This window comes from Phragmites australis, chromosome 14 (assembly GCF_958298935.1).
Source record: "Phragmites australis chromosome 14, lpPhrAust1.1, whole genome shotgun sequence".
Classification (NCBI taxonomy): domain Eukaryota; kingdom Viridiplantae; phylum Streptophyta; class Magnoliopsida; order Poales; family Poaceae; genus Phragmites; species Phragmites australis.
In genome coordinates this window covers 27,517,980-27,587,351 of record NC_084934.1, presented here as the reverse complement: position 1 = coordinate 27,587,351, position 69,372 = coordinate 27,517,980, and the positions used below count along the sequence as shown (strand labels likewise).

General features: G+C 42.8%; 8 protein-coding genes across 10 annotated transcripts; 5 read left to right on the top strand and 3 right to left on the bottom strand.

Moving 5' to 3' along the window:
- Positions 1-10,451: 10,451 nt before the first annotated feature.
- LOC133891422 (VQ motif-containing protein 22-like) lies at positions 10,452-11,413 on the top strand. Its single transcript, XM_062332137.1, has one exon. It carries the CDS (start codon positions 10,614-10,616, stop codon positions 11,253-11,255), a length of 642 nt encoding a protein of 213 aa, XP_062188121.1. The 5' UTR covers positions 10,452-10,613; the 3' UTR covers positions 11,256-11,413.
- Positions 11,414-25,046: 13,633 nt separating this feature from the next.
- On the top strand, positions 25,047-27,637 carry LOC133890920 (transcription elongation factor SPT4 homolog 1-like). The gene is made up of 5 exons (XM_062331560.1): positions 25,047-25,243; positions 25,528-25,619; positions 26,077-26,132; positions 26,978-27,039; positions 27,127-27,637. Exons 1-5 carry the CDS (start codon positions 25,118-25,120, stop codon positions 27,175-27,177), a joined length of 387 nt encoding a protein of 128 aa, XP_062187544.1. The 5' UTR covers positions 25,047-25,117; the 3' UTR covers positions 27,178-27,637.
- A 1,341-nt stretch (positions 27,638-28,978) lies between these two features.
- LOC133890878 (serine/arginine-rich splicing factor SC35-like) lies at positions 28,979-33,220 on the bottom strand. 2 transcript variants are annotated; one of them, XM_062331498.1, is made up of 9 exons: positions 33,085-33,220; positions 32,906-32,984; positions 32,634-32,713; positions 32,474-32,540; positions 31,547-31,618; positions 30,929-31,099; positions 30,743-30,826; positions 30,357-30,517; positions 28,979-30,275 (listed from the first exon to the last, which is right to left on the bottom strand). In XM_062331498.1, the coding sequence occupies exons 1-8, from the start codon at positions 33,158-33,160 to the stop codon at positions 30,394-30,396; spliced, it is 753 nt and encodes a 250-aa protein (XP_062187482.1). In that variant the 5' UTR covers positions 33,161-33,220; the 3' UTR covers positions 28,979-30,275; positions 30,357-30,393. The 2 variants fall into 2 exon arrangements, with proteins under 2 accessions (XP_062187482.1, XP_062187483.1); XM_062331499.1 differs by having other exon boundaries at positions 30,357-30,514.
- An 888-nt stretch (positions 33,221-34,108) lies between these two features.
- LOC133891416 (copper-transporting ATPase PAA1, chloroplastic-like) lies at positions 34,109-36,693 on the bottom strand. 2 transcript variants are annotated; one of them, XM_062332132.1, is made up of 4 exons: positions 36,362-36,689; positions 36,163-36,216; positions 34,966-35,119; positions 34,109-34,485 (listed from the first exon to the last, which is right to left on the bottom strand). In XM_062332132.1, the coding sequence occupies exons 1-4, from the start codon at positions 36,611-36,613 to the stop codon at positions 34,481-34,483; spliced, it is 465 nt and encodes a 154-aa protein (XP_062188116.1). In that variant the 5' UTR covers positions 36,614-36,689; the 3' UTR covers positions 34,109-34,480. The 2 variants fall into 2 exon arrangements, with proteins under 2 accessions (XP_062188116.1, XP_062188115.1); XM_062332131.1 differs by lacking the exon at positions 34,109-34,485 and having other exon boundaries at positions 34,958-35,119; positions 36,362-36,693.
- Positions 36,694-36,764: 71 nt separating this feature from the next.
- Positions 36,765-39,491, bottom strand: LOC133891417 (ras-related protein RABH1b-like). Its single transcript, XM_062332133.1, has 6 exons — positions 39,195-39,491; positions 38,314-38,384; positions 37,965-38,053; positions 37,554-37,665; positions 37,365-37,455; positions 36,765-37,288 (listed from the first exon to the last, which is right to left on the bottom strand). The coding sequence occupies exons 1-6, from the start codon at positions 39,309-39,311 to the stop codon at positions 37,142-37,144; spliced, it is 627 nt and encodes a 208-aa protein (XP_062188117.1). The 5' UTR covers positions 39,312-39,491; the 3' UTR covers positions 36,765-37,141.
- Positions 39,492-45,011: 5,520 nt separating this feature from the next.
- LOC133891463 (calmodulin-binding transcription activator 3-like) lies at positions 45,012-52,961 on the top strand. Its single transcript, XM_062332178.1, has 13 exons — positions 45,012-45,322; positions 45,747-45,866; positions 46,650-46,765; positions 47,695-47,783; positions 47,922-47,964; positions 48,420-48,597; positions 48,716-48,835; positions 48,912-49,243; positions 49,769-50,107; positions 50,265-50,953; positions 51,034-51,613; positions 52,211-52,534; positions 52,681-52,961. Exons 1-13 carry the CDS (start codon positions 45,280-45,282, stop codon positions 52,795-52,797), a joined length of 3,090 nt encoding a protein of 1,029 aa, XP_062188162.1. The 5' UTR covers positions 45,012-45,279; the 3' UTR covers positions 52,798-52,961.
- A 320-nt stretch (positions 52,962-53,281) lies between these two features.
- Positions 53,282-54,030, top strand: LOC133891464 (multifunctional methyltransferase subunit TRM112 homolog A-like). The gene has a single exon (XM_062332179.1). It carries the CDS (start codon positions 53,388-53,390, stop codon positions 53,781-53,783), a length of 396 nt encoding a protein of 131 aa, XP_062188163.1. The 5' UTR covers positions 53,282-53,387; the 3' UTR covers positions 53,784-54,030.
- Positions 54,031-61,341: 7,311 nt separating this feature from the next.
- LOC133891335 (signal peptidase complex-like protein DTM1) lies at positions 61,342-64,953 on the top strand. The gene is made up of 2 exons (XM_062332052.1): positions 61,342-61,783; positions 64,623-64,953. Exons 1-2 carry the CDS (start codon positions 61,533-61,535, stop codon positions 64,708-64,710), a joined length of 339 nt encoding a protein of 112 aa, XP_062188036.1. The 5' UTR covers positions 61,342-61,532; the 3' UTR covers positions 64,711-64,953.
- Positions 64,954-69,372: the final 4,419 nt, after the last annotated feature.

Genomic DNA, 69,372 nt, shown 5'->3' with positions numbered 1-69,372 from the left:
TGCTCCTGCCCCTCTTCCGAGTAATCTTCCACTCGAGATGATCCAACCTGCAATTCAGTTGGGAGCACTGCTTCTTCTCCGTAGACTAAAAAGAACGAAGTTTCACCGGTGGCCCTGTTAGTTGAGATACAAACAACCATAGTACCAAAGGAAGCTCTTTCACGCATCGCTTCAAGTAGGCATTCAGCCTGTCGAAAGCCTGAGTTTTGAGATCTTGTAAGATTATACCATTGGTGCGCTCAACCTAACCGTTGCTCTGGGGGTGAGCTACAAAGGCGAAATAAGTTTTAATGTCAAATTCTTCACAGAATGCAATAAAGGTCTTGTTTTTTAGTTGGCTACCATTATCTGTAATTATCCGATGCAGAATTCCGAATCGAGTAATTATGCTCCTTATGAATTTCTTAGCCGCTTATGTGTTTATCTTCCCAATGGGTTTGGCCTCAATCCACTTAGTGAACGTATCGATAGCCACGAATATGAACTTGTAACCGCCTTGGTCCCTTGGGAACATCCCAGAATATCCAAGCCCCAAACATAGAAAGACCAAGAAAGAAAAATTGTTTGCGGAGCTTGGGTAGGTCGCGTAGTCTGTCTTCCAAAAAATTGGCAGCTCTTGCACTTTTTGACCAACTCAGAAGCATCTTGGAGGGTAGTCAGCCAATAAAATTCCTAACAAAAAGCTTTTTCGACCAAGGTGCGATAAGATGCACAATTACCAACGTGCCTCTATGGATATCGAGCAATAATTTATTGCTCTGTTCCTGATTGATGCACTTCATCAAGATTCTGTTACTCCCCTTTCGATAGAGCTTGTCGTCTACTAAAGCGTATAGCTTAGACTTACAAGCAATTTTCTCTGTAAACGTATCATCATCAAGGATGTCTCGACCTTCGAGATAGGCTTGGTACAAAGTCATCCAAGTTGGCTCGCATTCAAGTAGTGAAGCTACCGTGTCTACGGTTTCTACCTCACTGACCTAGCCAAACTACTAGTCGGGTTGGGCAGCATCCATTCACCAAACTGTCGGGACAGATTGTTTGAGTAGTTTCTCAACGAAGACCCCTATGGGTACTGGTGCTTGAGAAGAAGCGAGTCTAGCTAGCTCATCTGCACCAGAGTTATCACTCTTTCTGATGTGCATTACTTCTAGCCCTTCGAACTTTTCCTCAAGCTTGTGCACCTTGTACAAGTAAGTCGCCATATTATTGTCCGAGCACCGGTACTCCTTTTGCACTTGGTTTACGACTAGCTGTGAGTCCCCTTTCACGAGAAGTCACCTGATTCCAAGTGACGCAGCTATGCGGAGGCCATTTACCAGTCCCTTGTATTATGCAACATTGTTGGAAGCTTTAAAATATAATTAAACAACGTACCTAAGTTCGTCACCCATCGGAGATTTGAGTATGATGCCAGCCCTCGAGCCTTGAAGCGTGAGTGATCCATCAAAGAAGAGCGTCTGGTGGTCCTCGACTACAATTGGCTTAGTTTTGTCAAAACTTGTCCATTCATCGATGAATTCCGCCAATACTCCTGACTTCACGCTTGTGCATGATGCATAGTGTATGTCGAACTTATTGAGTTCAAGCGCCCATTGGGCGATTCATCTAGTAGCCTCCCTATTACGTATGGCATCCTTTAGTGGATACGTCGTCACAACAGTGACCTTATACACTTGAAAATAGTGTCGTAGCTTCTGGGAAAACATCAAGACTGCATAAAGCAATTTCTGCACTTGCGGGCATCGTGGTTTCGCATCGTGTAGGACTTCGCTCACGTAATAAACAGGTTTCTGAACCTTGGCCTTCTATTGGGGCATTCCCGTTCGACCACCAAAACTGTAATTACAACTTGCAAGGTAGCTACAACGTACATAAAGAGCTCATCTTTTTCATTAGGCAGGGTAAGAATTAACGAAGATGATAAGTACCTTTTAAAGTCCTTGAAGGCATTCTCCTCTTCTTCCATCCACTCGAACCGGTCATGTTTCTTCAGCAACTTGAAAAATGGCATCCCTCATTCGCCCATCCTAGAAATGAATCGACTAACGGCTGCTATGCATCATGTCAGTTTTTGAACCTCTTTCAGTGTTCGAGGTGACCGCATCTGGTCGAGAGCCTCGATTTTGCGTGGATTAGCCTCAATGCCTCGACTTATTACCAAGAAGCTTGCAAGATGGCACGCCGAACATACACTTTTCACGGTTGAGCATCATGTGATACTTCCTGAGGTTGTCAAAGGTTTTCTTGAGGTCGATGATCAATGCATCTTTGGTCCTAGACATGACTACAATATCATCGATATAAGCTTCTACATTGCGCCCAATCTGGGGTTATAGAAAATTCTAAATAGATCTTTGATACGTAGCACCGGCATTCTTCAAACCAAAAAGCATCTTCATATAATAAAATACACCAAAAAGAGTAGTGAAAGCGGTTTTCTCCTTGTCTTAAATTCCCATGCTAATTTGGTGATACCCCGAATAGGCATATAGAAAACACAGCAACGCAGAACATGTTGTGGAGTCGACTATCTGGTCAATGCGCGGGAGAGAAAAAATATCCTTGGGGCAGGCTTTGTTGAGGTCGGTGAAGTTGACACACATTCTCCACCTACCATTAGCCTTCTTGACGAGGATAGGATTCCCGAGCCACGTAGGATGACAAACTTCTCAAATAAAACCCGCCTTTAGAAGTTTATCGACCTCATCCTGGATGGCTAGCTTCCTATCCTCAGCATATCTTCGCTGCTTCTGCACCACAGGTTTGATATCGGATTTAACAGCTAGTCAATGCTCGATTACTTCCCTAGGAACCCCGGACATATTAGACGGTTTCATGCAAATACATCTTGGTTCTCCTAGAGGAAAGCAACGAGCTCGAGTTCCTGTTTGAGGTCAAGACTAGCCTCAACCTTGACCGCCTTGGCTAGTTCAGACGGGTTGAGGGGCACTGCCTTGACACCACCATCTGTTATTTTATCCTTGGTGCCATCGTTGGTCTCTTCCTTTGTGGCATCATCAGACTGGGATGTGTCAGCAAGGCTTATGAACTTGGAGTCACTGGCTGCTTGATGCTTCTAGTGCTTGGACTCCGCACCTTTTGAAGTAATTGACAATCAACTGAAGTGTTCGACCATATCCAAGCTCTGCTTGTCGCACTTGGCTACTGCTCGTTGATCTCCTTTGACAGTTATGACCCCTTTAGGGTCCGGGATCTTGAGTGCCTGGTATACGTAGTGCACGCCAGCCATGAACTTACCCAGCATTGGGTGGTCTAAGATTACATTGTATGCCATCTTGAAATCCGCGATGTTGAAGGTAAGTTTCTCTGTGCGGAAGTTGCCGGGCGTGCCAAACGTGACTCTCAACTCGATCTGGCCAAAGGGTATTGTCGATGAATTGGGAGTTATGCTATGGAAAGGGCTTGACTCCCTTATTAAGCTTCGACCTCTTGATCCCCATCTTATCTAAAATCTTGGTGAAGATGAGGTTAAGCGAAACTACCCCCATCAACCAGTGTTCGAGAAACTTTAATGTTGAGGATAGTCAATTGTACCACAACTGGATATCAACCAGGATGTGGGACCGTAGGAGGATGGTCGACTTGGTTGAAGGTAATCGGAACTTCCAACCACCTGAGGTACCGAGTAGGCCTGGTGAGAGCCAGGTTGACCTCTCGTTCGACCGCCTTGTATTGTCTTTTTGACTCGTACACGACGGAAACTCCAAAGATATGTGCCAAACTTTGGTCAAGCTCATGGAACTCGGGCTCATTGCCTTTAGCGTCTGGCTTAGTTTGTTTGCCGTGGTGCTCGACAGGGATGGCTTTAAGCTTCTCTTCGACCTTCTTTTTGAGAACGTAGCATTCGTCAAAGTCATGCTAATTGGTCCGATGAATAGGGCAACACTTCTTGCCACCTCGACTCAGGCCTTTACTGTCCCAATGTTGTGCGACTTACTCCTATCGATCGCGACTACGGTCATATCTGGACCCTTGCACTTGTCACTAGGCTTACCCTTCTTTCTCCCGTTCTTCGAGGATTCAGGATTGTCCTTGCTAGGCTGAGGGTTTTTGGCATGTGCCTGAGCTTCAGCTTTCTTTGCAGATTTATCAGTCAACTCGAACAAGTCCTTGATCATCTAGATCTTTCGGGTAGTAAGCTTCCCGACCAGATTTGTGTTCTTAATGCCTCTCTAAGAAGCGGTGATAACCGATTCGTCGGAAATATCCGAGATCGTGTTTTGTCATTCACTGAATCGTGGGATGAAGTCTCAGAAGGACTCATCCTTTCCTTGGTTCAGTTGATGAAGATTGTTCTCCGTTCTTGGGCTCTCAAAAGTACCCTGGAAGTTGGCTATGAACTGAACCTTCAACTCGACCCATGATCGGATCAAGTTAGAAGGCAGGTTCAACAACCCGGACCTTGTCGGTCCATCAAGCGCGGTTAGCAGGTAATTGTCCATTACCTTGTTATTTTCACCCGTTGCTCAGATAATTGTGGTATAGATCTATAACCACTCGTTGGGGTTGATCTTCCTATCGTACTTCTAGATCGGGCCCGTTTTGAACTTATCAGTCCATCGCATTGAGAGAAGATCTAGGACGAAGGCTTCGCAACCTCCGTCGAATTCCTTAGGAGGCGGAGGAGAAGGACTGTCATGTCTGTCCCTTCGATCAAGGGAGTCATATCGACCCTTCCGTCCTGGAGATCTGCAATCGTTGTAGCGTCGATCATCCTCATAGCGCTCATGGTTGTTGATAACCTGCTGCAAGTCACGTCTATTGTGAGGGATGAGGTTCCTTAGGTCTCCCTGATTCCTATGCTCAGGGACGAGGCAGTTACAGTTTGAACTGCAGTGCTGTACTCAGGGTCGACCTCCCGAGCTTTCTACTTGCGACCCTTCTACTCAAGAGTGTTCGCGTTCATGGCTCCTCGAACCAGCACCTTGCCGATTGGGGGGACTAGAGGCGTTAGGATTGTTTGCTCGAGCAACTTGGATCTGAACCGCATCGAGTAGGGTCCTAACCTAATTAATCATAGGGGTTAAAGGATTCATCGGATTCGGAAGGGATCACAGAATCAGATGGGATCCCTAGACATTAGCATCTGGAGTGCTAACAATGCTACTACCGAGGCTCGGCTGCGGTCGAGCTGATGAAGCCTCATGATGGCCGCCCTGAGGGAGTCCGTCCCTCGATCTCGGGATTATTGCTGGTGGAGGCGTGCCCACTGAAAGTCATCGTTGAAGACCAGGAGGCACCGGTCCTCCTACAGTTCGTCGCTGCTCTACTTGTCGATGGAGCCGTCGTCACCACTCACGTCGCTATCGGTGTCCATGAACTGCAAAACATTGGGCTCCTGGGGATCTCATGCAAGGTGTCCCACCTCGCGGTATGCGTCTAATAGGCTAGACTCGAGAATACCGGTGTGGTTTAGTCCACTCTGATCGACCCAACAGAAAACCATAGTTCTGAACGTGATCTCCGATCCAGCCAGGGGCGATTCGAAAGCGATCGCTGGCAACTCAAAGCGGTCGTAGAAGCCGGTGCCGGAGAATCCGATGCAAATGTGCACTCGAAACATAGTCGATCCTGAAAAGCAGAAGATCCCTACCTGGCGCGCCAATTGTCGAGGGTTTTTCCCTGATAATATGTCCATAAGAATAATGGGGTTGTCTTCGTGATCCAGAAATCAAACAAGAGACGAGGCACACATGATGTATATAAGTTCGGGCCCTCGATTGGAATAATACCCTACGTCCTATGTGGTTGATGATATATCTGTATTCACTCGAGTACATTCGATGTGTCTAGATTTATTATAAGGAGTAGATGAGATCTAAATTAGACTAATGAGGAAGTCGTCGAGTATCTTCGATGGCCCTGGTGCTTGCGTTGAGTTTCAAATGAGTTGTGCTTCTTCGGGGAAAAAAAAAGCCTCCCTTCAGGGGTCTGGGTCCGCTTTATATAGAGGTCTTGTACTGCCTCCTATCTCATCAAAGTAGATAGGGAGTTCTTCATCTTGTAAAAAAAGATTAAATAAATCTGATTAAAATATTAGTTATTCTTGAGTTAGATAATCAATCAAGATCTTCCTAATATACGTCTTCTGATAACAAAACTCAATCAAAACAAAACAGCCAGGGGCGGATCGGGAAGGGCTTCCTACTCCCTACTATTTCACAGCTAATGAAAGTCCACTTAAGCTCTTTAGCAAAAAAAATTATCATGAATGAGAAAGAGATAGAAGAAGACGATGTCCCTCTGTCTGGCTCCTCCACATCCGATGAGAAAGAGGTGGATGAGTCCCTCTGTCTGGCTCCTCCACATCCGCTGCTGAAAACAGCTGTTAGTTCTGTGCTGATGCAGGAGCAGGCGGTAACGAATGTGTGCTGCTACATTCTAGAAGGCAGTAGAGAACGTAGATCTAGACAGGAAGAAAAAATGGACATGCATGACTGGGTGCTATTGATTCTGTGCATGTTGATTAACTCCTTTTAATCCTTTGAGCTGCCATTTTTCTTCCACTAGGGCAAGGAAAGGCGTTTGCTTAGGGTAGAAGGCCGGAACTTGAACCGCACGGTTACGTCAAATAATCTACATCTACTCCGTAACAATGATGGAGATTACCTTCTTCACGACTCAAATTTGACTCCGCCTTGTTAATCTTAAGGTAGCCAGTAAGACGTATTTTGTTTTTAAGAAATTATCAAAAATAAATTTTAACAATTAATTTATCTTATAATATATTATCAACTGCTATAATCAACATCATATTAAAAATATTTTAAAATATAAATCTATTAAAGTAAAATTTGTATACTAAATATAAATACAATTTGACTAATCGTTGATTAAAACTTATAAACTTTAATAAAATTTGTACGGAAGTAATAATTTACTGTGCTTGGTCGAGATATATTTATGTTATCCAGCCAGACAAGTGTACGTTCATCATCAGTGCTCAAATAGGCGTGTTGCGTCACATTTGCTTCCGTGGGATGGGAGAAAAGGTTAAAGCGATTTGTTTCGAGGTCAAGTACGCTGTTAAACGCTTCTGCCTACGGTGTACGTGCAGGCCTAAAATCTGTACAGGGTTTAAACGATGAGAAGCGGTACACACATCCTAAAACTTTTGTTACAAAAGCGCTACAAACGAAACTCTCAACCGCTAGATTTATTCAAGGAGAAGTTAAAGCAAATCCGGATTTAACCACAATCTGCCACATCATCATTGTAAAGCATTTGTAAGAAAAAAATTTAAGTATGTATACCGTTTCCCTTATTAAGGATGCCGTTCAAAAAATTAGGAGCCCTTAAATATACATGACGAAGGAGATCGCTAACTAGTGAAGTTCACCAGATCCCTGTAATTTGGATGTAATATCGAATTTATGTTAATATAAACCATCCCGTTCTGCAAAACACAAAAGTTCACCGGATCCTGATCCAGAGAACAGTCAATGAAAAATTATTGCGAGATTTTCAAAAGTTGCTGAACTACATTTCAGCAGTTGTTGAGAAGTTTTAGAAATTACCGCAAGGTTTTCAGAACTTGTTGAAAATAAGTTTTAGAAATGATTGAACTTGGTTCGATAACTGTTTCCATATTTTCGAAAATTGTTAAATTAGGCTTCGAAAATTATTATCTGTTTTTTAGAAAATATTGATACTAAGTAGAAAAGTAATTTATACAGACGGTTCGAAAACCCCGTGCGGACAACCGTCTGTACAAATCATTTGTATAGACGTCTCGTTATTGGAATTGTCTGTAGAAATTATTTGTACAAACGGCTTGTTATTAGAACCATTTGTACAAATAATCTGTACAGGCGGCTCGTCATTAGAACCGTGTGTACTAAGTTTTCTGAGTAAAAAATATTTTTCCTACCTACAACAGCCCCCTATATTATTATGTAGACGCGGTCAAAAGTCACACAATTTTTCACGCGAAATATCACGAGTGGGTTTTCTAGGAGTTGAACCCGTAACATCTAAGCTCGTGCGAACCTTACTTACCGTCTCATCAATTATTTATTGCTGATCATTATAAAAATAATCTATATAAGATATACGCTCAGCGGTTCAAAGCTTAAAAATATTTGTACTGTTATTTTTTTACAGACGGTTCTAAATTAGAACCATTTGTCTGTAAAAAAGAAACATTACAGACGGTTCTAATTTGAAATTATCTGTACTATTACTGTTAATAGTACAGATAATTCTAATTTAGAACTATCTATAAAAAAGAACAGTATAGACGGTTCTAAATTAGAACCATCTGTACTATTAGTATAGTCGATTGTAGTTTATAATCATCTGTACTGTAACGTCCCGCTTTGTTGCAACTACTCGTTACCATTTTCTCATACGGTTCTAGTTTGAAGCCATCTATGGTTCTCTTTATACATACGGCGATATAGATCCGTCTATACAGTAACGTCCTGTTAAATAGATTTTATAGTAGTGTGAGAGGGTGTGCACTGTATAGTCATTTGGTAAAATATTCACCAGATAGAGACTCCCAGTTAAGTGGAAGCACAATTCTTCGGGGAAAAAAAATGGAAGCACAATCATGTACAGTCGAAATCTTGGTATACATTCCACCATGTGGCAGAAGATTGCACCACCCTTCTGTGTACAATTCTACAATTGATGGCGAATTACTTCAGAGCGTGCGTACGCCTGTATATTTTTGGCATTAGCATCGGTGATAAAATATCGCCCAATTAACGCGCAGCAAACCAGCACACAATTTCATAGCTATTGGGATTGGAAGAAGATGTACACACTACACAGACCCATCGTAATAACTTCGCCCAGTCAGCAAATCACTCAGAGATCTCATCAGGATCTTCCTAGATGTAGCATAGTGCTCCTATATACTGCATTCCGTCGTCAGCTGTGACGTTTCATTTGCATTCAGTGATCGAATAAAAGGAACTTTTGCATTGGTTGCACTTGCACTGCTACTATTGCTCCTAAATATGTCTCAACCACGATTTTTTTTGAATTATTTGTGGTGTTGGTTCCGATACAACGATTCAAAATTTATTAAAAAAACTACACAAAATATTTGAACTTTTATTCAGGTCCTTCCATCGCTTTCTTTTTGCCCCTGCAACATATTTGAGCTTTTATTTAGGACCCTTCTACCCCTTTTTTTTTCTGACCCTACCTGCTTTTGTCCAGGTACTCATCGATATCCCTGGTGAGCCCAAGCCCTTGCCCACGTCCTCACCACCTTCATCATTGACACCGGCGAGCTCCTCCTCAGTGTCCTCACCCCCGTCCCATCGCCTTTTATCATCTCTGGTGGCTCCTCGCTGTCGGATCTGTCGCCGCACTAATTCAATTTCGTCGGGTTGTCATTATGATGCTCCCATGCGCACCGCCACCATTGTGGCACCATGCTTAAGTCTGAGGAACACTCCAGTGAACCTCAACCCTGAGCCTCTAATCCCAAACCTTAAAACCCTATACTAACTCATCATAGCTATTCTCCGTCACCGAAGAAGGACAGGCCAGCCCAAGCTTGAATCTTTGTGCAAATTGAAAGTAGGGATGGCAATTTGCCCTGCCGGGTCAGGTCCCCACGGGTTTCAAACCCGACAGGGCCAGGTTCGGTTAGGTTCAGGGAGTCGGGTTCGGGGCCAGAGCAGATATTGCACCCGCAGGTTCCCCACGGGCCTCGAAGGCTATCCAAAAAATGACCCAACCAAAAACCTCTCCCTGACAACCCGACTCCCCCCCCCCACATGGCCCAATTCGCCTGCTCGACCGCTCGCCCCCCATGGCTATGTCAGTCCGCTCCGCCTCACCCACACTCCCTCCACCTGCCCGCGCCGCCTCGCCCACGTGAGCTCTGCCGCCGCGACACCGTGCCCCTTTGCCCTCCTCTGCTCCGCCTCGCCAGCCCATCCGTCGACACCGCCTCCCCCCCTCCCCCGCCCACCCATCCTCCGCCGCCGCCGCTTCGCTTCGCTTCGCCCATGCGCCCTCCTTCACCACGCCGCCTCGCCTGTGCAGCTCCGCGGCCACCGCCTCGCCCATGCCTGTCCTTTGCCTCGCCCACGCGGCTCCATGGTCATCGCATGCCCGCCTCGCCTAAGCCCTCCGCCACCCTCCCGCTCTGCTGGAGTACACCGATGGTCCCCTATTAGGTCCCCTCACCCGAACCCTTCGCGGCCCTCCTGCTCCTCTGCTGCCTCTGCCGAGTTCTCACCGGGTCCAGGACAAAGGAGAGTTTTGCACCTGTAGCCATTTTAGAGTCGAATCAGGTTTGAGATCGTGAGTTTTTGGTTAGATGTGGTCAGGCTAAACCCGACGGAGACAAACTCGGTGCCACCCCTAATGGGAAGGTACAAAATTCAGTTGCTAGGTAAGATATAGTTTTCCCGTTTATTTATGTTAGACACTTCGTCCAGTTCCCACACCCATCGCCAAAATCCTGCCTCCGCCACTCTCTCTCACACACGCATGTATGCTCGTTCATTCATCAATACATCACCAACCCACTTATAACTCCGAGGCTCCAAGCCTCCAACCCTCTTCCCCGCCAAACCCCACACCTCCATCCACGGATCCACCCCTCCCGCCTGCAGCTTCCCATGGCCTCCGCCTCCAGCGACAGCCTCCCGTCCTCCGCCACCGCCTCCGCCTCCGCCTTCCTCGACCCGACCGCCACCTCCTTCTTATTCCCTACCACCGCCGCGCAAGAACCCCAGCAGCCTGATCCCCCGGCCGCAGCAGCGCGCAAGCCGCCGCGTAAGCGCCCGCGAGCGTCGCGCCGGCCACCCACCACCCTGTTCACCACCGACGCTTCCAACTTCCGCGCCATGGTGCAGGAGTTCACCGGCTTCCCGGTGCCGCCGTTCGCGCCCCACCTCGGCCCCGGCGTGCTCTTCGGCGCGGGCCCCTCGCCCACCAACTCAGCTGCCGTGGCCGGCGCGCCCTTCCAGCTGCTGCGCCCGTCGCCTCTCAAGCTCCCTGCTCCTCCGCACTCCTCTCATCCCACTTGCACCACTGGTAGTAACACAAGTCCATTCGCGAATAGCAACGTGAATCCTACCTTTGCTGCTGTGGCGCCCAGCTCGAGCTCTGAATTGTACAGCGGCTTCGGCCCTCCGCTCGCCGGCGCTGTCCCATGCTACGAAGACGGCTTCGAGGCGGCGGAAGGCGAGAGTGTGAGCCACGGCCACGGTCTCTTCTCATCTTTCTTGTACGCCGGAGATAGGTATCACAGCCACTAGCTAGCAGTTCGCGTGTGGAGGGGAGAGGAAGATGCTAATTCCTTCTTGTGCTACTTGACCACTACTACATGCTAGCAATGACAAGGTTATTAGCATCTACACAGTTTGCTAATGAATTCTTCTTGGTTTTGGTGTGATAGATGACTAGATGTATATATATATATGTGTGTGTGTATATATATATATGTATATATATATATATGTATATATATATATATATATGTATATATATATATATATAAGATTTTAATCTAATGTTTTGTTTGTGTTTTTTTTTTGTATGGAGAAAATCAATGGATTGCTTAGATTCCTATGATACTGATTGTAAAAGGATTGGTTCTTGTATTTGGTTTGGCTCATGTCCCTGTCGAGATGAGATGATACCATCAAACTCTTTATTATGGTCATTTTTGGCTTTTCTTTTTTATGTACTGGTGAAGGATATGTTTGCTTCAAATAATATTTGGATTTTGTGGCCAATTCAGTTAGTGGCTAGAGATCCTTGGTATGCAAATTTGTTTTACTTGTGTTGCAGAGCTTCGCTACTGAAGTAGTCTTGATGACCTTGTTTCAACGAATATGGAGTAATGTTCTTCACATGTAAATGGAAGTATCAAAAGGTATATAATGCACTGGGTTCTTTGAAACAGAGCAAGCGACTAATTGTCAGTGAATCTGTGCATGTTTGCTGATGTGTATAGTATAGCAATTGAAGCAACAGTTAGGAATGTCGAATGAGATTATCAAGTTTTACAAACACACCCCTACAATTTCAGGGCAAGAATTTGATACGCTGGTCTCGACAAATGTACATATATTTCTGCAAACATCTGTGATGCTTTCATTCAAATTGTCGAGTTAAAGTGATTATGTTATGATCAGCGTACGACAACAGACTCCTGTGTTATTTGTCTCCATACGCGCGCTCTTGCATGCAAGCTATGATGAATGATCTGGGTTCTTAATTATAACACTTTAAGGATAAATTCATTAGTAAATCATGGATGTGCGCTGAAACAGTGGATGTACTAAGTTCTTGATCCTGATGGTGATATAAAGATGTACCTCTGTGTCATCACGTGAGCATAGTTGAATTGGTAGAGGTACATGCATGTGAAATCAATTGTGGATGCATGTGCGTTGTTGCGGGCGCGCGTAGGTATGTTCACTGTAGTTCATATCTGCGCACAATTCACAAGTTGTAACTCACAGTGTTTCGGGTTGTAACTCACAATATTTCGGGTTGTAACTGGGAGATGTGCGCAGTGTGAATAACAAGTTGTAACTCACAGTGTTAGCTTCTTGTTGCAATTATGTATTTATAGACATAAAGTTGTAACTGATTTACCTAGCAAATTGTAACTCACAGTGTTTCGAGTTGTAACCGGAGGATGTGCGTAGTGCGAATAACAAATTATAACTCACAGTATTAGCTTCTCATGCTGCAATTATGCATTTCTAGACGTAAAGTTGTAACTGGTCTACCTAACAAGTTATAACTCATAGTGTTTCGGGTTGTAACTAGTGGATGTGCGCAGTGCGAACAACAAGTTGTAACTCATAGTGTTTCAAGTTGTAACTGGGGGATGTGCGCAGTGCGAATAACAAGTTGTAACTCACAGTGTTAGCTTCTCATGTTGCAATTATAAATTTCTGGACGTGAAGTTGTAACTGATCTACCTAACAAGTTGCAATTCACAGTGTTTCAGGTTGTAACTAGGGGATGTATACAGTGCGAATAACAAGTTGTAACTCACAATGTTAGCTTCTCGTGTTGCAATTATACATTTCTGGACGTAAAGTTGTAACTGATCTACCTAACAAGTTGTAACTCACAGTGTTTCGGGATTCGCACTGCGCGTAAGCGCAGAATAGCCTCGCTGTATATATATATATGTGTGTGTGTGTGTGCGCGCGCGCGCGCGCGCGCGTATATATATATATATATATATAGGAAAACTAGTATGTACTCCTGGGTGTATGTACTCCCACCTCTCATATACCACTTTTACACGTGTGTTATACTTCTTTATCACTTTAAATATACTTCATTAGTAATTATAAGATACTACAATACAAATCTCACGAAATTTTTTATGAAATTCCATGATTTTTATCTTAATTTGCGTATATACTTCTTTTATGTATAAAAAAGAGTATATAGCAAAAATGAAAGGCTAACATTGAATTTTTTTTCATACAACTCATATTGGAGTATCTTAGAATTAGTATTAGAGTATACTAAAAATGATAAAAGAGTATAAAGTGTTTGTTTAGGTGGTATATTGCATGTGGGAGTACATACTCCTAGGAGTATAGAATAGGTGTCCTATATATATATATATATATATATGTGTGTGTGTGTGTGTGTGTGTGTGTGTGTGTGTGTGTGTGTGTATGTGCGTATATGTATATATGTGTATGTATATGTGTATATATATATGTGTATATATGTATATATATGTATGTGTATGTGTGTATATATGTGTATATATACACACACATATATACATATATATATATGTATATTTTGTATTCTCACATACGTATCTCATAATATAGAGAGTATCTCATGTAATAAATGGTATGTATATGGAGCATATGAATATATAAGATCATCCAAGTGGTATGTATATTTTTTGAGTATATTACATTTTATGTACAAATATGAAGGTATTATCAAAATCTATTAAAATTGATGAACTTCTTTTAAATTTTTTCATGTAATTCACATTAGAGCATCTTAGAATAAGTATATAAGTATACTCATAGTGATAAAAGAGTATATTCAGTTTATTTATATGGTATATCATAATAGTTTTACTATATATATATATGCCTTGGTGCCAAAACATATTTGTGAATTGTGATGCTGGAAAAATTCCAGGTAGCTTCAGTTTGATGTAAAGATCGATGCTGGCAGCATGCAGTGATAACTCATAACTACAGGAACATAATCTCTCTGAAATGGTGATACTGTCGATTGTCTTGTTCGGACCATGAATGCACAGAAAGAGCAGAGTAGGATTGTTAATTTCTCATATTTTTACACACAAGTATGCAGGCCCTGCGGCTGCCCTGTTCATGTTATATATAATGATCTGGATAATTACTAACCTGAAGCATGGAAACCACGTGATGCTCGTGTAGTTATGTTGTATGAGGCCTACTGCTTGTAAGTCACAGACAAAGTTAGTGTGGATTCTGAAGCCTGTTTCATCTGATAAGAAGCTTGCTCTGATCTCTGATACATGCTCTATGTATCCATTGATCCACAAGAGAACTACATCCTATAAGAAACACTGGTAGCATCTGAAGAACGGCTGGCAACAAGTAGTACTGAAAACTGAAGCCAGTATGACACTATGGCAGTATCGAGGGATAATTGTTCAGTTGTCATTTTAAAAAAATAGTAATTGTTGCTAAAATATCATACGAGCTGCTCTAAATCTATATATGTGAGATAGGATGACAAATAAGCAATTGCCACTTTCTCAAAATGGAAAAAAAAAAACAATGCCCCAGTGTTGAAGCCCACAAGTTCCCTACAAATCAAAGCATGGGTTGGACATCCTCAGAAGCCACATGATCCAACCCAAGTTTGGCCTTTGAAAGGCCCATGACCTTTTTAGCCCGGTCCGGCCCAAGCCCAAAAGTTAATGGTTTGCAATGGCAGGTGCATGCCGCATGCACAACCAGCTGTCTGAAACTCTGACGGTTAGATACTCCAGTAAAAAATACACGATGTTTTGAACATGATATAGTCTCTAATGTATATATTTCATCGCTATTTTATTTTAAAATATATGTATAGAAATATAGAATCTAAGAAAATTATGAAATTATGAAAGTGTTTTTCAAGATAAATCTACACATAACTTATATATTTACAAATTAAATATTTTAAAAGTTATTGATAATCAAAGTTTCAAAATTTTGACTGAATATTATCCACGACGTCAAGTATTTATTACTGAAGGGAGTAGATAAATCAACGATTTCCTCTAGCCCATGTGCTTCACTTTTTCTGTGGACCTTCGATCACTGCGTCTGCTTGTGTTCACCTTTGATTAGCTGATAGGCCAGTTTGGGAGCAGCACAACCCTAGCCAGGTCCAAGGCCATCTGGCCCCTTGCTGATCTCAAGAGCTGAAGTTACAGCACACCAAACACACACCCGGCTTCCAATTCTTGTTGGAGCATGCACTCGCTCTCCAAAAGTTACACACACCTACACTGCACCCGCCTCCAGTCTCCATGGATAACTCCATGCACGTATAAATAGTCTCCTCGTGTCGTGTCGTAGTAGCAAGCAAGCAGTAGCAGCACTGTGGCTATGGATGGCGACTGCGGCGTCGCCTGCCATCTCCAATGCGAGATCAGTTCTGCCAGTGTCACGGGCCTCGGCGGCGGCAGCGAGCTCTTCCTCCGGTGCCACGTCCCGGCGGGCGGAGGGAGGACGATCCGGATCGACAGCGGCGGCGCCGACCAGCCGGACGGACCAGCGGACGTCGTCGTGTCGTGGCGTGACGTGGCGTCGCTGAGCTGCGACGGCTCCCCGACGTGTGTGCGGGAGCTCGTGGACCGGAGGAGCGTGGTGTTCGAGGTGAGGAGGCGGGGAGGGCGTAGGCGCGCGGCGCTGGGGCGGGTCCTGGGATCCGAGCTGGTGGGCTGCGCCGCGGTCGCGTGGAGGGACGCCTCCGGCGTCGCGGCGGTGGTGGAGCGGCGAGTGGTGCTTGCCGCGCGGGCCGGCGGAGGCGGCCGGCCGGTCCAGGGCTAGGCGACGCCGATGTTGTCGGTGAGGATGAGCGTGCTCGTGTCGGAGACGCCGGCGCCCGCCGGCCGGAGGCGGGTGGACTCGACGGGGCACCGGGATGGCAGTAACGAGTGGAGCGTGGGCGAGGAGGACAGTGTTCAGAGTGGTCGCTTGCGCAGCTGACGATGCACTGGAGTAGCTACTCCAAGTTCAGAGGTGTTGTAACAGAGTATAGTAGGAGTTCATGGCATTGATTTGGGAGAAAAAGTACGTGGGATTTTTCTATCAACTCCATGGTTACAGCCAGGGACGAAGCACTGGCAACAGGGTGAAGAAATTTTTTACCAGTAGCATACACATATTGACTATAAATTTTTGTATGTTGTTAGTTGTGTAGTGAAGTGATATAAGAGTCATTTGGGCTCAAACTTGGCCTCTAATTGCAGCTAGAGGTATATGCATGTGGTTCTTAATTGCTTTTTTATAAGGAATAATGGGACTTGATTATTCAACATTTTCGGGCATTTCGCCCGTTACAATCCCAGCCATGCATCTCGGTACGTAACTGGTTCTTGATCGCTTTTATAATGTCAAGAAATATTTGTTTGTAAGGGGCACATAGCCACATGCGATAGTTGAATTGGGGGCTCACTTGGATTGGAGAGTTTCCAAAAGGAAAATGCAATGTAATTGTGTTTCCCTTGTCGTATTTGCATAGTATTTTTTGGAACTGAAACTCAAAGAGGCTTTACAAACTTCCTGTTACTATTTTCTTATCTTTTTTTTCATTTCTACTGGTGCCCCTTGAAGTCTAAACTCCGAAGAAACGTTAGGCTAACCCCAACGGATTCCTTTTGGGGACCAAAATCCCGTTGTGAAGGGATTTTCGTTTTCTTCAACACTCTAACGGTTTTTCTTCACGATTCTCTTCACGACGGGATTCTCAGAACCATTACTTTCAGGACGAGATTCTCTTTTCTTTTCCTTCACGATTTCTTTCGAAGAAAAGCTGTTGGAGATGAGAGAAAATAAAAAGAATAGGAATGGGAAAGGAAATCGGGAAGGGAACGAAATGAAGGGAATAAGAGTGGTAGAAAGGAGAAGAGAAGGGGATGAATTTGCTGATGTCATGTGAACAAGACTGTGGGAGGAGACGTCCCCTTAGCTCTTCCTCAAGAGGCGTGATCCTCGAAACCGTGTGGGCTGGGTGAGTTCTTGGTTCCCAACCACTAACCTTCGGCTGGATGCATGGTGATTGCGGCGTCATTTGCTCTCCAGTGTAAGGTCAGTTGCCGTTACGTGAACCAGACCAATACCAAATTGCCTCTCCTATCCAAAATCCTACACCTTCGAATCATGCAGATCTTTGAGTTTGTTGTGTTATACGCAAATGGGAGTCCTCAGGGGAAAAGAATGAATTGACTCCTCATCCAAGACGCTGGAAAAATGGAAGAAAAACTAAGGCTTTCTTGGGCCGCGGTCTTGTTCGTTGGCAGCCTGGTGGAGTGGTGGTAGGGCGAGTGTGGTGAGAAGGATTTTTTTTATTTTTCAATATTTAAAAAATACATGGTTATTTTAAATATTGTATATCTAGGTTATCGTCGTTCCTGTTGTCATCCATCCCACGGATGATACCTTGTGAGATCCATGACTTAACGGTCAGAAATTAAATATGTTGATCGATGTGACATTCACATTAATATATCGCTCGTTAATTGAACGATACATTTACCGTTATCCGTTAAAACAGCGACGGAGCTACGCTAGACCCACTGAAAAAGATGAGTGTGCATGCCTTAAAAAGCTAGCCGGCCTGATGCATGCATGTCTCAAAATCTCAATGGGGCCCATGGTAGTGTTGTGTCGCGCTTGCATTTCAAAGCACCGCATATGTGTGGAAAAGGTGTCACCCAGCAACACTTTATAGTAAAGGTCTCACCTAACCAACATGTAATATGTTGATATAAACATCGTATTAATTAAGGTATTTGATTTTTGACTCGTTGTGGTATGGGATTTATAAGATATCGCTCGTTAGATAAGTGACACATTGCTATCGCTCTTACAACAGACAACAGTGGCTTAGATATGTAATATTTTAAAATAGATGTGTATTTTTGTAAATATTAAAAAAAAACCGTGAGTGAAGGGACTTTCCGTGGGCCACACGTGGTGCCCGCTGTTGGACCGTTCGATCTCGTGCAATCCGTCCAACGGCCTGAATAACCTTGTTGCGCCTTGGCCCATAAAAGAGCTTAAAGCGTGTGGGCACGACACGAGCAGGAGCCACCGCTCGGAGGGCGGCGAACCGGCGTGCTCGCTCCATCCTGGCCGCCAGGCATGGGCACGGCTTCCTCCCTGCGACCGTGCTACGTCCCATCTGTTGCTCAATGACAACGTAGCAGTACCCTGCCGTTGTTGCTCGTTCGCCGCCGCCGACGGCTCGTGTTGAGTCTGTACATGTTTATTCTTACACGTCCTACCTGACGGAAGCCTGACCAGGGGCGATGCTAAGTAGATAGAGGTCTCCTGTTCAGGGTACCAGGTAAATTAAAAATTAAATAGTAATTGTGTTATTTTAAATTAAACTTTACAGTAAATATTTACTTTAGATTGTGTATCGGTACTACTATCATTTTAAGTTCTACCTTCGCACGGTGAACCTGACCCTCAAAAGAATCCGAAATCTGCTAGCATGATCACCGACCGACGAGGCGACGACCGAATATTATACTCGTATACATCTATTGATCTCTCTTCTCCTGGGATGGCAGATCAGACCTTTTCTTTTCCAGCTCCCTAATCCATGACACGTATCCTGCTCAAAAAATGTATGATGAGATCATGAGATGTGTCAGTGGTAGTAAAAGTTCTGACCAGACAGATCAGACCCGAGACCAAAGCTGAGACCGACCTGGCTCCGGCTGGCTGACCAGCTCGCTCACCGCATGCGAAGCTCTCCGACGCCCCATGTGCACGCCACCGGCCGCTGCTCCATCCATCCGGGCCGTCCATCCCATCCCCGGTGCGGGGGACGAAAAGTGGAAGGTCGGCACGTGAAGCGCCACGCCTTTTTCAACAAAGCACCGGGCCCCTCGTCTTCAGTTTTGCTATCTCCAACATGGAGGGAGATCTCTTGTGTTTATTTCCATGGATTGTTTCATTGATGCTTCATCGTGTCATCAATACATATCTTTTAGAAAAAATTCTATCAAGCTTTTAAAACTTTGATTTAATAATAGTTTTAAAAATATTTAGTTTGAAAACATTAAAATCATATGTATATAATTATTTTGAAAAATATTTATATAATATTATAAATTTTATGATTTTTATAAATATATTCTAATAGAAAATATTAGTCAAAGCTATATATTGAATACTACTTATAATCATCAAATTTTCAGGGAGGCCGTCCTATAGTGGTTCTTTTTATTTTAGTTTTTTTTCTAAATTAATATTTTAATAACAGTATGTGGAAAACTAAATTTTCATAAACTAGAGATCAAGGATTAATCTCTGACAATGATTTCAGATATACGGTCAAGGAACACGTGAACAACACTTGCGGTGCATGTGTGTTTAGATCGAGGATTAATCTCTGACAATGATTTCAGATATACGGTCAAGGAACACGTGAACAACACTTGCGATGCATGTGTGTTTGTGTGTGTGATAAACTCAAGAACACATGAGTTATCCAGGTTCAGACCTTCCGAAAGATAAGAGCCTATGTCCTATGTATTTTGATATCAGAATTTATAAACTTGTTGCATATGAGCTTTCACGACTTCTTCCCTACAAATAGGGTCATCATCTCTTTATATACTATACTATAGAGAAGTAGACATGCAGTCACACTACACTAGCGGACATAGGGACATCAAAAAGGGCTTACAGGTAGGCTTTTTTCTATTGACTCATACCTTAGCTAAACCTTCTATCCCTTGGCTATTTAAAATGGGTGGCGCACTTGCCTCTTTTTATTCTGATGAAGCAGTTGAGCATATCCTATCCACTGGACACCTCCACACCTACGTCACCTCGGTCAGACGGTACGCTCTGTCCCATCATCGGTCTCGCATGTTGAAAGTGCATCTAGGTCCCTTGTAGATTTTGGATAATTGATGACAAACAATTAAGGAATAATGATTTTATCAAGTGTATGGATAAGTTTTACTCCCGTTGAAAAAGGATAAAAGATGTCCATACCCCTCAAAAAGAAAGGAGAAGTGACATGAAGAGACTCTTAGAATCCAACTGTTTTTTAATTTGAATTTTGAGTCTTAGAAATGTCGTACTATTAAGAGGGATACTTTTTGTAGTTTTGGTAGTGTCTCGGTGCTCAAAGTGTTTTATGAAAACCAATTTTTGAGAGACATCATCACTCACGAACACCAAGATCAAAGGGCAATTTTGTCTGATTCCGGAGTCCCCCGGTTAGTCTGAAAACTCCGAACTCTGTAGGTGTTCCGAAGTCTCCGAGTGAGACTCTGAGAAGATCTCTCGGTTAGGCTTTAATTCTATGCCCAGAGTCTCCGGGATGGCCCGGATACTCCGGACAGTGCAAATGTTTCGGAGACTCCGAGCTCTCGGTTTCGATTTAATTTTTAAAGCCCAGAGTCTCCGAGTTAGTTTGGATACTCCGGATGCTATTAAATCCCGGAGTCTCCGAGTGAGACTCCGAGACAGTTTCTTGGTTAGCTAAGGTTTTTACCCAGAGTCTCCGAGGTCTGATACTTTCGGATCTTTCGAGCATCCTCCGAATTAGAGTTCTAACCGTTTTTTCTCAAAGTGTTATCCGAAGACTCCGGGTCAATGTAACGGCTAGTTCTGACAGGTTAGATGCGTGGTTTTCTGTGCTACCCGAAGACTCTAGGTGAACCTGGAGACTCCGAATCTGCCTGAATTGCACAGTAACAGCTAGTTTTTGGGGGAATGGTATAAATAACTTTTCACCCCCTCTTATTCAATGCTTGCTAAACCACCTGTTCATTTACTATCTCTAAGCATTCAATAGCCCTCCCAACCCCTCTAGTGCCCAATCTTTGCTAAGATTTAAGAGTTTGATTTGGGGAGTGAGATTTGGAGCAAAAGAGCAAAAAGAAATTCTTTGAGCATTTTGAGTTCTTGGCAAGCTGCAAATTGCAATCTTTTCTCTTGAAGTTTTGTACTTCTAGATGGCAAGAGGTCACCCGTAGAGCACCCAATCGTTGTAGAGTGCTACGGGGAGTTTGTATTACTCACATTTTGAGTAAGAATCCTAGCTCGATCTTTGTGATCGCTTGGGTAAGGATAGGGTTGAAAATACCCAGCTCTTTGTGAGCTCTTTAACGGAGACGTAGACACTTCTTTGCGAGGTGGTCAAACTTCAGATTTAAACTCTGTCTCCATTTAAATTCTTTCAAGTTATTCATTCAAATTGCTATTTGAGGATTTGCCTCAATTTTATTGCTTGCGAGTACTTAATTGTACATTTATTGTTAAGTAGAAAATATCTATCTTAGAGATACTGTGGTGGCTCATAGTCTCTAGTAGATTCTATTAAGCTTACTTTATTTTCGAGTTCCTGTATAGTCCGGATAATCCGGGTGAACTCGGATATTCCGGAACTCAGAGTATCTGGACCTACCTAGAGTCTCCGGACACTATTTAATCTGTTGCTGAGTTTTAATTTTCAGAATCGACTATTCACCCCCCCTCTAGTCGACATTAAGGACTTTCACACGTGCACGTATAAAGCAGTCTGACACGCCTACGAGCCTATCCCATAACGTTTAATGATATGGGATGGGGTATGGCACCACTGCGTCGGCCATAGACTGTCCACTGGGAAGGAGTGACTAGGAAAGGAAAACACTTGAGTGAAATATATTTAATGAGAGTAGACTGGTTTGATATTCATGATATTAATACCATATAATAAAAATTTATTATGTCGAGTTTGTCTCTCTACCTTGTTTACGTTTTCGTATTTACATACTTATAATTTATCTTGCTAGAGTTAGTTGCAATCATCTTAAACGGTAGAGTAAACATACTAGATAAATTTAAAGCACATTTAAATAGAAATTGAGATAGATTTATCTTATAAAATTTTTAAAACCAATTTAATTTAAATTTTTAAGTACTCTAATTCACCATTCTTAAATGTCATTGTTCCTCACATACCTGCTAGCTTTAACGTTCCATCTCGCTTATCATTTTATTTAAAATATAGTATAAAAGTCTACCTATCTAACTATCTAACTTTTAATTTACCTGCAGATTTCGTATGTAATTTTTTTTTACTCGGAATCATGCTCGTTTGCACGGGATGGACAGGGAGAGAGACAAGAGAAGAGGGGGTGGGTCCCGTGCTAGCCTCGGGACACGAGCGATACTATCTCTTGCAGGAGTGATAGTACTTTTCATTTTCACCTCTCTGTTTTGGGCATGGTAGAAACCGGACATGGCACCGCGCTAGCTGACGGTGACATCCTTCAGCTGCCCTGAGAGCTCCTTCCTCTGGCCGTCTCGGTGACCACCGGGCGGGAATTATTCCCTCCACAGCCGCCGAGGCAGGCGAACGGATCCAATCGACTAATCGAGTTTGTCTTTCTTGTACTCGTATAGGGAGAAGTAGTCGAGTAGGAGGGGCCGTGTGATGTCCGAACCATACAGTCTCAGGCTGTTGCACAGTAGGAACAGTAGCAAGGAGCCATAGACTGTGGCCCATGCCCCGTGTGTATAGGGATGAAAATGGTCGGTAAACATTGGAAAATCACTTGCAGTTTCATATTTTTATTTGAAAATAAAGTCGATAACGATAATAATAAAAACGTATACGATGGTGATAATATGAGAAATCTGGAAACGGTGTTATCAAAATGAAAATATGCCGTTATCGATTGAGAATTGATAATTCAAATCCAAAATTATTGACCATAGCATGGAGCGACTAGCTTCAGCCATTAGGCTAATTCTTTTTGATATCAACATCTACCTTGGTAGCTCATTCTCTTGATATCAGTGTATGTATAAACTTTACATTAATTGTGAGCAAGAATTTTGGCCTGCTTGTTTGATATCCTTGTGTAGGAACTTATTTCTTGATCAACTTTCAAGCATATTTGTTCTGCGCTATTTTTTCCCTGAAGATATGTTTCTTCCTTGTATAAAATGAATCTTGCAGATGACGAAAACGAGGTTGAGAGTGCTTTCAAAAGAGTTATGCCATGGCTTGCTAATGGCTTTGCTCTGAAAGATGCCTAAAATGCATTATTTTTAAGCCTGAACCTAGTTCAATGGATGGATATGCAACAAAACCCTCATATGCTAGCAGCTGTTGCAATAGCTGCACAGTCACCATACTTGAACTTTAATGCATTGGGTGTGCATCATGGTATGGGCAGTGTCAACGAAAACCCAACAAAAAGATTGAGTATGCAAAGGACCAAAATATCTGCAGCAGACGTTGCAGATGGAGAGGGCCCAAAATATCCGCTGCAGGCCTGGGCGAGCGAGGGAGGCCCATTGCCGTTGTTGGGCTGTTGGCCTTGGTGGATTGGGAAGGAGGGTCGAGAATTCTCGGTTTAAAATGAAAAAAACTCAAAAACGGTCGAAAATAATTTAAATTATTTTCACTATCGTTTTTTAAACTTTTATTTTTTCTTTTTTTCTTTTCGTTTTTCAATGTATATTTTGTGACTTCTATGGTCAAGAAGTTCAAAAATAATCTTCAAAATACCAAATTTTATCGTTTTTATTTTTATCCCCACACGCGTCCATTCCTCCCCCACTGGGACACTCGCCGTGCACCTTCGTAACCCACCCGGTACCCTGCACCCATATTCTACTGGGCATGGTAGGGTACGGGTAAGAGTTTTGTTGCCCGTTCAACTTTGTGTATGGATATTCAAAAACAAAAAAAACAAAAAACTCTGGGTTTGGATAGAGCGTTAACAGGTTATCCACTTATCGCCCATACACACCCATATATGATATATCATCAAATCTAGATTAAAAAGAATGGATAAGCTGATCTCTGTCATTGTGTCCTCGCATGGCTCGTAACTATTTGCGAGTAATTGTAGAGAGACAATAAAATAAAGAATAAAGAGTTATTATTGTATTTATTGATAAGAATGCTTATATATTTAGGGAAAATTGCAAAGAAATCACTACTCTGGGTGTTATTGTAAGTTTGCCACTGAAAAATTACAAAAATATTATTAAAACTGTCATTCGAATGGTATCTTTGCAAAAAATAAAAAATCAGAGAGATATTTGCAAATGCCCCATATATTTATATATGTTGAATGGATATGACGAGAGAGCATATTTATTGAACAAACACATCTTTCTAATAAACATAACTCTTATAATTAATATTTAATTGATATAATATTTATTCTCAACAATAGCTAGGCAACCAACACTACTAGGGGACTTCAACCTGTAGTTATCCCCCCCCCCCCCTCTCTCTCAACCATGCCACTTTCAGCTTGATCATCTCATCTCTCCTCTCTCAATGTCTCTAAGACCATCTTAAGAGTCTTTTTGCGGATGAGAAAATTTCTTTGTGAAGGGATTTTCGTTCTCTTCAATATTTTAACGGTTTCACTTCATAATTTTTGTCACGAAAAGATTCTAAATTATATTATCTTTAAGACGAGATTCTCTCTTCTTTACTTTTACAATTTTTTTCAAATAAAAGCTATTAGAGATAAGAGAAAATAAAGGAAACGACAATAGAAAGAAAAATCATAAAGGAAAGAAAATGAAGGAAATATTGGGAACTCTAAGAAACAGAGACAAGGTTATATGAGGTTTTTGATAAATCTAAGAGTTGCAGTGGGTTTTTGAAAGTTTCCAATGGGAAAAATAACAGGAATTGCTTGTGAACAGCTCGGCATGATGGGTGGGGCCGACGCTTGACGGGCCGTTAGAAACTTGTATTGGGCTGGACCGTAAGCCCAAACCTCTCCGCGACGAAGCCGAAGCCGGGAAAGCTCCGAGTTGTGCAAACCAACGCGAGGAAGAAGAAATATAGAGAGAGCGCGCTCTATCGACGAGAGGAGAGGAGGGAAGCGAGCAGGGAGCAGGGGAGGAAACGAGAGGCGGCGATGAGGGGCGGCGGCGGCGGGATGATGGAGGACGACGACCGGGTGGGCCACGCGCAGATCCCGACCAGCTTCGGCCACGAGCTGCGCGCCTGCCTCCGATGCCGCCTCGTCAAGACCTACGACCAGGTACCCGCCGCCGCCGACTCTCTCCCTTCATCCCCTTAGTGCTAAGGTTTTAGGTTCTCCCATCGGCGAGCCAGGGGCGGGCCCTGTGTCGGATTGGGGGTTTGTTCTCCGGGAGCAATCCGTTCTCGGCAGCTAGGGTTTAGCATCACGTTTTCTCTGTTCGATTTCGTGCTAGATTTTTTTGCGCTGTAACATTAAAATTTCTGGGGACAAGGTACTCGTTGACGCTGATGGTGCCGTTCCCATCCTCTTGTTTGTGATTGCTGCTTGGGCCTTGTGTGCAGTTCAGGGAGAACGGCTGCGAGAACTGCCCGTTCCTGGAGATGCAGACGGAGCACGACAATGTCGTCAACTGTACCACCCCAAACTTTACCGGGTAACTCCATGCCGCATTGCATTCAGCTTATACTTGTTGCTATTGCTGTTCTCATCTTTATAGTTTTTATTCACCTAGAGCTCTAATAATCGCAGGGGATGAAATTAGTAATGATGAGAAAAAGTATCTTGTGCTTTGACCTGTTTCAAATTAACTCATAAAGACATAAACAGAAAAAAAAAGCAAAAAAAATAATGCTCTGCTAGGGGCTTTGTATCTTTCATTCTTTTGTGATTTTGGAGAGTAGCTCATGAAAGCAGTTTTCACTGCAAAAATTCGTAGCATAATGGATTATGAGCGGTATGGTCATTAACAATGAGATACACAAATGAATGATCATGGATCCTTCTTTTCTACTCGTATGCTGCTCATATGCAGAAAGCATTGATGTCCCTAAAGTGATTTTTGCAATCCACATGTCGACAGGAGCTAATGATGACGCTTTTACGACATGCAGAATAATCTCTCTGATGGACCCCAGCAGGAGTTGGGCTGCTCGTTGGTTGAGAATTGGTGAGCCTTTAGTTCTCTCTTGTTATGAACTTTGTTTCTTCCACCCTCGGTCTACTGCAATTATTTTTTCATGTTTGTGTAAGTTATTTTTCCCCCTAACTTACCATGGTACGCATGTTTATGTTGCGATGCCTCCAGGCTGTGTTGGTTATAGTAGCTAACTGATTGTGTACTGGCCCTTTATAACATTTCCCTAGGTCACTAGTAGGGCTTGCGCTAGTTGGTAAGCATCATTTAAGCTAGATCCCCTCAGGTCAAAGATATGACCTATTTTTATGCGGTTACGAATTGTCAAGGAATAGCAAAACCAAGCTATAAACCTTGGCTTGGGGACTTTCCTGTCTTAGCCAGTTAAGTTTAAGCCCAAGAAATGGTTCCCAAATCATGGTGTTCATATTGCAATCCGTGGTCCATTAGTTCATATCCTCACAAAATTATAGAAAAATGGTTTGTAAATAATTTGTGTTAATGCCTCGGATTTTGCAGTGCTTTTATTTGTAGTTGGCCTATTGCAACCGTCCAAGAGCGAACAATGTGCTTAAATTTTCATTGTTTCCTTCTCTGAATTCTTATCGAGGCTTGGCACAGACCATTGCTTCATTACATATCCAATTATTGTTGATAGATCTCTTCAATGTTTGTGCAATACATGAATTAAGAGAGATGTCATAAACTTCTAGGTGATCATCATGTGCTTTTCAAATCATGTTTCAGCTTGTAGTCATTTAGAGCTTAACAAAATTAATGCCATACTGTAAACTTGTTGATTGATCGCTTCTGTTTCTATGCAATACATGAATTAAGAGATATCACCCACCTGCTTGTGTTCCTTTGTCAATCTGCAGGTAGGTTCATTCCGGGGTGCTATACACTGGCTGTCTCAGAGGAGCTTCCAGAGGAGTATCAGGTAAAACGAATATGCATGTTTTAGCAACAATTATTCTTGTGCCGAGGCGTTCCTCGGGGACCTCACGTTTTTGTTTCGTCAATGCAGGGGATCTGCCAAGACAACAACGTTCAGTATGTGCCCCCCAAGCGGGTCTGAGTAAAAGCTCAGGTTATTCGCGGCGTTCTGATCCTGAAGTAATACGTTACTTCGGCTTGCAGTGGTTGCTAAGGAAACTGCTAATACAATGCTCACGTTATGCAAGCAGCTAATTGAATTGACTTGACGGTACTGTAGAACTCATGAGTCTATTTAAGTGGTGTTAGTTTAATTTAAGCACCTGGTCAAGCCTCTTTGCTGAAACATGTAGAACATATTACTTTTTTCAGTAGTCACCTGCGTCAGGCGCTATTGACTCTGGTGAAGCGTTCCGATTAGGGCTGGATAACGAGTCAGCTTGGCTCATTATGCAAGCAGCTAATTGAATTGACTTGACGTTACTGTAGAACTCATGAGTCTATTTAAGTGGTGTTAGTTTAATTTAAGCACCTGGTCAAGCCTCTTTGCTGAAACATGTAGAACATATTACTTTTTTCAGTAGTCACCTGCGACAGGCGCTATTGACTCTGGTGAAGCGTTCCGATTAGGGCTGGATAACGAGTCAGCTTGGCTCATTTTGCTTGTTTAATATAACGAGCAGAAAAGCTAGTCTGGCTCAGTTTGTTTGGCTCTTGAGTAGTTTGTTAATTTTTTGAAGGGAGCAGTTTGTTATTAGGATGAAAAGAATATAAATATCTATTTAAAAATGTATTGATAAAATCATACAACAATAAGTATAATATTTCTTTGCATAGTTTAATCAAAGATATAATTGTTATAAGCTAAATCTTTTCTGAATATTTTTTAAACTCGCATGAAGCATAGCAACAAATAAATCTACTTATATATGTTCTGCCATTGAAACAAAATATTCTTTTAAGCAAATATATAAAACAACATTTCACACACATCCGTCTATGCGAATAAAACATGAAGGAATGGTTTATGGGAGAAGAAAAAAGATAAGCGTAACGAAAAGTTGACCGATTTAAAGCAAATAGGGTGATGAGGAGTCTCTATTGAAGATGAAGATGAATAATAAACAAATTGGCTCGTGAGATGAGCTAGCTCGTTATCTAAACGAAACTCTGATCCAATTCGTTAGATTTTAAAACAAATCAAGCTAATATAAACTAAACTAACTCGCCAGTTTCAAGCTTTTTAGTCCAACTCAGTCCCGACGTCTGAGGCTATCACTGCCTGCGGTCTAGCAACGGCTGCCACCAGCCGCACGAGCGTAAGCCCCGCCGGCCGGATGTCACCCTGCGGCGGAGGCACCGCACGAGTACGGGGGCCTGAAATAGCCAGAGCTCAATGTACGGGCAGTGAGCATTTCACGGTGCACGGTCACAGAGCCTGAAGTGCTAAGTCAAATATTGGTCAAAGTTGAGGTAATACTAAATTTAATAAAAAAAAATAGTTGTTTGATCAAGTTAAAATTTAATAGTCTAGCTAAAACATGACTGGCCACATCAGCCGCCTAAAACTTACTCTCGCTGTTAGTTGACTGTAGATAGGCACGGCCAAAAAAATTTGAGCCCGGCTAAATTTTAACTTAAAACCAAACACTAGTTAAATCACTAAATCAAAATTTAGTCGAGTTTCTAGTGTTACAAACCAAACAGGCCCATAGATCGGGCTACAGCCGCAGGCCAAAATGCACCACGGCCATTGCAAATAAGTCGTCACCATACATTTGTAGTTTCCGATCCTTACGTCGTGGACGAACCGAATCACCCTCTTCACATGCTGACTAACCGGATGATCAACAATTTATTTCACCCGAGTCACATTTCAAGGCACAAAGGATGGCAAGATGGAAAACAAAAGGGACACAACACCACATCACAATGTGTATGCATTTTTGTCAAAATCGTGATCCCAAATTTCAATTGGATAAATGATGAAGCATGACGAGCAAAGTTATCATACATCACTGTTGGTTACAGTCTTACAGAGCTTTATATGATTCAGCAAACTCCTTCAGAAAGGCCGTTACAACGGCACGAAATCACGCAGCGAATCATCAGCATTCACCATTCACATCCAGAAGGCACCAGGACAGGAAATGTAAACCAACCCGGCTTCTGATGGTGAAACGGTGAAACCTCTCCCACGCCTTCTGCTGAAGAGCAACAAATCCAAATATGCAAAATCTATCTGCATGCCATCATAGCTTTCGAGCTCTTGATGCATGAGAGAAGTGGGAGGATAAACTGATGTAATTCATGCAAACCATTGACTTGCAAGGGCACGTGAGATAGTGTTGATAAGCGTAGCAATGAACTTTGATTGCATGGCAAAGGGCATTCTATTCACAAGAGTAGACAACACCCATCTACTAACACTACAAGAACCGAATGGCCAACCTATAGAAGTGCAATCCTTGGGAGACACACTGAAGTTAAACTGGTTAGGAATTCTATTGAAATTGTAAGCGTTGAGCTGTCAACAACAAAACGTGTTTCTAGACCTTCAGCATTCTTGACAAGATATGCTTGGGCAAACAACAAAAATTAAGGAAAACACAACTAAGCATGCAGCAATCGATCTCTGTTCATGCAGGGCTCATGACCAAAATAATATGGATCTGTCAAAAAATAAATCACTGCAAAAGCATTTTAAACTCCAAATTTTGAAAACTGCCAGCCATAGGAACATGATGATGCAGAGCGTTTTATGACTGAACATTTCAAAATTTTAACTCAGTTAAACATTGGAACCTTACTTGTCAGCATAATAAGTGCAGAGAGCAAGCAGCTGCAGTACCATCATCATCATCATCTCATCAGCCATCATCATCAACAAGGCAAACAGCACAAACATTATCAACTTGAATAGTAAGCAACATGCATGTTGACCGCTTATCAGCCAGCACATCTTCACTCCACCATGTAACTAGAAAGGTGCAGGTCACCATTAATAGTAAGTACTCAATACTGAAAAGACGGTGATAATATGAAATACTAATAGGAAGGATAAACGGAATGGAACTGGTTTACATAAAGTTCTCGACAAGCAGTTCAGGTGCCCAAAGAAAGTAGTATTTGAAGCTCGAAGCAGCAACTGACAGCCAGGACACAAATGTAACTGAAGAGTGCCCATCATCAAGCAATCATATAGCCACTCATATGATCAGGACTTGTCCATTTGTCCTACTAGAAAGAAACAAAAACTATATTAACAAACATTAGAGATTAACTGCTCCTCACATAAATAATGTGAACAATCTTAGAGACCTGAGCTGTTCGTGATGCATCACCAGTGATACTGCGCTCATGTTGAAGGACTCTGAGAACGCGGAGACCGGTCATCATTGCGCCTGACAGGAGATCCCTCAGGAGAAAGTGGCTTTCTGCGAGGGGTGCGGCTAGGGCTCCTACTTGCAGGGGATGCACTGCTAACAATTACAGAATAAAAAAATGTTCAGTGGAATCCAGTAAGACAACAACAACAACAAAGCCTTTGTCCCAAGCAAGTTGGGGATTTGGGGTAGGCTAGAGATCAAACCCACAAGATCCTACTAAAAAGATGATGAGAAAACAATAATAATAAAGGTACTAGTAATAATAGCAATCCAGTAAGACACAGAAAAAATAAATTTAGTCCACTCTAATGTGCAAACCTGTCTTTGCCACGCCTCTTGTAATCATCAGGACTGTAGCTGAGACTTCTGCTACGACTAGGGCTTTTACGTGCAGAAGACAAACTGTCAAAAAACACAGCAGGGTAAAAAATCAATGCAAACCAGCAAGATGAAACAATAGAATTTATATTTCTAATGTGCATATTGATTTTCTAATGTGTATACCTGTCCCTCCCATGCTTCCTGTAATCATCAGGACTATAGCTGTGGCTCCTGCTACGACGACAATAATCCCTATCTCTGTACCTGTCACGCCCATCTCTCTCTCTACTCTGACTGCGACTTCGCCTTCTATAATCTCTATCCCGATAGTCATCTCGATAATCATCACGGTACCTTAAAACATGGCAACCATCAGTGCATTCAGAAAATGGACAGAACGAGATTTGAATAAGCTTGATAATGGACAACAGCAAATCATAAATTGGCAGCCCATCTAAACAGGAGTACATCTTAGTCCACCGGGGTGGTGACACTGCCAACAGCAAAGGTCAACAGAGTTATATCTAATCCTGATACGCATCATGAAAAACAAAATATGATGTCCGTGCACAGGCACAGACAAGCACTGATGCACATTGGCTTGATATTGACACCAATCTATCAACTCTGTGCACCACCATTACACACACACACACACACACACACACACACCTACTCAAATTGATCAAGTTTGCACTTTAGTGGAAGCTAAACGGACAGTGCTAGATATCATTTATTCTACAAAACTTGAAGAAATACGTGTATAACATTCAGAAAAAGAAAATGAAGGCAGTGTTATACCTTCGTCTTGGACTACGGCTTCTGGAACGGCCCCTTGACCTTGGAAGTGGCTCCACAATTCTCCCTTTATCACTGTGAAAGTCAGATATAATAATATTATGCACGCGTTCAGTAGGGATGCTAACGAGCAGAGGAATTTTACTTCTACAACAAAAGCTAGTTCACTCTGACACCACTACACCAGGATGCTTCCCTTGGAAATTTTTAAAGGATCAACTCCAGTTGCTTAGTGTATTCCCACAATACATAAGATGAATTTACCTTGACCACCATGTGGCACTATAGATCAGAAAAGCCTCTTAAGCAGATTTCACAGACTTATTTTGAGAGTATCATGGGTTTTTTATGCATCCTTCGTTCCTTCTTGGCTCTTGCTAACTCCCAAAGTACATACACAAATCCGGATATGTTATACTCAATTGAATAAAACCACAGATCACTGAGCAATTGACAGTCATGTACCAACACAGAAGACAGAATGAAGGAAAAAACTTAAGGATGTCATGTACGACAACGACAAAAATGACAAGTTGAAATCCAAGAGATAATAAGAACTGTTTGTGCCAACAAAAGTTACTGTAATATTACATAATGAACCGATGCGGACTAAATAACTTTGGACATGATGATCAAAGCTTAAGACAACTCATGAAGGCAACTAAATGAAGTACAATTTCAGAACCAGCATTTATGACATGATAAATGCTCTACTTAACAGTATTATTTCTTTGTTTTAAAACATGGTATTCTACCATCGCACAAGGCGATATGACCAAACACTAATCCATAAAGATCACATATAGCAAACAAATCGCAGAGCTCAGCTACGTTGCATAGGAAAACAGATAAACGCCAAGTAAAAAATTAAGTTAAAATTCAAGATCTCATGAACAGTCATACAAGCAGCGTCGAGAAGAGGTGTCTTACATTCTTTCAGCGTTTGGGCCGTACTTGGCAAACTGCACCATGATCTCCCTCCCATCTACCAATCTCCCTGCAAACAGAACACACTGCCAGTTAGCAACAATCCAAACCCAAAACGCATGGAACACATAAAATTATACAGAGAAGAGAAACTGAAACGCACCATCGAGTCTGTCAACTGCCTTCTGCGCCTCGTCCTCATACTTGTACCTCACAAACGCAAACCCTCGCGAGTCGCCAGTCCTAGAGCCATAGCCGTAGATAAGCATACACAAATCAGTGAATCACGCACAAACCCACTCCCGAAACATACACAGCGTCACTCCCTAATTCCATGTTCCGCACCACCCACCCAACCTACACATAGCACACGGGTCCAACCCCGGATCGGCGAACGGACAAGCCGAAGCCCCCTGCTCGCCTCACACTACTCACCTGCGGTCCCTGGGGATGTAGATGTCGACGACCTCGCCGTACTTGTCGAAGAGCGGAAAGAGGTCATCGGCCGTCGTGCCTGCGGGGCACCCAAACACGGTTGAGGATAAGATGAGCCACCAATCCAGAGCCCGTACGAGAACTGGAGAAGGAAAGGAAGCGCGGCAGCGAGATCTCACGGAAGGTGATGTTGAGGACGAGGAGGGAGTATGTGTCGCGGATCGGCGGCGGGCCGGATCGCCCGAAGCGCGACATCTCGCCGGAGCCGGAGGCGACGCGGCGGGTGGATGGTGGTGGGAAGGCGAGGGGGGGTCGGGTCGAAAGAGAGGGAGGGGGGGTGGGGAGGGCTGCGCTACAAAAGCTACCGATTCTTTTTTTTTTGGAAAATCCAAAAATACTCCCACAAATAAACTCTATTTTCAAAAACACACCCACAAATTCATATATTTTAATTACCCAATAGAAGTTCACTCTTCTTTTATTTCTCCATCTCCACACAGCTTTCTCTCTTTTCCTTTTTCATTTCCATTTGGCGCCTGTCCGATTGAGTTTCTCTGCCTCCACCCAGCAGCTTTTGACTATTGGTGGTGATTTTGACTAATGATCAAATATTAATGTATTACATTAGTTGCAAAATATGTATTTTGACTAATGTTTTTGGATTTTTCCTTTTTTTGAGAGAGAGGAGCTGCCGATTGTTCTAGGCTAGCACGCACGGGGCGAGGCAAGTGAGCCTCGTGCATACGATGTTTAGGTGTTGGTCGGGCTATTTTTTTTATGAGTCTTTATGATTTCACATCAGACCGGACTTCGGCTTCTCTTTTTTTTTCTGAAAGGACTTCGCCTTCTCTCCTTGCATTTCAATTGTTTCCTATTTTGCTTCCACTTTATTTCCAAAGGGCAAACATTGAAATGGAGATCTCAAATAAGGAATTATTTGCTTTAGCTTCATACTGTGGGAATCCAGTACAGTCTGTAGACTCTATAGAAATTTTTTCTCACTGTATTATGAATGGTGTGATTTCGTAGTATAACGTAGATTATTAGTTGTGAGAATCAGTTTTTAGATTGTGACTATTTGTTTTTCTTTTACTTTTTGAGCTAGAATTCGTAATCAGAATACAAAGCAAATAGTGCATAAACCCATGGAAGATAGGTTCGTTCGCGCCAATCTCCCCATACAAATCTGGACAAAATATTAATGTGGCAACATATGATGAATATATACGGAGTTGAAACACAAAACAGGGAGATAAATAAATAAGAAAATGTTGACTGCTGACCTATACAAAAGTTCAATTGTACTTGTATATTCATAACTGTGAGGAATACAAGAGAGCCGAAGGAGTTAGCCAAATTCCTTGTCTTGCAACAATAACCTAATATCTTCGCAAAGTACTTCAGTGAATGCTTTTCAACAGAGATGAGCTAGCTAATTTGGGTTGCAAAACTCTCCGGCAACAGAGATGCTGATAGAAATCTACAGAAACATGTGACTCATTCAGGTGACATCTGACGGCAAACTTCATCGAACAACGTCATTGATGTTCAGTATCAGCTTTCTTTGGCTTCACCTTACTCTGTGAAAGATAAAATGTTGTGGTTAAGTTCACAGGCTCTCAGCAGACTAGTGAGAAGAGATTCTGATTTCAAAATGCTGAGGTGCTGCAGTGACTGTGTGGATAAAAAAATACCTCAACCCAACATACCTTATTCTTTGTTTATAACTCTGCCTAAAACATTGTACATACCGTAAAAAATGAGATTTTCATATATGCACATGAGAAGTTGTTGAATTAGTGATACTAATCCAATAGGATGGTATACAAATGTTAGCATGAAATTCAGCTGATTTCATTTCGACCCACGTTGCACGATAAATGAAACCCAGCAAAAGGAGTACATCTTGCTTTCTTGTAGTGAAAAAAAAAGGGTCCAGAAGAACTTCGAATTTTCTGGGTAGTTTCTAGTTTATAGTCAAATTTAATAATCTTAACCGTCATGATTGGAAACTGAAGAGTGAAGACCAATAGAACTCTGTCACATAAGAACTCATTTACCTTGCAGGCGAGACTCAAATCCACAAGTGCCAAGGTGTTTAGCAAGTTTCTCTCCACATTGTTTCTGCCAATCTTCGGTCCCCCTTGCCTCAGCTGTTGTCCACACGACTGCTCTTGCTTCCTTAAAATCAACGGTAGCAGAAGTAACCTCAGGCTGCAGAAGAGGGCAAAATCAAGTATCCCATGGTGAGGTAGCAGTCGAAATAAAAGGAAAACAACTTTCAAAAAAGGAAATAAAAGGAAATTGTAGTCAGGTAAAAGTACAGACCATTACAGAGCAAACATAAGAAACAATCCATGTACAACTAGTTGCTCAACTAAAAGTCAACAAATGCCCCATTAAGATCATCTCCAATAAAACTCTAAAAATATATCCCTTAGATCATCTTCAACAGCTACCTCAAATTTTCATCTTTAAAATACTATTACAGTATCCCCTATCACTATTATAATATCCCATATCACTAACACTGTAGTAGTACTATATCACTGGACAGATGATCTGTTGGAGATGAATTTTCAGTGCTACAGTAGACCGCAAAGTACTATAACACTGGAATTTGCAGATTTGGGGACTCTGTTGAAGATGGTCTTATAATATTATTATAGTATCCCTTAATACTATGCATCCTCTATTTTTTTTTTCATCTCTAACAGTCACCCTATTTTCTACCTTCCGTTACTCCCCTCCCTTCAAACCCACACACATACTACATAAACAGTAATACGGATGCCTCCTCCCGTATTACTGTGCCAAAGGATGCCGCTTCCGTTGGAGGCCACTCGCTAGGCAAAAACGCGACAGCTCCATCCACGTCAGCAAACAGCTATACGGCCGGCCCATACGGCCTAACAACTGTGCAGCGTCGCAAAGCTTTTGTATCCTCTGCAACTGTATAGTGTATACTAAAAACACAAGTACATGCACCATGGTACGTCTTGTCTTCGTCCTTAATACACTCAAGCTTGCAAGTTGCAACTGGAAACCGTTTCATCGTGGTGCCTTGATGGTGCTAGCAACTAGCAACAACAAAAGCAAGAAGACTTGTCCGAGCTAAATTTATTAGTTAGCTAGTTAGATTTCGTCAATCATTCTTTGATTTCATGCATTAGAATGCAAACCAACAACCTTGCTGCAATTCCATCTCTTCGTAAGTCTTAACGGAAACAAAGAAAGGTAGGAAAGGAGATGCATACTTGGCTCTCCAGAATCCGCTTCACGCTCGCGGCGCACCCGTCGCACATCATCCCCTGCAAACAAGAGCCAGACAAACACGTCACAGGCCTGGGCTGTCTAACCAACGATCGAAATCGAACGAGCAATTAGAGAAGGCAACAGAAAGGTGAGGAGGAGGAGGAGCTTCGAATTTGAGCAGGAGTTGGGTGAGGAGTGTACCTGGACACTGAGCAGGATGGCCTCGGAGCCTGCGCCAGCCGCCTCCCCTGAAACGGCTGCGGCAGCGAAGACCGAGGAGCCAACGCCGGCGTACTCGCCGCCGCGGGAGAGCAGGACGACGCGGCTGCTGTCTAAGGGGAAGGAAACGGAGGCGAGGCGGCGAGCTCCGGCGCAAGGGGAAGGCGAGAGGGGTTTGGACCGCGAGCGAGAGGCTAGAAGCGGCAATCTTGCGGTTAGCGCGGTAGACTCCATTGCCGAGCGAGAAGAGGGGCGCTTATCCGATTCCGCTGCCCGCTGGTCGTTCGGGGCGAAGGGATGAGCTGCCACGTCATCGATTTTATGTGGGGCCTGCTTGTTAGTGAGTTGAGTATATTGTGCACTAATCAACTCTTGCGTAGTTGATTTATGTGAGCCCTGCATATTAGTGAGCTAATCACTCTTGCATAAAAGGTAAATAAAAAAAAGTATAGTTGCTCAATGAAGAATGCATCAGCTCAGTTGGTTTCTGAGAAAGGAACGGACACAGGAGCTGAATAGTGGTGAAACTTTTCGTTTCAAAAAAAAATCTGAAACATTGGTAGCAGCAGGCGTGAAACTGCAAGAGATCATCAAGTCTTTCGTCGTACATAAACTCAAGGTGGAAAAAGAAAACAAACTAAAGACATGGCCTTCAGATCCACTACAGAAGAAGCATCAGCAAAGGGCAGCAGCACCACTCCTGAAACTGCGTCACAACATGTTTGTCAAGCGAGTGTATGTGCAGAACTAGCAGCAATCACTCTAGCAGGCGCATCCTCCCCCCGCCTGCTGCTGCGAGTTGGACTGGCTGGAGGTCGGCTTCAGGTTCACGTCCACCATGTCCTCCTGCTTCGCCGACGAGAGCGTCTCCATCCCCGGCAACGCTCCGGCGATCTTGCGGAACAGCGGCTGCACGGATGAGAGCGGATTGGTGAATAGCCGTCCGGACCTTTACGTTCATTGGAGAAAAGAGGTGTGCTCTGACCTTGATGTTGAACCCGGCTTTCGCGCTGGTTTCGATGAACATAACGTTGAGTTCTTTCGCCTTGCTCTCCCCTTCTTCTGTCGAAACTTGTCTGCAGAGAATGAGACGGCAGCATCACATACTTGGAAGCTGCATCAGTCTCAAATGAGTCACTGGTTCTGTATTGAGAGTGGAAAACATAATGGTCACCTCTTGTCGACAAGATCAGTTTTGTTCCCAACTAGCATAATGATCACGTCACCACCCCTCTCGGTTCGGACTTCGTCGATCCATTTTGAGGTGTTCAGAAAGGACTGCCTATCTGCATAAATAAACATCTCAGTAAACTTCTAAATGAGATATCAGGACAGTATCTATTCAGAAAAGAAAATTGAATGAGCGAACTCCAATAGTAATAACTGTTGACCTGTTCCGCTTCATTAGAATTGAAATGCGATAGTACTTCATCCGCAAAATTGATTGTTAGTAGTTTTGTTGAAATAAATAACTGCTGATATTCTGAGGTGTCCAAAATGTGAATCAGTGTATATGAAAATTTGTTCGCTGAAACTGGAAAAGACCGGACAGAATGATGACATACAAGTTTTTTGAGCAACTTACTGGATACATCATAAACAACCACTGCAACAGACGAGTCCCTGATGTAGCTTGGAATAAGGCTTCTAAATCTCTCCTGTCCCGCTGTATCCCTGACAATGAAAAGAACAAAACGCTAATTGTTCTTCTAAAAGAAAACTGAATGCTAATTGCATAAGCTACTGAAACTCAAATCAGTCCTGTGAATCACTAGAAACTTAGGGACAATGACTAGTAGTTTCATATTTCATTTCATTTGTGAGCATTAAGCATCATTAAGGATTACCACTCGGGCATTTCATCATTTCTATCACTGTGACTGAAGCTACTAGGTTATATGATTTCTGAACAGACCAAAGAATAACGTGCTTACCAGAGCTGTAGACGGACAGTGCGGTCTTCAAGATACATCGTTTTTGACAGAAAGTCAATGCCAATCGTAGCCTGGACCAAATGGCCGCGTGTAAGGACAAAGGATAGAGAAGCAAATATATGAAGCAGCAAGACAATCTTCAGTACACGTTCTCGCGAAAAAAAGGACAATCTTCAGTAAAGAATCTATTCTACCAAAATATTTCATCCAAACTCCACCTTTTGCAATTGGATTAGCTGAAATTCAGGTAAGTCTTTCAACTTACCAACATCTGCTGGCCTACGCATTCCCCAAAAAACCAACCAGCCGTGCTGCATAATGCGCATGCATTGCCCAGTCCGATAATTTGATTTTTATTCGGAGTTGATCCACAGGCCACAACCACTACAGTTTGGACATCCCACTCCTACGCGATCAAACACTTTTACGCATCACGCGAAACTAGAACGCAGCTGCGCATGTGGCGTTGCCCGCAATTGACGAAAGTATCTTCATGGGAGCCAAATTCGCAAGACGGGAAAAAGGCTGCAGTTAACACCAAGAACAAGGATCGCAGTCACCTAATTTATCCTTTGCATGCATGTTAAGATGATGAGATTTCAATGTGACACCAACAGATTGGAATTGCTAATTTCCCGTGGTACCATGGCCGATCATAAACGACTCTTAAACGTATATCCTCGCACCAGATCGATAACAATGCGCGATGCAAGAGAAATCATGGCAACGCCGGATCAAACAAGGACACTTCACATTGCAACATCTGATCGATCGGAATTCGGCGGTGAAAGGACGCAGCCGATTCCTCCCCGAAAACAAAATAAAAATCAAGATGCGATGGAATCGCACGCTCAGGCGAGACGGTATTGAGAATTAGTTACCTGGTAGGTGGTGTCGAACTTGTCGTACATGAACCTGGTGATGATGCTGGTCTTGCCGACGGACTGGTCTCCGAGGAACACCAGCTTGTACTTGGCCAACGCCGACACCACCGCCATCGCGCGCGCGCGACACGCCCCTCCGCGCCGGATAGCGATCGGCTCCGATATATCCTCTCGATCCGGACTCCGGAGGGGTCCCCGGCCCCGAGATCTCCTTTTGTTCTGGCGACTTGGAGAGGAGGAGGCGAAATGCAGAGGCCACCACGCCGCGCGCACGTCAGTGCCCACGGGGAACGTGGTTGACGAGAGGGACGGGGAAGGCGTTGCTTCGGTTGCGCTCGCGTTGAATGTTGGATTTTTTATTTTTATATTTCTCAAATAATTGCAAAATTAGACATCCGTAGGACCAGATTTAAAAATCAAAAATATTATGTTCCATTGCTCTTAAAATTCAAAGCACTATCAAAATATTCATGACAAATTCTGAAAAATATATGGTGTAAAGGATACTATGATCTAACTTTCCAAAAAAATTTAGACAAAACTATGATATGTACAATAAAAAAACAAAAATATAAATTTCATTACATAGAGTGCTATGTACAAAATTGTTTGAGTTGAAATATTTAAAGAGCTGGATTAGTACATCATACATTTTTTTTAGAATTTTTCATGATTATTTCGATAGTGTTTTAAAATTTGAGAGTATTTCATTGAAATGATGTGTTTTTTTGTAAGGGCAATAGTAGTCTAGATATGTGATTTTTCAAAATGATCGTCTATTTTTATAATTTTTTTATTTAAGAAATATAAAATAAAAAAGTTCTTAAATGTTGCCAATCCTAAACAAAAGAAAGAAAAGGCAGACGCCACTTTGCTAGGGCTGATAGACACGGCAGGGTTGGGCCTAATAGGCCGGAGGTACTGGCCCAGCCTACGATGGGAATCAACGTTGGCAAAATCTAAGGCAAGTTTAGGAATGATAAATTTTGCAGATTTTTCACAAAATACGGATTCGAATATGAATGTGTCCTGGTCATGCGACTCCTGTCTATTGAATTCATGGTGGTTTAGATCAAGAAATGTCAATTTAGTTTCGCGTTTGAAAACTAAACGATTTGAAAACTTTTAAGGTGTTTCGAGAGTAACAAAGTAAAAGGATGAAAGAACTCATTTCTTTAGGGACTAGTGAATACAGGAGGTGGATCCTTGAGTCATCTCTCTGAGACGACTTGGGGGTGACTCTTTACCCACCGCACCCCACTTTGTAGGCCTGCTCGGTGCTTCAGCCGGCGGTGGCAAGCGACGGTGCCAAGTGGCAGCGGTCGCGGGTCCCTCCTCCCTCTTCCTCCTCATCTCTCCTTCATTTCCTTTTGTAGCTTGGATTCCTGAGGTCGTCGGGCGTCATCGTGCCTCTGCCGGTCGGCTCCAGTTGCTCTTGGTCCGGATCTGGCCCCGTACGGTGGTCTTGGCGGCCTCTGTGGCCGGATCCATGAAGTGCATCGCGCTGCACAAAATCGGGCACCGGTGTTAGGGTGCGTAAAGGGCGTCCTCTTCTCTACGTCAGTTTTCGTCGGTGATGGTGCTACTGAAGGCCTTGTTGTTGAAGTCCTCTTCTCTACTGCTGGTGCAACATCACGATTGTGCATGTCGGATGCCCAACGGACGGTCGCTTGTGTGGCTTGGTTGCAGTCTTGTTGCTATTGAAGGCCCTGTTGTTGATGCCCGTCGTCGCCGTGTTTCCTGTCATGTCGTGTTGGTGCTTCTGCCACCGTGTGAAGCCGATTGTTGATGTGCTCGTGCCGTCAGGCTGTTGCTATTGTGTTCACCTTTAGCCACCCCTCTGCTGCGTTGTTGCTTGCTCCGTGCCATCGGCAGTTAAGGTGGTTTGCCCGACAGCACGGTGGGTGGCCTAACAGTTGGTGGCAGCTCGGCGGCACAGTGGGTAGCCTAACGGCATGTTGGGTTGCCCAACAACACGATTGACAGCTCAGTGAGCGGCCCGACAGCGGATCTGTTGTGGTCGTCAGCCCTCTCCACCCATGTGGTCGCCTCCTAGCCCCCCATCATTGTTAGTGCTCCTCCCCTTGCCAGATCTATCTTTCTCTCCCCCATATTTGGCCCGCGAGGTGGCATGGTGGTGGCCTGGGGTGGCTGCTTTTGTTGATCTGCCGTGGTGTCTACCTGTGCCTTGTCGGTTTGGGTGCAAGGTGCGGGGGACACGGGTGAAATCCCTGCTCGGCTTCTTGCTGACGTCAACAATGGTGACGCCTGTGGCGCCACTCCTCTGCTTGAAGATGTTGTCGTGTTGCCCCCATCTCTAGGTTGGGACTCTCCGGGTGAAAACTGAGCTCTGGGTGTTTGGACAGGCGATGACAACGTCTGCAGATGTCGTTCCTCCTTGGAGGCATCGCAATGGAGGTCTCTTCCTGTGCTCGGGTGGCTACAGGCTTGGGAGCAGGTATGGATCTTTTGACAATGGTTTCGACCACTTCGAACCTTCTGTTCATTAGACATTTTCTGTTGTCAAGTTATTTGTCTCAGTGGATAGAGACAGTAGTTACGGATCACCATAGGAAATCAGAGCTGCAATCTTGCTTAGCAATGATAACCTACGGTGAATTCCATCTATTAAGGTGTCTAAGTGGTCGTTGGTGCGCCATGTGCAATTGTATAGTTTTCGGGTCCAGTTTTTCTCATAAACTAGATCAACTTATTTTTTCTAATAAAAAATTGGTAGAGCTCTTACCATCGTTTCAGAAAAAAAGAACTTATTTCTCCTATAAGAGACATGCAACCCTGTTTGGAAAGTGGGAATTCTATATAAATATATTAGGAAATTATCTTGTGTTCCAAATGGAGCCTTAAATACTAAGCGTGTCTCTCAATTATAATTCTATTCGTACCTGCAGACCAATTTAACTATTGTGTGTTTGTCTGAGTGTACAGAGGGTATGATTGGTTATCCATATAGGTGGATCATGACTTGGTGGATGCGTATAATATTAGAGATAAATATGTTTGGTTGTCTATATATACTATTTAAGTTTGGTTCGATATATGCAAATGTATGTCTATAGCTTGGCTCAATGTATGCAGGATCTCGCATCCGTTCATACAGGTGAGTTCACTTATTAGTGTCATAAAATCAATTTCATACGAGTAACTAATTAGAATCTTAACTCTTGCATCCGCTCATACAACTTCAAATTCAGAAACAAAATAGAAACTCAGTTTAGTCTGTCTAGACAGATATAATCAATAAAATACTCTTTTTTTTCATTAAAGATGAGTCTACGTATACGGTCTACGAGAGTAAGTCCCTATTCGAGTAACCAATCATGTCATAGGGGTTGATTGGTTGCTTAAATGAAAGAATCTTGTTTCGATGAATGCGTATAATATTAGGGAGAGATATATTTTGTTATCCACATCTATTGTTTCAGACTGGTTCAATGAATGTAAATGCACGTCCCGCAGCCTGGTCTGAGAGGAAAGCTTGAGCCTGACCCGATGGATACATCCATTTGCATTCGCTTATGTAGACATGCTTACCTGTTAATGTCATAAAATCACTTTTATGCAAGTAACTAATCACAATCCCAGATATGATATCTCCTCATGCTACATCAGATTCAAACAACCAAATAAAAATTCAGTTCAGTCTGTCTAGATAGATACAAATAATCAAATACTATTTTTTTAATAAATATGATTCCGCCTAGCTGTATATACGGTCAACGTAGACATGAACCAGTGCGAACCCGTCAGAACCATAGTAGTTAGTCAATACCCACATTGAACAACTTGATGGCAAGTTGGTCCCGTAGACATCCTGTCAATGAAAATGTGCATAGAAATTCTAAACCAATGCATATTAAAATTCAAAATACCGGAAGGAAGCATAGATGCAAGCGCGATTTTGTGAAGCACTCTGAAAAGAATAATGCTATAAGTACTACTGCAGTATATATAACTATAGCGTACGACTAGGCATCACAAGATCAGTATGATAGGGCAGAAAGCCAGCAAACTATCACGCCATCAGTTGTACACTGCAGTCGTGCGTATAGCCATTCGGCTCTGCAAACATCGAAAGGCTTTCTCCTGCTAAAGTCCCGATTAGTGGTCCTTAATTTAGGAGGGCAGGATGGTCAATTTGTATTGGGAGCTACGTCGCTTTCTCCCGTCCTCACCGGCAGTCTCGACGGGCTTCACAGTTCACAATTTACCACCTTACCCACCGTATCAAAACCGGTTCTTTTGCGGCTAGAAACAAATAAAGCTCCACTTTCAACTGCACAATAGTATACAAGCATAATTTATTATTGACATTTAAGTCCATTGTTTATTTTCTTTAATATATATATATATATATATATATATATATATAATATACATACATGTAACTAGTCGTATCGCTAAATTGAGGTAACATATATGTCACTTATCTAATATTTTCTTTAATTTGGATAGTTTGACTAATTGAGGTTTGTGTTGCTAACACCGAAATGCAAGTGACCATGTAAGGTTAAAGCGAGTCTCATATCTTTTCAGGCTTGTTTAGGTCGGTGAGGATCTGAAGATAGAGTCAACTTCTTCAAACTAGTTGCGAAATAATATTTTTTAAGTTGAACTAAACTATTTTATTTTGACAATAGGAACGAATTTGATCTAATCTTTTATTATTCATGCAAAGCACTTATGCGAGAATCCCCTGCAGGTTCCTGTTTTCTTACGGATGTCCTGAATTTCTTGTAAACCACTTGTCCAAACACTAAGGTGACATTTGGATATAGGGATATAGAGGCTGGGAATGGGTAATGAGTGGTGGGTTAGATCTAATCCAATGTTTAGATATAGTGGTTTCGTGAATAGGATACCAGGGTCTCATTTTCTAGCATTTCATTCCCAATAAAAATAGTGAGTTAGGGTGGAGTACCGAAGTAAGAATTGAGAAATTACAAAATTATCATCCATATACATGTGGCTTTCTTGATTTAGAAAATGACATTATAATCATATAAAATGTTATATCCCAAACTCAAATCCAACCATACTAAATAAAGGAATATAAAAAATTTCATAACCCTAAACCATACCTACCTCTGTACATCCAACCTCTTTCCATTTTCCATACCCATTAGAGCATGTACATTCATTAGTACTAAGGAGAAGCTAAGGAAAAGAGAAATGAGTTACTACTGGTGCTAAGGCTAGAATGCATGACATCAATACTAAGATTAGCTACTGGTGCTAAACTTTATTTTATAACAAAGTTAAATATTTTAAATCATTTTAGCAAAGTGCTAAGAGATACAACACAAATAGCTAAAAAAGAGATGAAACTAACTAACTAACCTTAGCGTCTAATAAAAATGATAACGGATGTACATACTCTTAGGGGGTATTTGGTTGCCTGTATGATGTCTCGTATAGCTATATTGTATATCTTGGATAAGGGAAAGCTGTATTTTAGAAAAGAAAAGTGTTTGGTTGGTTAGATAAGCGGATGCAGGTTGAATTTAAATTTGTGTTTGGTAGACTGAATCTGAGACTGAATGAGAAAGCTCGCTGTCGCTGACGAGTGAACCAGCACACAACCGACTACATCCACCGGACCTATATCTCACTTACGACCAATTCCCACGTCTCCTTCATCCTACACGCACGAGTTACACAAGCAAATACAAGCGTTATAAGCTCATCCAAACATTCAAATACTCGATTACTATATCTTATACGGCTGAACAGATGCAGACCGACGGAAGCAGCCCAACCAAACACTCCCTTACGTATCCAAACGCCACCGACCCAAACCATCGTCCGGGCAGGGGCAATCTAGTCATTTCCTGCTATTCCCTCCCTTCTGCCGCTACCTTTTTCCTCCTCTTCCTGCTCGTCAGTCGTCACACTCCCCGCCGTCGCAGCAAATATTCCAATCCGACGGCGCCGTGCCCTCAAATCCCGTGAAGCGCCTCGCCGCGCAGACAAAAATCCCCAAACCCCCTCGAGAGCCTTGCAATCTTAGCCTCGCAAAACCAGCGATCCGGGGCGGGCGAGGCGGCCGTGGTTGGATCGTCGCATGGCGGAGATTCACAATCACTCGATGTCCAACCAGCCCCCAGGTACGCGCGTGTTCGCCTCTCGGCTTCCGCCACGGTTGGGCCGATCCGTACGCTTCCGTGGAGATTTTTACCACGAAATTTAGGGATTTTGACTGTTTGTTTAGTGCTGAGCTGCTGCCTTGTGTTGATTTTTAGGGTTTTGTGGGCTGCGTTTTGGGAGGTACTAGGGCTTCGTGTTATGCTTAGAACAGCTTCTCAGGGTTAGAGCTATTGGATATCCTTTTTTCTTCTCTGGAGTTAGAATTCATTTTACTGCTTTAGAGAGGCTCACATAGGAGGTCTTAGGGAGTCGAGTTTGTCAAAATGAAAGAAAAATGGGCAAGCATACAGGAAAGCTAGGACATATGCTAGTGTGGAAAGTGTAGTACAGGTGATTGCTGCTATTGTCGGTTAATGGTAGACTAATGTTGCCTTAAATCTGCAGATATTCCTCAGATACTGCTGGAAGCTCAGAACCGATGGCTGCGGCCCACCGAAATCTGCCAAATATTGTCAAACTACAAGAAGTTCTCCATTGCGCCCGAGCCACCAGACAGACCTCCAAGTATGGCTTCTTCTTAGATGAACTATGTTTTTCCTTGAACACGTCATCATGCTGTGTTAGCTAGTTATCCCTTTTTTGTTTTGCTGGAGGCAGCAGACTTGTGCTTAAGTGGCATATAGCATGGAAGTGGCATAATGGAAGCATTCTGAGAATTTTTTATGTTGTAGGAAGTGGCACAATGGATGCATTCTGAGAATTTTATGCTGTAGGAAGATACATTCTTACTTGCACTATTTTTCTGGGTACACATCAGCACTGCAGCGTTACTATTTTTTCATTTCGTTCTGCCGGATGCCGTAGACAGCAGACTTGTGCTCAGGCGGCATATAGCATGGAAGTGGCATAATGGATGTATTCTGAATTTTTTTTTTATGTTTTTGGACGATATGTTTGATAATGTTCTAAGTCATCAGCCATGGTAGTTGGCTTTTTGAACTTTTGGAACAAGGGACCATTAGTTCATTGGCACCAATCATTTTTAATGTGGTCAGACATTATTACCTACTAATAGGACCAGGTTGTAGTTGGTGAACGCGTTTCTGTTTTTATGTGCTTGTACTTTGGAATGAACTTTCAGTTTTTTGGGGGGTTGTGGTGGGTCTTGATCATTATTCCTGATTTCTGTTCCCACATTTCCCTGTTTGCTTAGAACCTGTACTTGTTTGAATCACACCTGGTGAGAATAGGTGCTACAGTATACCTTATTGCCCTGTGTATTATTGTAAAGAGCTGACTGGTGATATACTAACACTTTGATTGCTCTGTTGCATGAAATACTCTCAGGTGGTTCGCTGTTTCTGTTTGATCGGAAAATATTAAGATACTTCAGAAAGGATGGGCACAACTGGAGAAAGAAAAAGGATGGAAAGACAGTGAAAGAAGCTCATGAGAAGCTGAAAGTTAGTACAAATTCTATGTACAGTGCTTCCTTTTCTAATTTAAATTCAAAGAAATATTAGACATGCAACGGCAATTGTTGTGGTTCATGGAACACTCCGACTCACATTGTTATGATCCTTGATCATAACGGGGTAAAGATCCGCCGGGAGGATAGCCGGGCGACGTCAGCTGCTAGGGCTAAGAGATTAGACTATAGATGAGAGACTTGGAATATTAGATGAGACTAGATTAATTCTTCTTGTTTGATTCCTAATACACAACTATTGCCAACTATGTATAGCCGGCTAACTAACAGAGCCCAATCCTAATCCAACTAACTATTAAACCGAATCCAACTCTAATTTATTTCCTCCCTAATATCTTGACTGAATCCAACTCTTTCCAATCTAAACTAATTTATTTCCTAACTTATATCATCTGAACTCTAATTTATTTCCTTCCTAATTTATCTAATACTTAACTCTCGCCCGTAACACACATGATATCATTATTTTCTGGACATGGACTGTTTTTATATACTAGTCTCTTATCTTTGCTACGTTTTTGTAGAAGTAAATGAAAATCCACTTGATTATTTTCATGAGGCCGAACTTGATATTATCAAAATATCAGTGGTCAAAAACTAGTTCAAATGTTCTAACTTCTAAGGCATGTTTTCCTTGATGACATCCTTCTGTGACTGGATCAAGTGGTTAAGATTTTTATCTCATTCACTTATAATCAAGTTGACGCTGAGACACATTCATGGGGTCACTGACACTTCTGTCATGCTTCCAGTAAGCAATTTATGTAGTTCTTTAGCTTTCCACTGATGAAAAAGATTGCATGGTGCTGTCAAATGAGCTGCAACAATTTTCTTCTAGCTATCTGTTGATATTGATTGTGGTTGTATTACCGGAGTACTCTAGCTGAAAGCTTGTTCTTTTAGGTTGGCAGTGTTGATGTACTTCATTGTTATTATGCCCATGGGCAGGATAATGAGAACTTCCAAAGACGGACCTATTGGCTGCTAGAAGAGTAAGTGCTAAATATAGTGTAATACTTTAAAATAATATTATGTGAATAACTTCTGAAGCCTGTTTAGATAGTAGGCTGATAGTTAGATGATGCCATAATAAAAACGTACCTTGATATGATTATTATCCTGCTTTTCAGGGGTTTCATGAATATTGTTCTTGTTCACTACCTTGAAGTCACGGTATGTTTACTTTCAAACATGAGGAACTTATATTTCTTCATTTTCTTTGTAAGTTTCGGTTATGTCAGCTGAAAAACTCACATTCGTTCATCATCAGCACCAACTTTTTTGGAATGCACACCTACTTATCCATCTGTAATAGGCCCATGACCCCTCTCCTGATGAAAAAGGAAGAGAAGTAGAGAACAAAGGAATGAAGGAAAAGAACGAAAGGCTACCACAAACTGTGACTATAATTGTCTAGAGTATGGGTATTTGCTAACTAAAAATTCATTGCTGTTGCATTCCCATTCCCAGTCACTTGATAACTAAGAGACCATGTTTTATTTGGGAGTGAAATGATTCTGTCAGGGGGCAAGAATAATTCTCAATCCAGCTTTTGCTTTTGATCCAAGTTTTTAATTTAAGAAGATTTTATTTCTGTATCTGATAGCCCAGTAAAAACAAATTTTCAGGGTGGCAAACAAAGTTTCAGTCGTGCTAAAGAAGCTGAAGAGATTACAGGATTATCTAATGCTGATAGTCCTGCATGTTCAAACTCTTTCACTAGTCAGAGCCAGGTAGCCTCCCAATCTATGGATGCTGAAAGCCCAATTAGTGGACAGATTTCGGAATATGAAGATGCTGAAACAGGTCTTGCTGTTTCTCTATCTTCGTTCTGCATCATCTGCACTAAGTATATATTAACTGATGCATATATTCAAGAATGTAAATTCTTTCAGTGTTTCTAAAGCAAAATTCGGTGCAACAGATAATTGTCGAGCGAGCTCCAGATACCACCCTTTCACTGAGATGCAGCAGCCTGTGGATGGGATCATGATGGATAACTTATTGGGTGCTTCAGCTCCAAGTGCTTCTGTAAATAATCCAGGCAAGCTTTTTTACTCTTACTTTCCAAGATTTTCGACAAATGTCGGCTTCTAACTCGTGTTCATTTACTATTGCAGGTTATCTTGGTGAAATGCGGCTTACCACAGCTAACTTAAACAATCATTTTGTCACTCACAATGACATAGCTAGTGCATTCAACGAAACTGGAGTAGGGTTAACTGGCGGTCCCAAAACTCCACCCAATTCAGCGCGGTTTGGTGAACCCTTTCCAGAATATCCAGGTAGCTTCATGGAGCCAACACTCTATTCTTCTTTTGCCACCGTGGAGTCCAACAATCTGGATGATAGTTCGCACTTGCAAACATTTATGTCTGAGGCACTCTACACCAACAACCTCACTCAAAAGGAAGCTGATGTGCTGAGTGCTGCAGGCATATCGTCCTCTCAGGTGATTTGCTATTTTCTTGTGTCAGTTTCATTGATGTCTCGCAATATCCTAGTTTCTGTGCGGCTGTTGGGCGGCTTCGCTACACCCATTATCCTTTCTGCCACAGTTAGTTCTCCAGACCACTTGCAGAGGTGTAAGGTCCTTCATGCTCTGCAACATCATAGCAGTATACTTTTTTGGGAACTTTCTGTGAATGTAGTTTTGAAATCTTGAGCACCTACAATATCATTGGCGCATAGGCATGACCCAGGAGGAATATTTAGTAGTACTGTGTTCCACTCTTCTTTTTTTCTTCTAAAAAACTTGGTGCTTCACCTTTTCTATATTCATTGCTGACTAATGTATGTCAAGTCAAGTACTAATTGCAATGGAGCACTTATGTCTCGTTCCTAGCTTTAAGAAGTTGTCTATTTGAATAGTTTAATATCTGTGCTTTGTAGTTTACAGTAGTATCTGATCTATGATGCCTAGTGCATGAAAACTTTACCTACTTCAATGGCCTGATATGTTACCCTCAATTTTCAGGCAGAGAATGATAGTTATACCGATCGAAGTATGAGATATCCACTTTTGAAGCAGTCATCATTAGATCTCTTTAAGATTGAGCCAGATGGTTTGAAGAAATTCGACAGCTTCTCAAGGTGGATGAGCAACGAACTTGCAGAGGTTGTTGATTTGGATATCAAATCCAGTTCTGATGCTTTCTGGAGTAGTACTGAAACTGTGAATGTTGCTGATGACTCTAGTATACCTATCAACGAGCAGTTAGATGCATATGTAGTCAGCCCTTCACTTTCTCAAGACCAGCTCTTCAGCATTATTGATGTATCTCCAAGCTGGGCATTTAATGGCTTGAAGACTAAGGTTTGCACCATCCTCTTTTGTACTCTCCTCTGTCTCTTGTTCTGCCTGTAGGCCCAATATAAGGCGCCCGTAACTTGCTAGCATGTTTTGTGTTCTGTTCTTGTAAATTCTAGTTATTAACATTACTCATTTTTCTTTTGCTTCGTACACTATGCAGGTCTTAATTACTGGTACATTCTTGTCAAACAAAGATGATGCGGAAAATTGCAGGTGGTCATGTATGTTCGGGGATGTTGAAGTACCTGCTGAAGTTTTAGTAGATGGATCCTTGCGCTGCTATACGCCAGTGCATCATTCTGGACGAGTTCCGTTTTATGTGACATGTTCAAATAGATTAGCTTGTAGTGAAGTGCGAGAATTTGAGTTCCGTGATTCTGAGGCCCAGTATATGGAGACTTCAGATGATCTGCATACTGCTGGCATAAATGAAATGCATTTACATATCCGTCTTGAGAAGTTACTTTCCTTGGGATCAGATGAATATGAGAAGTATGTTTTGAGTAGTGGAAGTAAGCCTGAGTTGATCGACACTATTAATTCCTTAATGCTTGATGATAAATTGTCCAACCTGGCATTGCCAACTGATGAGAAAGAATTTTCCACTGTACGGGATCAAAATCTTGAGAAACTGGTGAAAGAAAAGCTGTATTATTGGCTCATCCATAAGATACGTGATGATGGAAAAGGTCCGAATGTTCTAGGCAAAGAAGGACAAGGCGTGATTCATTTAGTAGCTGCACTTGGCTATGATTGGGCTATAAGACCAATAGTTGCTGCAGGCGTAAATGTTAACTTCAGGGATATTCGTGGATGGACTGCGCTTCACTGGGCTGCATCTTGTGGAAGGTATTACTAAAATAATTTTACCTATGAGTGCTTTGAAGTTACTCTTTTATGGTGACCTTACAGTTTCTCTATAATTTTAGGGAGCTGGCAGTTGGTGCCCTGATAGCAAATGGAGCTGCATCTGGTGCTTTGACTGATCCAACACCACAATTCCCATCTGGAAGAACACCTGCTGATTTAGCATCAGAAAACGGACACAAAGGCATTGCCGGTTTTCTTGCAGAGTCTGCTTTGACAAGTCACCTTTCAGCACTTACACTAAAAGAATCACATGGTGGCAATGCAGAAGAAATATGTGGATTAGCAGCAGCTGAAGATCTTGTAGAATCAAGTTCTGCTCGGCTTGCTTGTGTGGATTCTCAGGCAGAGTCATTAAAAGATTCACTTGGTGCGGTTCGTAAATCAACTCAAGCTGCAGCCAGAATATTTCAAGCTTTTAGGATGGAATCTTTCCACAGAAAGAAAGTAATTGAATATGGAGATGATGACTGTGGATTATCTGATGAACACACGCTTTCGCTTGTTTCTCTTAAAAATGCGAAACCTGGACAGAGTGATATGCCTGTGCATTCTGCTGCAGTTCGTATCCAAAACAAGTTTAGAGGATGGAAAGGAAGGAAGGAGTTCATGATTATCCGACAGAAAATTGTAAAGATACAGGTATTTCTATGTGCTACTCTACTAATCCTTTTTTGTTTGTTTGCTGAAATCTTATATAACCGCATGACAGTTAATACTCCTGCTTATTGTTTTTTACGTAGTTAATATCCAAAGTTTACCAAGCTACAAACCAACTATAAAGTGATTTGATGAAATTGCGCTCCCTTTGTACTATGGATTAATCAGTGCTGAACAGTTTGAGGAACTGTTTGATGTTGCTCGTCATATTTCAGTCATTGCATCAAACTAGTGCTCTACTCTAATTGGATAGTTTTTGTCATTGTGAATTTCTAATCATTCCAAGTTCTTCAATGCTGAAGCGAGTTTGTTCAGCCACTATCAATATAGTTCTGGATCAGATAAAAAGTTCGCTCAAGTCAAGTGTGTGGTGGTACTGTAGTAGTAATTTGAGGCACACATCCCCTTTTGGACGAGGTCAACTCTTGTGATGGTCGTGACTTTTCAGTTGCAAACGCTACATTTACTTGTTGATGGAGTTATCACATCTGAATTAGGCTGTCATGTACAACTATAAGAATTCCATCCCTTAAGTTCATGTTATATATCTTACAAAACTGTACCTCTATTGTTTACTAGGCCCATGTACGTGGACATCAAGTAAGGAAAAGCTATAGGAAGATAGTCTGGTCTGTAGGCATCGTGGAGAAAGTCATACTGAGGTGGAGGAGAAAGAGAAGGGGCCTGCGAGGTTTCCAACCTGAGAAACAACTCGAAGGTCCATCGCAGATCCAACCTGCAAAGGTTGAGGACGAATATGATTTCTTGAAGGACGGCAGGAAACAGGCTGAAGGCAGGCTACAAAGAGCACTTGCTCGTGTGCATTCCATGACTCAGTATCCGGAAGCAAGGGACCAATACCGTAGGCTGCAAAACTGTGTTACCGAACTGCAGGAGTCCCAGGTCCGAATCCTTTTCTCTAACAAGTCAATTGATTTTCTTTTGCTTAAGCGCCATCTTTTCTATCCCGCAATGTTGTGGCAATCTCTGTTAAGAGCTTGATGAATAGTGATCAACCTGACGTTGTGTATTTTGTTGATTTTGAACAGGCGGTGCAGGATAGGATGCTTAGCGATCCAACTGGCGCGGATGGAGGCGATTTCATGGCTGAACTGGAGGACCTATGCCGGGACGATGGCGACACACCTTTGTCCACTATTTGGTGACATTGAGCTACTAATTCAGTTAGGCCGTGACCTCTTCGTTACCAGACTAGATGTAAATTCTTGTTGCTAGAGCTCCAGTAAAAACAGACCCTTGTAATGGAGGTTCACTTCTCAGCATTTGACTCCATATGATATAGCTAATACCATGAGACTTAATAGTCTTACCCTCGCGCATGTTGCTCCGAATGCCTGTATGTGTTTGCTATAGAGTTCTATGGATGCTGATGCGTGTTCACGTACATCACGCTTCGTATGCATGCCAGCATGTGATACCCAATCGTGCTTCGTATAAGCTGCCATAGTAGTAAAACATCTCATCAAGCTACGTGTCAGCTCGTACCCTGCTAACGTTCAGCTTACGCTTTCATAGTCGATTAACGTATTCCAACCCCTCCGCCTTCCGTGGGCGTGCACAAGTCACGTGATCTTCGACCGGGAGCACGAATCTCAAAGCTACCAGCCCAAAACCCCTCTCCCGAATTCTCCCTTCCCCCCTCCCCGTTCCACTCCGCTAGGGTTTTATTCCGCCGCCGCCGCCGCAGCACGCAGCTGGAGAGAGAGAGCAGCCGCAGCTCGAGCCCGGGCGAGAGATGAGGCTCCTGACGCACAACATGTTGGCATCGAAGGTCCGGGGCGTGACGACCGTCTACCCGCTGACGCTGGAGGCGGCCAAGTGGTGCACCAAGGAGGTGGAGCTCAACGCCGACTTCATCCGCGGCCTCCTCCCCAAGATCGACTGGCGAGCACTCGTCTCCGCCACCCGCGCGCTCGGCCTCCCCGATCTCCTCCCCGAGGAGCAGCCCCCCGAGGAGGAGATCTTCGCCGAGGGCGCGGCCGACGTCGAGGGTAGCGCCATCCGCCGCATCCACCACGCGCTCCTCGAGATCCACGTCCAGGAGGGTACTCTCGTATGCCCCGAGAGCAGCCGCTGCTTTCCCATCGACAAGGGCATCCCCAACATGATGCTCCACGAGGACGAGGTCTGATATGGTGTGTGAGTCCCGCCCCGGTCGTCGCATAGGGTTCCAGGGTTCGTGAACTAATCGGATTGTGTCTATGAAGTATGGAATGTGGATCGTGACGCTATAAATTTGATAGATACATGTGAAGTTCTGCTCGAAATTGCGCATTTGTGTCGGTAAATTTGATATGCCTCGTGCTTTGTTGTGAACTGGACAAGGGATCTGCTGCCCTGTAATTTCTTGAAATTGTGGGCTCTTTGGGGTATGGAAATGGTGATTGGTGCTAGGAATAATTTTGTCTGGTAGGGATTTTGACGGCTGCAATTGGCTTTTTTTCAGGTCTAGGTTATAGTTCACCCGAGGAAATTGGGACTTCGGCAGGTAATTGTGTTAGAAGCACATGCTCAGGTTGTTTAAGTGAATTGTCTTGTTTTAGGATTCTGGAATTGGCTTGTTAACTGATAGTAACTTGTTTTTTTGCTTAACTTGAATACTTGATGCTAAACGTGCAGCTGTGCTATCAGTGTTGCTTGAGAAGATCAGTTCATAGAAGTGTGCTTGGTATTAGTGCAGACATTGTACTAGTCATTGGTAGCCGCCAAGCAGCAGCTCCCTCCGCCCAAGCAGCAGCTCGTAGACCTTGGCTGGCCCTCCCCATCCCCTCTTACCCTGGGTCCACCCACTGTGCCCTCGTCAGCCTCCCCGATTCCCCTTCCTCGGCGGCGGCCGCGCGGTACTACGACTCCGAGCCTGACGGTTTGGCTCGTCGTTACGCATCGTGAGTGCGGGAGCCTGTTGTGTAAGTACAACCTGTTCACCAACGCCACGCTCCTGCTCCTGCTCCTGCTCCCGCGCCAGGCCACCAAATTTGGTGTCGCCGCGTTAGCTTGGAGGGATCTCCATCGGTGGCCTGATCTGGGAGGTAAATAATTCGGTGTGGAACACGGCAGCGGCTAGGAGGGATCCGCGTCGGCGTCATGATCTAAGAGGTCTCAGCATTGGTACGTAAGCCTCGGATGTCTTGATGATGGAGCAACATTGAGTTCTTGCCTCGCAGAAAGGGACGGGATCACATTCCCCTCAACATCGGGTGTGATGGGATTTGTACAGTGGTGGGATCCAATTACAAAGCATCTATTTACAGAGAACCCAAACCAAACAGAAAGTATCCAAATCGCTTTGCAGCGGGATCTGATTACGTAAAAAAACTGAACCAAACACTACTTTCAGTTCATAACATTGATGAAAGGGGAAGCATTTGAGCATCTTGATGCCATGCTGCGCCGTACAGGTCGATGCGACCATTAGTGCTATATGATGCGAGTGCTTCTTGGCTTAATGATGCTGGTGATCTCCATTACTTCTCGCCCATACGCAGGACAAGGACGCGGTTTGTGAACAGCCCTGGCTTTTTGGAAAAAATTTACGGTAGTCTGGAAGGAACGTGGTCCATCATTTTTTAATTAGATAGTCCAAATTGGTTATAATACTATATATTATTTAGAGCTAGTATGAGTAGTATATGTGAGAAGTATAGGTAGTATAAGAGTATTTTTAGAAAAAAAGAAATGGCATTGAAGTTATATTGTGCAAATTTATAGGTTCAATTTATAGACATGCCCGAACGGTGAGAAGCCCATCCATTTGACGGGGAGTTAGTTGAGGTCGGCACATCCTTTTACGGTGACTAGGGTTACGGCGATGGCGGCTCGAGTCATGATGACAGCATCTCGATCCGCAGGGGAAGACGACACCAGGAGCGGCGGAGGTGGTGAGGAATGGGGCCACCCCGGGAGGGTTGGGCGGGTGCGGAAGCGGCATGGATGGAGGGGTGGGCGGGCGCGGGAGCGCGACGGCGTGGCGTGAGAGGAGGGGCGGGCGGGAGTGGGAGGCAACATGGACGGCCAGTGGGAGCGGGAGAGGCATGGGTGGCGGCGGTGTGCTGATGGTGGTGTCATTTGGGTCGGCCTGTTTTCGATCGACATCGATTGTGCAAATTACTGTCGTAACCCTCGGTGGCATGGTAGGTAATTTCAATATTGTATAATTACTAAAATATCCAGTCACGTGGATCGTCGGATTAAATTATTATATTTTAATACTCTTAATATTTAAAACACTATCGAAATAGTTATCAAAAACTCTAATTTTTTTATGATGTAGATAATGTTATCATCCAATTGTCCAAAAAAAATTTAGATAAAAATATGGCATGTACAATGAAAAACGAAAGAAAGATAACCTAAAATTTGTTTTTTGTTTCTTATTGGACAAGTAATTATTCGAGTTGAATATTTTAAAGAGCTAAATGATAACATTATCTACGTCATATTTTTTATTTTTAAACCTATCACCTATCCAACGAGCTAGAAGAGTCCAGAACTGTAATTTTTCTAAACGAACGTATATAATTGAAATGGAAAATAGCTAGCTACGCTAATACTCCATCCAATAAAAAATAATTGAAATAAAAAATAGCTAGCTACGCTAATACTGCCTCCAGTGAAAAATACTACTACAAAAGATTGTTATTTATTTCTCGAATTTCGGTTTTTTGAGTGGTATCCCGTGAGCCTCCCCCTTCATTATATGCTGATACTTAACACATTGGATTAAAAAAACCCACCAAAATCAGAGTTTTATGAGGCATTTGGTGCCACAGGCCAGCAAAAATAGTTATTTTTGTCCCATGAGATCATCATTCATCTGGCCGATTTTCTTCTCTGCCATGACACCCAAACAGTGCTCTACAGGTCCAAGATTGATGCAACAATGAGTGGTGAATACCAACGCTTTGGAATTTGCAGGCGGTCGTGAGTGTTTGAGGTACAGTAGTGCTGCATGCATTGGTGGTAGAGGTGGGATTTGGGTTCGGGCCTCGGGTCTTTCGGGCCGTGCTAGGATGGTCCGAGAAATTGTTCGGATTAGGCTGACTTAAGCCACCTTCAGCTAGGCTCAGATGCACGATGGACCTCGTCGGGCCGGGCTGGCACGGGCCCAGCACCATCACACTCCACCGCACTGGATTCCTGTGCTCGTGTTGTAAATCACCATAGTTCTTGATCCTGCAGGGATATGTATAATCATAAACTGTTTAGCTTCTTAACTTACAGCCTCTAATTCAAATCCATGGTACTGAACCTTGCATATTCTCATTTGCCTCAATGTTCAGTACATCATGAGTCCATGACCATTTTCTTCTTACATGCAGAAAAATGGCCTAAGAGATGTGACCGAACAGAGCCAATTTTCTTTCTTTTATTTGACATCACCATATCACAACTCAGCTTACAGATTGTATATGACGAACTGGGCCACCGTGCCTCGGGCTTTTTTCATACTGGATCGGCCCAAGCCCGACCCATTTTTTGTACCGGGCTGGACCGCCCATTGGGCCCCATATCAAGGCCCGACCCGGTCCATAAATCGGGCCGGGTCAGCCGGCCCATCAGTGCTCGTGCCGGATCAGGCTTAGGCTGGACTGGGCCGTGCCGGGCTTGGGCTAGCCCAAAGTCTCAGCTCTAATTGGTGGTGCGTGTGTATACCCATGTACCGATGCTACACCATTATCGTGCTAGACTGGTTTTAGGGACGAAAACGGAAGGTAATTGTCGTGCAAACCTTACACCATTTTTATTTTTATATTTTTTAAATAAAATAAAAATAGAAAAAATAGAAATAGCTACGAACTTGAGAACATTGACATTAAAAACGAATCAATTCAAGGAAACACACCGGTATAACCAATAATTTTAATTGAGAACACCGACCTATAAAACCATGGCTTTAAGTTTCGACGAATACATAATTAATTCACATCAACAAAAATAATTCGCACTCTACATAAATAAATCACATAATGACATAAGTTTCAATTGAAAAACAATCACCATATGGTAACTCGAGAACTCGATACAACATACAATCACACAAAGACTAAAGTTAGCGACGACGTAGGCCTATGAGCTTGAACGACATCGGCAGGTCGGCAACCGACTAATACTGGACCACTAGGGTCTATGTAAAGTTTGGGGGTAGGGATGATGTTTGAGCTGGCCGATTGGAATTGTTTTGTGGGTTACATTGTATTTTGTGAAGTTCCATCTTAATTAGAGAAAACGAGAAATTCTTGATTAAAAATGGGATAGTGATAATACGGTAGTGAAAATAACCAAATGGTTTTCGCCTCGTTTCCGCGTAAGTCTCAAAAAATCTGAAAAACATTTAGAAAAATTATAGAAAATAGATCAGAACGGGACGGGATTTATCCCATCCGTTTTCATCCCTAACTGTCGATTAGTGGCACCATGTAGGATGATTAAAGGTCACAATACGGCTCTCACGACGAAAGATACAATAGTGTTTCATTGGTTTGTCAGTTAAGTATGCGTTTAGTTGGAGTGCAAGGATAGATATGTTATGGTCATTCATGTTTTTAGTGATGTGGTCATCGAAGTTATCTGTTTGGTTAGGTTGATGAGATTGTCCAATTTTATGTTTTGTTGGAAGGAGGATACGAATAATTAGCTAAATTATATCTTTTAATTTTAAATAATAATAGTTAATCATACATTAATCAACACGCCCTAATACTTATCGTTGTTAATCTTGCTATAGTAATTTCTAATTAGCAATAAAATACGATAATTACCATTAGTCATATTCTAATCAACACACCAATAATACACTAATAACTATACTAACACTTATCAATCATAATCTCACAATAATAAATACTAATTAGCAATATAATATATTAATTATTGCTAATCATTTTACTAATTTTCATCGTTAGACAAGGTGGATGACCCGTCCATTAAAAAACTACTGGCTCAGGTTATCCCGTATCTATAAAGAATATTTATCAAAGCTACATGATCTTATCCATTCGTTTCTCAATTAAACCCATTAAAAATGTGGATGGTGATCTCCCGGTCCCACCAACCAAGCCTATGCCAAGATACCTGCATCAAGCAACGTTGCGCCCTGTCTCAGAAAAAAAAGGAGCCGTCAATAATTCTGATAGATCCGAGTCTAACCTGGGATTTTATTTTATTTTTCAATATTTGTAAAATATATGCTATTTTAAAATATTGCACATCTAAACTACCGTCAACTATTGGTAAGGCAACAATAATATTTTATCCATCCAACGGACGACACTTTTTAAAAAACACTATATTCTATATATGTACAATAAATTTATCTTTTTGTTTCTCATTGTAAAAGTAATTTTTTGATTTGAATTTTTTTAAAGGGATAAATTATAGCATACTAATTTAGAATTTTATATGACTATTTGAATAGTGTTTTGAATTTTGAAAGTAATAAAATACAACATTTATTTTTTAGTTTTTAAGCTATCACTCGTGAAAGAGCGACATCTTTATTTTTTAAAGGTGTCGTCATTTGAACGTCTTGCTGGTGCTCATCCAACAGACGATGATATTCTAGATGTGCAATATTTTAAAATAAATATGTATTTTTATAAATATTAAAAAAATAAAAATATAAAAATGGATAAAATTCGTCTAACCCGTGCCTGCCTGCTGCACTGATACAAGTTAGAATAGTTCTTGGGCCTTGGTTAGGCCAAATTTGGCCACCAAGAAAGAAAGAAAACACACGTACCTTACCAACTAAAGGCCCCACAAGGCAGTCACCACCTTTCTCCCCTCGGAGCACGCAAGACGCATTCCCGATGATTTATTTATTTATATTTTAAAATAAAAAAATATAATTATAAATTGTATCTAGTCTCTCATGGGAAGGACGGCAGGCTGTCTGTAATTTTTCGGGCACATATATTTGCAATTTTTTTATTAAAAATAAAAAAATTCCATTGCCGATCCTGGCATCCCAACTCCGTGCAAGTTTCCGCATGATCCATCACGGCAGGGAGACTGGCTGCTCCGGCCGCCGGTGGGCGCTGACCACGAGCGACCAGGCCCGGCTCATACAGTTGGGCCAGCGACCAGTGACCACTAGCCTGGCGTGTGGCGATAGCGGGGAGACGCGGAGGCGTGCACGGAACCGGCCACGGATCCCCAGCTCGACCGGTCTTCAATCCCCCCACCTGTCCCGAGCCCACCGGTCATCTACTCCGCCTTCCCGCGCGAACGGGATCCTCTGCGCCGCCTCCCACAGGTGGGAAAGGCCCCTCCTCCGTCCAATCAAATGCCGCGCCATAACTTCCCGGCTTGCCCGTAGGCTCGGCGGTGGCGCCCGTGCCGGAGACGGGGAGGGCAGCCGGTCGCGTGGAGGAGGTTCACTGGACCAGAGACCGGCGGGGCCACATGGCATACGGTGAGGTGCTTGGTCGGACTATGGCTAGCGTTGGGGGCCCGGGCTGCGCCTGCCGGTCGGTCTACGACTCTACGTGCCCGCGTGGGCTGCCGGACAGCCAGTCTCCGTCTCCTTTGGGGTGCGCGATTCGGCCAAGGCGATTCCGGCGGTCTCTTCAGCTTCAGCTCAGCTAAACTCGTCAGGGAGCGAGCGTGCTTTACGTGTCCGTTGTCATGTCGTCTCCAAGGAGGTTTGCAGCTTGGAAAACGTCTTGTCTTGTTGCACGACCATCAATCATTTCCGGGGAAAAAAAAGGTCTGAGTCTTTCGTTCAAACCCAACCACTCGCAACGATGCAACCTCTCTTTGTCACCAACGCTCTAGTTGTAGTACTTTGTTTGAGAGGGAAAAAAGGGGCAAGTCCTCTTGCAAAGCTTGCCCCTACACACTCTAATTACACCCTATGTATTAGTATGCCATCTATGGTTTGGTCTAACTTTCGGTTTTGGCAACCACCTGGCCCACCGTATTTGAGTTAGCTCAACCAGATAGATTCGTTCATCATAAACTATCCAGCTTCCGGAACCACCTCTATATACGGTGGTATAGTTACTAGGAGATAACTCTATCCATCGGAATTTAAATTCTAATATTCATGATTTACGTATATGTAAATATTTTTAGCAGTATTATCTATAGACATGTTGTAATAGTGTATTCGTCGGTGCGTGAGTTTAATATGTATAGGTAGTAGTGTATATACATGTGCATCACCTTATAATAAAAAAACTATATCCAAATTCTGGCTCCTCCTCTAGAAAATACTAGTACTGAAAAAAAAACAAGAAAAGAAAAATACTACTAGTACCTACACTTCTACCATCTGTGTTAGTACTACCGGTGAAAATACAGCAATACATACGGTCACATATAAAATAGGAAAACTAACATTTATATTAATACCCTTATTTAAATTTCTGAGGAAACATATAGTTATAAAACAGTCTATCATGAAAACGAAAATTTCCATCGACTCTTCAAATTGTTGGATTTTTTTAATTTCACGATATCCCGTATTTATTGCTACATGTCAACACATGTGGTTGGCAGTTGTCGACGGACCCGACCCGAAAAGCCATTATGGCAACACACGTAGTTAGCTTGACACGTGGGCTAATAACTTCATTAACTCATGACAGTGTCCTTCTGATCCACTAGAGCGGGGCCCACATGTCTGCCTGTCAAACCCCCTGTTAACCCACGCAATAAAATTAGACCGAGTCCGTGGCGCGGCGACAGAGCGCGCGGAGCAGAGCAGCGAGCCGCGGCAGCAAAGCAAGCCAGCTCAGGGGGGGAGGAAACCGAGGCAAGCGGCGGCTGCGGAGGAGGCACACGCGCTTCTCGTTCCATCTCCCGGGCGCTGCCGCGAAGCTGCGGGGAAGGTTCGAGGAGGAGGCTGGCAGGCGAGACGCCGGGCGCCGCAGGCGGCATGGGGAGGGACGAGCTGCTGCGGCGGAGCCTCGTGGCGCTGGCGGCGGCCGTGGTGGTGACGGGGGTGGCCACGGCGTCGCTGCGGAAGGCGGCGGCCACGTACGGCTTCGGCATCCTGGCCATCGCCGGCGTGCTCCTCCCCGACTGGGAGTTCTTCGACCGCGACTTCTCCCAGTGGCTCACCCCCATGCCCGCCTCCCGCCGCACGGCCGCCGCCGCCGCCGCGGAGCGCGAGCACGACGTCTGGAAGTAAGCCGCCGCCCGCTCTCTCCCCCTCCACCTGTTCTTTGATCTTTCGTCATGGTCTGTGTGGGATTAGTGTTCTTGGAGGCTCGGGCAGGGCCAAAGCCCAAATATCGCTGCCTTTTGGCGTTTCTTTAGTAATTTTTTTTGCTTGTTTAAGCATACGGGATCTTACTTTTTTGGGGATCGAGAGGGGTACATGCCACATATTTCCTCTTTCAGGATGTTTCTTATCATGATAAATGTTTTGATTTTAGATGCAAGTTCTCGCCCATTGTAATTGGGTCTAAGGCACCTGACAACGATGAAGTTTAAGCCATTTTTAGAAAATGAAAATAATCTATTGGATCGGTCAGGTGCTCAGATTTGTTCTTGATCCTAGTGGATTCGATATAATAGATCGAATGCGTCTTGATCTGTGTTTGGTCCACAAGATCGTCACATTAATTCTTGACCTAAAATCATAACAATTAATGGACCCTGCAGGTATAATATGATCAGGGAATGAAATCAAATTGCTTGAGTGATATGCAGAAAAAATTGTCTCCCCGTAGCAGTGCCATTTGCGATAGGGACTTGCGGGCCTTAACTAGTTTAGTTGCAGAATAATAGTGTTGCTGGCGTGTGTTCCTGCTATTAATACTGCTATGGATCGCAAAGGTTCAGTGGCTTATTACTTTATTCTGTACAGCAGCTGGAGGTTGATTTATGGTTGTGTTTTTTAGAAGTCTAAATTTAAGTGATGGTGTGCGGTTGTAAGTTTGAGTCGTTGATCCTAGCATAACCTAATAGCAGTTGAGCTGTTGGTGTTTTAAGTAATGGATTAGGTTTAGCAGTTGGAGTATGAGTGGCTCAAATATCACCTTTCAGGACGGTTTGCGTGTGTCTTTTGATGTATACATTTCTACGGGTTGCTTATCAGATTGTCACTGTAAGATGTAGAAAGGTGCAATAAGTCAGTTTCTTAACAAGCAAAAAAACTGGATGAATTTATCTAGAGTTGACCTAGACTGTCTGATCTGTAGTTTGACAAAAAAAGAGGTTACTGACTAACAATTGGCATTCTGGTGCTGCTGGTCAACGGGGCCTTGAGGGTATAAATGGCAATATAAGCCCAATCGTAGCAAGTATTAACATAAGCTACAATCTGAATGAGTTCACCAGACCAAGAGGTGCAAATTGACTTTTTTTATGAAACAGTAGGATCACCCCCTACTGATTATATACTAATATTAAATATAAATAACAAGAAGTCAGAGGTACAAAATTAGGGAACCAAAAAAGAGAAAAAAAGAAAAAAAAGGAGCTATTACAAAGATTCTAGCCATTCTTTAATACGAGGAAAGTATCTTCTCTTCGCTCTATGGATAACCAAGGCGAGCTCATGAATAAATCTCCCTGATGCAAATTGACTCTTACTATTTGCAACAGACTCTTTACGAAGAGTTCTTATCCAAATGACCGTGTGCATGCCTCAATTCTCTGCATTGCTTTTCTGGATAGCCGGCCTTAGTTTGCTCTTTTGATTCCATGTTTTGTTACTCATAGAGACCTGCATATTCTTGCAGCATTGTAGTATTAGTACCCAAGAAGAAGTGGGGGAATAAGAATAATATGATGTGGATGTTCTAATTATGATTGTTGGTTGAAGTCACTGTAGTCATTCTGCTTTAGGTGCTAACCTATCTCCGACTATCTAGAAGTGCCTAACAAGATAAATTTTTAGTTAGCAGGCACTAATGGAAAGGTCAAACCGGCTCTAACCTTTTGTCAGGTGAAACCTGCATAGTACAAAGTTCTTCTTCTCTTAAAAACCTTGTTCTGAAGGTGAACAATCTCGAAGCAAAAATCTTTTGCATTACTGTTCTGTTTTGTTGTTGGCAATATGCATGGACAATAAGCACCTCCCTATCCTTCTTAACAGATTGTAATTGCTGCCATTTTTTTCATAAGTTTGATTTGCTGCAGAAACAATAGTTCTAGTTCATGTGTTGACAATTACTATCCTATTTGGAGCACTACAATTTACTTCTCTGCATCTGCCCGAGGCTTTGTTGGTTTTAACATCTTTAGGTCCATGACCTATAGAAGTGCTTGAATGTCGACGGTTGACCACAGTTAGTAACTTAGATATTTGTTAACAAAATAGGCAGGTAATAGTGCTTTGAAGCTCATCAAAATCCGATGATATCCTGTGAGGCTTGCCTGTGCTTAGTTATGTGAATTAACCAATGGAATTTGTCAAAGTTTCAGCCATGGGTTGGCTGCACTGATGTTTGAGTATTGACTTTTATATCACTCAGCATGTTCAGCCTTCAGATGTTCTTGTCTTGAATTTTTTATCACTGGGTTGTTGAGCTTTTACCTAACTTTGGCAAATGGATTTTGACTGATATCTTTGGAAATAGTCGAGGGACATAGTTCCCCTCGTTGCGAAGACAAATAAACAAACTGCATCAATCGCATAGTAGACGGGTATTAACACCATGCCTTCTATTCGAATTCCGCACCATTCTTGGCGTTACCACATCATATGTAGAAAACTAGGCCTCTCATTTTTGCTTGACATCATCAAGAAGGATATTTCTCCTGTGAAGTATGGAGTATGTACTAATGGCGCACATGTAATTGTGTACTGCCAAATACTGTGTTTCACCTTGACTGTTCTCAGTATGCTTGTTCCTCGAATGTTCTCAGTATGATAGTTCCTTTATCAGCATCGCCTTTAATATGCCTGAAGCTAAAACAGCTGCTTCTAGTTCTGATGCTGTTTTTGATCCGTCTTACTTGCTGTTATCCTCAAAGAGGCAAAGACTGACCTTTATGTCCTGCTTACCCTCTGCAGATTTAAGCCCTATCCACTCAGGATGGCCATGCTGACGACGGTCTATGGGTTCGGCCTTTACAAGTGGTGGATGTACGTATCTAGCTAGTGAATCCTCTTCCTCCGTCTCCCTCCCGAGTACTGAAGTTTTTTTGGAAGAATACCATGACAGGGCTTTCTCAGCCATTCTTCATTGTGATCGGCAACTTACATTGCCTGGTTGTACACTCTGCTGATACGAAAATCGTCTGATGGGGAACACCCCAACACAAGTTGATGTATGTAACTAGCGGGTTTTGTAATATGGAAACATCATCATTCGTAGTTGGAAGCATGAAGCTAGATTCAATTCTTTCTCCTCTTCGTCACTCTTTCTTCCATGGTGCCTAGATCTCCTTCGCCACCTTGAGTTTTTAAGGGCTATGAACATATATAGTGTTGTAATATGTGCGATAATAAAAGCATGAATATCAAAATTTCATAAATAATATAACAAGAGCAACAGTGAATAAATATCATATACATAATCGTAGAAGAAAATACAACCAGCACAATAACAGATATAACAACCATCATGTATAGATATTTGTAGGACTAAAGCTCTTAGACAACTCTACCGGTTGGCTCTAGAATTCAAATGTTATGTTCCCAAACTGATCATTAGTCATATCACAAATTAGACAATTATAATGAGATCACACATAGATAAAGATTTTGAACTAAAATTCTCTGAAAATACTATAGCCTTCTGGACAAGCCTGCTGATCAAATTCTTAAACGCTAAAGAAAACAAGCATCTGTATGACATGAGGCTAGCAGCACAACAGAGACCAACAAGGCAAGAACCTCAGTTACTAAATCAACATGACATACTGCTCTTTCAAATATCAATCAACAGGTTAAGCTCGAAATATAGTCAACAACAGCACCTATCCAGGGGCTCAACACAACAAGACAGTAAATTGAACAACTACAAAATCGATATGCAGGAACCGATCAGAGAGAATCAAAGTGCAAAACCAATTATTGCCTAAGTCTTCTAGCACTTAGAGAACCACTCAAGATCTTATCTATTGTACTCAATTAAACAAGTCCAATTTCAATGTACTAAACATCATCGAGCATAAGAACCAGCAAACATGCTGTTCAGTGCAAAAAGAGTAAAAAACTCATAGAGAAATATGTTGGAAGGAGCGGACAAGAGGAGCAAGGCATGACTTGAAGGTCGCAGTTCCAAAAATCCAATCATCCGCCATTGCCTCCGACGAGAAGGAAGACGGAGATACAATACCCTACCACACTGCAACGGTACATGTGGGCAAGCCTCGGCTCTGCAACACCAAACACCACCAATCTTTCACTTCCCAGCACCAACCGCACCGGCCAAGCTTGAGGAAACCCCAGGCTCCAACTCACCGATGTAAAGCCGAGAGGAAGACCGAGGAAAAAAAAAGTGAATCAATCTCATCTCTAGAGAGGAGAAAACCAGGGAGAAGATAAAAGTAATGGCTTGGACACTCGCACGCACCATGATTCGGTCCTCACCTCTGAATTAGGTGCGCGCCCCTCCATCTAGCCACTCCAGTGCCAATCCGGCGACCACCAAAATAGCCAGTATAGCCCCACAGTGCACGAAGGAGTGGAGGACTCGGAGGAGGCCATTCCACCGCCGCCAGACCAAGCACCAGGAGCTCCATCCTTATGCCCTCCTTTTCTCCTTCACCTAACCCTAGCAGCTGTCGGCTCAATAGCCAAGAGATCGCGGGCCTGGGCCAACCAAATGGAGAGAAGGCTCGGCCAACTGCTGAGTTTCGGCCCATAACGAAATTTCATCACATTAAAATTTCTGAAATTTACAACATTCCCACCAAATTTTAATGTTGGAAGTGTCCGATTTTATATACAGGATTTGAGTAGAGTGTATCTTTCGGATTTGAACACTATACCTAGTCATATAGACTTTGGCTCGAACAAACAGAGGAAGATTACACCTTGATTCTCTATCTTGGTGTAAGAGATTCGATCAATATAACACTTTGCACTAGGCTGCAAGGGCTTTAGCTCTCGGGTTGGACGTTATGGTCATGTCCGAGTACCATAATTCATGAGTGTCACCTGGAGAAGTACCTGGCTTCTCTATGATTGTGACCACATAGTCACACTTATATAGGTGAATTCTCCTAGATGTCATGTAGGACAACATCTATTGCCATAAGATAATGAATTCATTAAGAGCTAACAGCTCACCCTCTCCTATAGAAGAGCAAAGCAGCAAATGAGATTAATTTGCTCTTGTATCCACACATCTTGTTTTCCTAGAGCTTAGTTCACAGGATATCCGATCTCCTAGGATATGTTACTGCCGGTGTGAACCTTATCAGTGGGTGATAATCCCATTCCTCTTGACGTTGCCTGAATGACCGTTCTAGCCTTTCCTTTTGTGAAATGATCTGTAAGGTTCCTTTCAGACCGAATATAATCCATAGCGATTATATCCGTCTCTACTGCATGCCTGAGCGACTTATGTCGTCATTTTATATGCTTCGAAGTCATCATATTGTCCTTCCTACTCTTCACCTTAACCAGAATGGTTTGGTCATTGCAGTAGTTGAGAACAGCCGGAATTGGTTTATCCAATATCGGCAGGTCAGAAAGGAGTTCTCTAACCCATTCTGCCTCTATGGCTGTTGAGTCTAGCTCCACTAGCTCAGCTTCAATCGTGGAGCGAGTAAGGATAGTCTGTTTAGATGATCTCCAAGACACTACTCCACCTGCTAGAGTGAAAACATATTCACTCGTAGCTTTCATATCATCCGAGTCACTGATCCAATTGGAATAATTGAATCCCTCTATGATTGCAGGATGGTCAGAATAATGAATCGTAAGGTTCTTTGTCCCCTTTAGGTATTTAAGAATTCTCTCCAGTGTTATCCAATGATCATCTCCTAGGATGGACGTATAACGACTCAACCTGCATACTGCATATGAGATATCATACCTAGTTGCACTGCTAAGTACATGATAGAACCTATCATTTGTGAATATTTTAACTGGTCTTTCCCATAGCCCACATTTTTCTTCAGCTTAGCATTTGGATCACAGGACGTGGCTACATGCTTACAGTCTATCATTCCAAATGTGTAAGTACCTTATCCACATAATGGGATTGACTTAGAGTTATCCCATTCTCACCCTTCAGCAACTTAATGTTTAGAATTACATCAGCCTCTCCCAGATCCTTCATATTGAAGTTCTGAGATAGAAAGGACTTGGTTTGGTTAATCATTTCCAGGTCTGTCCTAAATAATAATATGTCATCTACATATAGACATAGAATGACACATTGTCCCCCGCCATAGCGATAATACACACACTTATCGGCTAGCCGACTGAAGTTAGTGTAGTATCGAACTTTTCATGCCACTGCTCAGGGACCTGTTTGAGACCATACATGGATTTGATTAGCCTACATACATTACCCTCATGTCCTGTTACCATGAATTCATCTGATTAGTGCATATAAATCTCCTCATCCAGCTCTCCATTAAGGAAAGCGGTCTTGAGATCCATTTGATGCACAAAGAGATTATACGAAGCTACCAGTGCTAAAAGCATGTGGATAGTGGGAAATATGGAACATGAGAATACGTATCAAAGTAGTCCTTACCTTCCTTTTGCGTAAAACCCTTAGACACTAATCAGGCCTTGTACTTTTCTGTAGTATCATCGGGTCTACGCTTTCTCTTGAAAATCCATTTGCAACTGCCCTACTTGCAGCTAACTGGGAGGTCTGCTAACTCCCAGGTTCCGTTAGTGATGACCGAATCTATCTCACTACGAGCTACTTCCTTCCAGTACTCTGCTTCTGAAGAAGAGTATGCCTCTGAAAGGTTTTATGGTTCATCATCCACGACATGTGACAAAGTCATCTCCTAATGATTTTTCAGTTCTTTGCTTCTTACTCCTCCTAAGTTCCAATCCAGGAACTGTGTCACTGACACTCTAAGGAGCAGGGTCATCAACTAAAAGATCAGGGATAGCAGGCTCCTTCGCTCGCATAGGAAAGATGTGCTCAAAGAATGTCGCATCCCGAGACTCCATTATCGAGTTGACGACAGTGTCCGAGACATCAAAATGGACCACTAGGAATCTATAGGTGATACTCTGGTGTGCATACCCTAGGAAGACATAATCAACAATCTTTGGTCCTAATTTCCTTTTCTTCGGCAGGGGAACTATACTTTAGCTAGACAACCCCAAGTGTGAAGAAAGGACAGATTCGATTTCCTCCCCTTCCATCCTTCATAAGGGGTTACCTCGCGATTTTGAGGAACAACCCTATTCAGGACATAATTAACTGTGAGAACAGCCTCACCCCACCATGAGTTAGCCATGCCAGAACTTTGTAATAGGGCGTTAACTAAGTCACGAATTGTTCGATTCTTTCTCTCGGCTACTCCGTTGGCCTGTGGTGAGTATATTGGCGTAAATTCATAGATTATGCTACTTTCTTCACAGAACTCGGAGAAATCTTTGGGAATATATTCCCCACCTTTGTCAGACCTTAGTCTCTTTATTATCTTCCACGACTGGTTTTCCACCTCGTCCTTATAGATCTTAAAGTATTCTAACGCTTCAACTTTTGTTCTAAGCAAGTAGATATAGCAAAACCTAGTAGTATCATCTTTAAGAGTAAAGAAATATCTTTTACCACCCTTAGTTAAAATTCCATTTATCTCACACAGGTTAGAAGGGATCAACTCAAGTGGCA

Bases quoted from the DNA above. Each gene is read 5' to 3' on its own strand.
- LOC133891422 (XM_062332137.1), top strand. From the start codon at position 10,614: ATGGCCTCCGCCTCCAGCGACAGCCTCCCGTCCTCCGCCACCGCCTCC.
- LOC133890920 (XM_062331560.1), top strand. From the start codon at position 25,118: ATGAGGGGCGGCGGCGGCGGGATGATGGAGGACGACGACCGGGTGGGC. The intron at 25,620-26,076 runs GTAACTCCATGC...TACGACATGCAG, and splicing joins ACCACCCCAAACTTTACCGG to AATAATCTCTCTGATGGACC. The intron at 27,040-27,126 runs GTAAAACGAATA...TCGTCAATGCAG, and splicing joins AGCTTCCAGAGGAGTATCAG to GGGATCTGCCAAGACAACAA.
- LOC133890878 (XM_062331498.1), bottom strand. From the start codon at position 33,160: ATGTCGCGCTTCGGGCGATCCGGCCCGCCGCCGATCCGCGACACATAC. The intron at 32,714-32,905 runs GTGAGTAGTGTG...CTATGGCTCTAG, and splicing joins TACATCCCCAGGGACCGCAG to GACTGGCGACTCGCGAGGGT. The intron at 30,827-30,928 runs GTATACACATTA...GTTTTTTGACAG, and splicing joins AGGAAGCATGGGAGGGACAG to TTTGTCTTCTGCACGTAAAA.
- LOC133891416 (XM_062332131.1), bottom strand. From the start codon at position 36,613: ATGGAGTCTACCGCGCTAACCGCAAGATTGCCGCTTCTAGCCTCTCGC. The intron at 36,217-36,361 runs GTACACTCCTCA...TCTTGTTTGCAG, and splicing joins CCATCCTGCTCAGTGTCCAG to GGGATGATGTGCGACGGGTG. The intron at 35,120-36,162 runs GTATGCATCTCC...CCTCTTCTGCAG, and splicing joins AGCGGATTCTGGAGAGCCAA to CCTGAGGTTACTTCTGCTAC.
- LOC133891417 (XM_062332133.1), bottom strand. From the start codon at position 39,311: ATGGCGGTGGTGTCGGCGTTGGCCAAGTACAAGCTGGTGTTCCTCGGA. The intron at 38,054-38,313 runs GTAAGCACGTTA...TTTCATTGTCAG, and splicing joins ACTGTCCGTCTACAGCTCTG to GGATACAGCGGGACAGGAGA. The intron at 37,666-37,964 runs GTAAGTTGCTCA...TTATTTATGCAG, and splicing joins GGTTGTTTATGATGTATCCA to ATAGGCAGTCCTTTCTGAAC.
- LOC133891463 (XM_062332178.1), top strand. From the start codon at position 45,280: ATGGCGGAGATTCACAATCACTCGATGTCCAACCAGCCCCCAG. The intron at 45,867-46,649 runs GTATGGCTTCTT...AAATACTCTCAG, and splicing joins GCCACCAGACAGACCTCCAA to GTGGTTCGCTGTTTCTGTTT. The intron at 47,784-47,921 runs GTAAGTGCTAAA...CCTGCTTTTCAG, and splicing joins ACCTATTGGCTGCTAGAAGA to GGGTTTCATGAATATTGTTC.
- LOC133891464 (XM_062332179.1), top strand. From the start codon at position 53,388: ATGAGGCTCCTGACGCACAACATGTTGGCATCGAAGGTCCGGGGCGTG.
- LOC133891335 (XM_062332052.1), top strand. From the start codon at position 61,533: ATGGGGAGGGACGAGCTGCTGCGGCGGAGCCTCGTGGCGCTGGCGGCG. The intron at 61,784-64,622 runs GTAAGCCGCCGC...TACCCTCTGCAG, and splicing joins CGCGAGCACGACGTCTGGAA to ATTTAAGCCCTATCCACTCA.